At 46.7% G+C, this 72,089-nt stretch overlaps 1 protein-coding gene across 1 annotated transcript; it reads right to left on the reverse strand.

Moving 5' to 3' along the window:
• Positions 1-25,273: 25,273 nt before the first annotated feature.
• On the reverse strand, positions 25,274-36,511 carry LOC135390173 (hairy/enhancer-of-split related with YRPW motif protein-like). Its single transcript, XM_064620147.1, has 4 exons — positions 36,356-36,511; positions 35,945-36,028; positions 31,622-31,694; positions 25,274-27,823 (listed from the first exon to the last, which is right to left on the reverse strand). Exons 1-4 carry the CDS (start codon positions 36,437-36,439, stop codon positions 27,240-27,242), a joined length of 825 nt encoding a protein of 274 aa, XP_064476217.1. The 5' UTR covers positions 36,440-36,511; the 3' UTR covers positions 25,274-27,239.
• Between the last annotated feature and the right edge of the window lie 35,578 nt (positions 36,512-72,089).

The raw sequence follows: 72,089 nt of genomic DNA on the forward strand, positions 1-72,089 counted from the left end.
GCAGCAAATTTAGGTTTTCAGCTGATATAAAAAATGACGCGGCTGTTGCTGTCCTATTTTACTTTCTTCATTCCGTACAAGACTGCGGCGGTGCCACAATAAGCCCACTATTCGACAGATTTCGTCCTCCACTTTTTCCGTCTAGATCGGAAATATGTTAGTTTCGTTCTTGCACGTGGTTTTTGGAAGGCTCTTTAGGACAAATGTTTCCTTGCAGAATTGTCGGCTTTCAGCTGACATAAAAAATGACGTAGCTGTTGCTGTCCTATTTTACTTTCTTCATTCCGTACAAGACTGCGGCGGCGCCACAATAAACCCACTATTCGACAGATGTCGTCCTCCACTTTTTCCGTCTAGATCGGAGATATGTTAGTTTCGTTCTTGCACGTGGTTTTTGGAAGACGCTTTAGGACAAATGTTTCCATGCAGAATTGTTGGCTCTCAGCTGACATAAAAAATGACGTAGCTGTTGCTGTCCTATTTTACTTTCTTCATTCCGTACAAGAGTGCGGCGGCGCCACAATAAACCCACTATTCGACAGATTTCGTCCTCCACTTTTTCCGTCTAGATCGGAAATATGTTAGTTTCGTTCTTGCACGTGGTTTTTGGAAGACGCTTTAGGACAAATGTTTACATGCAGAATTGTTGGCTCTCAGCTGACATAAAAAATGACGTAGCCTGTTGCTGTCCTACTTTACTTTCTTCATTCCGCACAAGACTGCGGCGGCGCCACAATAAACCCACTATTCGACAGATTTCGTCCTCCACTTTTTCCGTCTAGATCAGAAATATGTTAGTTTCGTTCTTGCACGTGGTTTTTGGAAGACGCTTTAGGACAAATGTTTCCATGCAGAATTGTTGGCTTTCAGATGACATAAAAAATTACGTAGCTGTTGCTGTCCTATTTTACTTTCTTCATTCCGTACAAGACTGCGGCGGCGCCATAATAAACCCACTATTCGACAGATTTCGTCCTCCACTTTTTCCGTCTAGATCGGAAATATGTTAGTTTCGTTCTTGCACGTGGTTTTTGGAAGACGCTTTAGGACAAATGTTTCCATGCAGAATTGTTGGCTCTCAGCTGACATAAAAAATGACGTAGCTGTTGCTGTGCTATTTTACTTTCTTCATTCCGTACAAGACTGCGGCGGCGCCACAATAAACCCACTATTCGACAGATTTCGTCCTCCACTTTTTCCGTCTAGATCGGAAATATGTTAATTTCGTTCTTGCACGTGGTTTTTGGAAGACGCTTTAGGACAAATGTTTCCATGCAGAATTGTTGGCTCTCAGCTGACATAAAAAATGACGTAGCTGTTGCTGTCCTATTTTACTTTCTTCATTCCGTACAAGACTGTGGCGGCGCCACAATAAACCCACTATTCGACAGATTTCGTCCTCCACTTTTTCCGTCTAGATCGGAAATATGTTAGTTTCGTTCTTGCACGTGGTTTTTGGAAGACGCTTTAGGACAAATGTTTCCATGCAGAATTGTTGGCTCTCAGCTGACATAAAAAATGACGTAGCTGTTGCTGTGCTATTTTACTTTCTTCATTCCGTACAAGACTGCGGCGGCGCCACAATAAACCCACTATTCGACAGATTTCGTCCTCCACTTTTTCCGTCTAGATCGGAAATATGTTAGTTTCGTTCTTGCACGTGGTTTTTGGAAGACGCTTTAGGACAAATGTTTCCATGCAGAATTGTCGGTTTTCAGCTGACATAAAAAATGACGCAGCTGTTGCTGTCATATTTTACTTTCTTCAATTTTTACACACGAGGGCGGCAGCGCCACAATAAACTCACTATTCGACAGATTTCGTCCTTCACTTTTTCCCTCTAGATCAGATGTATGAGACTTTCGTTCTTCCACGTGGTTTTTGGAAGGCGCTTTAGTACAAATGTTTCCATGCAGAATTGTTGGCTTTCAGCTGACATAAAAAATGACGTAGCTGTTGCTGTCCTATTTTACTTTCTTCATTCCGCACAAGACTGCGGTGGCGCCACAATAAACCCACTATTCGACAGATTTCGTCCTCCACTTTTTCCGTCTAGATCGGAAATATGTTAGTTTCGTTCTTGCACGTGGTTTTTGGAAGACGCTTTAGGACAAATGTTTCCATGCAGCAAATTTAGGTTTTCAGCTGATATAAAAAATGACGCGGCTGTTGCTGTCCTATTTTACTTTCTTCATTCCGTACAAGACTGCGGCGGTGCCACAATAAGCCCACTATTCGACAGATTTCGTCCTCCACTTTTTCCGTCTAGATCGGAAATATGTTAGTTTCGTTCTTGCACGTGGTTTTTGGAAGGCTCTTTAGGACAAATGTTTCCTTGCAGAATTGTTGGCTTTCAGCTGACATAAAAAATGACGTAGCTGTTGCTGTCCTATTTTACTTTCTTCATTCCGTACAAGACTGCGGCGGCGCCACAATAAACCCACTATTCGACAGATGTCGTCCTTCACTTTTTCCGTCTAGATCGGAGATATGTTAGTTTCGTTCTTGCACGTGGTTTTTGGAAGACGCTTTAGGACAAATGTTTCCATGCAGAATTGTTGGCTCTCAGCTGACATAAAAAATGACGTAGCTGTTGCTGTCCTATTTTACTTTCTTCATTCCGTACAAGAGTGCGGCGGCGCCACAATAAACCCACTATTCGACAGATTTCGTCCTCCACTTTTTCCGTCTAGATCGGAAATATGTTAGTTTCGTTCTTGCACGTGGTTTTTGGAAGACGCTTTAGGACAAATGTTTCCATGCAGAATTGTTGGCTCTCAGCTGACATAAAAAATGACGTAGCCTGTTGCTGTCCTACTTTACTTTCTTCATTCCGCACAAGACTGCGGCGGCGCCACAATAAACCCACTATTCGACAGATTTCGTCCTCCACTTTTTCCGTCTAGATCGGAAATATGTTAGTTTCGTTCTTGCACGTGGTTTTTGGAAGACGCTTTAGGACAAATGTTTCCATGCAGAATTGTTGGCTTTCAGATGACATAAAAAATTACGTAGCTGTTGCTGTCCTATTTTACTTTCTTCATTCCGTACAAGACTGCGGCGGCGCCATAATAAACCCACTATTCGACAGATTTCGTCCTCCACTTTTTCCGTCTAGATCGGAAATATGTTAGTTTCGTTCTTGCACGTGGTTTTTGGAAGACGCTTTAGGACAAATGTTTCCATGCAGAATTGTTGGCTCTCAGCTGACATAAAAAATGACGTAGCTGTTGCTGTGCTATTTTACTTTCTTCATTCCGTACAAGACTGCGGCGGCGCCACAATAAACCCACTATTCGACAGATTTCGTCCTCCACTTTTTCCGTCTAGATCGGAAATATGTTAGTTTCGTTCTTGCACGTGGTTTTTGGAAGACGCTTTAGGACAAATGTTTCCATGCAGAATTGTTGGCTCTCAGCTGACATAAAAAATGACGTAGCTGTTGCTGTCCTATTTTACTTTCTTCATTCCGTACAAGACTGTGGCGGCGCCACAATAAACCCACTATTCGACAGATTTCGTCCTCCACTTTTTCCGTCTAGATCGGAAATATGTTAGTTTCGTTCTTGCACGTGGTTTTTGGAAGACGCTTTAGGACAAATGTTTCCATGCAGAATTGTTGGCTCTGTCTCAGCTGACATAAAAAATGACGTAGCTGTTGCTGTGCTATTTTACTTTCTTCATTCCGTACAAGACTGCGGCGGCGCCACAATAAACCCACTATTCGACAGATTTCGTCCTCCACTTTTTCCGTCTAGATCGAAAATATGTTAGTTTCGTTCTTGCACGTGGTTTTTGGAAGACGCTTTAGGACAAATGTTTCCATGCAGAATTGTTGGCTTTCAGATGACATAAAAAATTACGTAGCTGTTGCTGTCCTATTTTACTTTCTTCATTCCGTACAAGACTGCGGCGGCGCCATAATAAACCCACTACTCGACAGATTTCGTCCTCCACTTTTTCCGTCTAGATCGGAAATATGTTAGTTTCGTTCTTGCACGTGGTTTTTGGAAGACGCTTTAGGACAAATGTTTCCATGCAGAATTGTTAGCTCTCAGCTGACATAAAAAATGACGTAGCTGTTGCTGTGCTATTTTACTTTCTTCATTCCGTACAAGACTGCGGCGGCGCCACAATAAACCCACTATTCGACAGATTTCGTCCTGCACTTTTTCCGTCTAGATCGGAAATATGTTAGTTTCGTTCTTGCACGTGGTTTTTGGAAGACGCTTTAGGACAAATGTTTCCATGCAGAATTGTCGGTTTTCAGCTGACATAAAAAATGACGCAGCTGTTGCTGTCATATTTTACTTTCTTCATTCCGTACAAGACTTCGGCGGCGCCACAATAAACCCACTATTCGACAGATTTCGTCCTTCACTTTTTCCCTCTAGATCAGATGTATGAGAGTTTCGGTCTTCCACGTGGTTTTTGGAAGGCGCTTTAGGACAAATGTTTCCATGCAGAATTGTTGGTTTTCAGCTGACATAAAAAATGACGTAGCTGTTGCTGTCCTATTTTACTTTCTTCATTCCGTACAAGACTGCGGCGGCGCCACAATACACCCACTATTCGACACATTTCGTCCTCCACTTTTTCCGTCTAGATCGGAAATATGTTAGTTTCGTTCTTCCACGTGGTTTTTGGAAGGCGCTTTAGGACAAATGTTTCCATGCAGAATTGTTGGCTTTCTGCTGACATAAAAAATGACGTAGCTGTTGCTGTCCTATTTTACTTTCTTCATTCCGTACAAGACTGCGGCGGCGCCACAATAAACCCACTATTCGACAGATTTCGTCCTCCACTTTTTCCGTCTAGATCGGAAATATGTTAGTTTCGTTCTTGCACGTGGTTTTTGGAAGACGCTTTAGGACAAATGTTTCCATGCAGAATTGTCGGTTTTCAGCTGACATAAAAAATGACGCAGCTGTTGCTGTCATATTTTACTTTCTTCATTCCGTAAAAGACTGCGGCGGCGCCACAATAAACCCACTATTCGACAGATTTCGTCCTTCACTTTTTCCCTCTAGATCAGATGTATGAGACTTTCGTTCTTCCACGTGGTTTTTGGAAGGCGCTTTAGTACAAATGTTTCCATGCAGAATTGTTGGCTTTCAGCTGACATAAAAAATGACGTAGCTGTTGCTGTCCTATTTTACTTTCTTCATTCCGCACAAGACTGCGGCGGCGCCACAATAAACCCACTATTCGACAGATTTCGTCCTCCACTTTTTCCGTCTAGATCGGAAATATGTTAGTTTCGTTCTTGCACGTGGTTTTTGGAAGACGCTTTAGGACAAATGTTTCCATGCAGCAAATTTAGGTTTTCAGCTGATATAAAAAATGACGCGGCTGTTGCTGTCCTATTTTACTTTCTTCATTCCGTACAAGACTGCGGCGGTGCCACAATAAGCCCACTATTCGACAGATTTCGTCCTCCACTTTTTCCGTCTAGATCGGAAATATGTTAGTTTCGTTCTTGCACGTGGTTTTTGGAAGGCTCTTTAGGACAAATGTTTCCTTGCAGAATTGTTGGCTTTCAGCTGACATAAAAAATGACGTAGCTGTTGCTGTCCTATTTTACTTTCTTCATTCCGTACAAGACTGCGGCGGTGCCACAATACACCCACTATTCGACAGATGTCGTCCTCCACTTTTTCCGTCTAGATCGGAGATATGTTAGTTTCGTTCTTGCACGTGGTTTTTGGAAGACGCTTTAGGACAAATGTTTCCATGCAGAATTGTTGGCTCTCAGCTGACATAAAAAATGACGTAGCTGTTGCTGTCCTATTTTACTTTCTTCATTCCGTACAAGAGTGCGGCGGCGCCACAATAAACCCACTATTCGACAGATTTCGTCCTCCACTTTTTCCGTCTAGATCGGAAATATGTTAGTTTCGTTCTTGCACGTGGTTTTTGGAAGACGCTTTAGGACAAATGTTTCCATGCAGAATTGTCGGCTTTCAGATGACATAAAAAATTACGTAGCTGTTGCTGTCCTATTTTACTTTCTTCATTCCGTACAAGACTGCGGCGGCGCCATAATAAACCCACTATTCGACAGATTTCGTCCTCCACTTTTTCCCTCTAGATCAGATGTATGAGACTTTCGTTCTTCCACGTGGTTTTTGGAAGGCGCTTAAGGACAAATGTTTCCATGCAGAATTGTTGGCTTTCAGCTGACATAAAAAATGACGTAGCTGTTGCTGTCCTATTTTACTTTCTTCATTCCGTACAAGACTGCGGCGGCGCCACAATAAACCCACTATTCGACCGATTTCGTCCTCCACTTTTTCCGTCTAGATCGGAAATATGTTAGTTTCGTTCTTGCACGTGGTTTTTGGAAGACGCTTTAGGACAAATGTTTCCATGCAGAATTGTTGGCTCTCAGCTGACATAAAAAATGACGTAGCTGTTGCTGTGCTATTTTACTTTCTTCATTCCGTACAAGACTGCGGCGGCGCCACAATAAACCCACTATTCGACACATTTCGTCCTCCACTTTTTCCGTCTAGATCGGAAATATGTTAGTTTCGTTCTTCTACGTGGTTTTTGGAAGGCGCTTTAGGACAAATGTTTCCATGCAGAATTGTTGGCTCTCAGCTGACATAAAAAATGACGTAGCTGTTGCTGTCCTATTTTACTTTCTTCATTCCGTACAAGAGTGCGGCGGCGCCACAATAAACCCACTATTCGACAGATTTCGTCCTCCACTTTTTCCGTCTAGATCGGAAATATGTTAGTTTCGTTCTTGCACGTGGTTTTTGGAAGACGCTTTAGGTCAAATGTTTCCATGCAGAATTGTTGGCTCTCAGCAGACTTGTGCGTAACGCGTTACTAGTAATTGCGTTACTTGTAATCAATTACTTTTATGAGTAATTTGTAGAGTAATCAGTTACTTTACTGTCAAAGTAATTTTTCGAGTAATCAATTACTTTTCTGAGTAATCGATTACTCAGTAATTGATTACTTTTCCGGTAGAGATTAACTCATCTTTCAGATGTTCTGCCCCAAGTCAAGACCCTCGTGCAGTGAGCCTTTTTTTGGACCGTTCTACTATACCAAGCGGAGGTCATTGTAATAAGGTTATGGAATTTCAGGGTCTCTCTCCCTAATCTCTTACTACGCCAGTGTGGTGGTACCATTGTGGTAGCTTTGGAGGTGTAGTGAGTCATGGGAAGATCCACGCAATGCTCTTCCACAATCGGGTCAACGTCTTCCCAGGCGATAAATACAGTAGACGTACAGATCTACTTGTCTTGCCCGTTTTTTGTTTTTCGTGTTATTTCAGTTGTTCCGCTGTTGAACGATTTCTTTCTTTCTTTCCCCCCCTCTGAGGCACACAAAGACGGGTATAATTTGCGTGAATGCAGAGTAACGACCGGAGTAACGCGTTACTTTTCTACTCGTTACTCAATTATATTTGGAGTCCAGTAATTGGTAACGGTAATCAGTTACTTTTTCCGTACAAGTAACGGTAACGGTAATCAATTACTTTTTTCGAGTAACGGGCACAAGTCTGGCTCTCAGCTGACATAAAAAATGGCGTAGCTGTTGCTGTCCTATTTTACTTTCTTCATTCCGTACAAGACTGCGGCGGCGCCACAATAAACCCACTATTCGACAGATTTCGTCCTCCACTTTTTCCGTCTAGATCGGAAATATGTTAGTATCGTTCTTGCACGTGGTTTTTGGAAGACGCTTTAGGACAAATGTTTCCATGCAGAATTCTTGGCTCTCAGCTGACATAAAAAATGACGTAGCTATTGCTGTCCTATTTTACTTTCTTCATTCCGTACAAGACTGCGGCGGCGCCACAATAAACCCACTATTCGACACATTTCGTCCTCCACTTTTTCCGTCTAGATCGGAAATATGTTAGTTTCGTTCTTCTACGTAGTTTTTGGAAGGCGCTTTAGGACAAATGTTTCCATGCAGAATTGTCGGTTTTCAGCTGACATAAAAAATGACGTAGCTGCTGCTGTCATATTTTACTTTTTTCATTCCGTACAAGACTGCGGCGGCGCCTCAGTAAACCCACTATTCAACAGATTTCGTCCTCCACTTTTTCTGCTAGAACGGATATAAGAGAGTTTCGTTCTTCCACGTGGTTTTTGGAAGGCGCTTAAGGATAAATGTTTCCATGCAGGGTTGTCGCTTTTCAGCTGACGTAAAAAAATAACTTAGCTGCTGTAGTCACATTTTACTTTCTTCATTCTGTATACGACTGCGGCGGCGCCACAGTAAACCCACTATTCAACAGATTTCGTCCTCCACTTTTTCCGCTAGAACGGATATAAGAGAGTTTCGTTCTTCCACGTGGTTTTTGGAAGGCGCTTTAGGACAAATGTTTCCATGCAGAATTGTCGGTTTTCAGGTGGCGTAAAAAATAACTTGGCTGCTGTTGTCACATTTTACTTTCTTCATTCCGTACAAGACTGCGACGGCGCCACAATAAACCCACCATTCGACAGATTTCGTCTTCTACTTTTTCCGTCTAGATCGGAAATATGTTAGTTTCGTTCTTGCACGTGGTTTTTGGAAGACGCTTTAGGTCAAATGTTTCCATGCAGAATTGTTGGCTCTCAGCAGACTTGTGCGTAACGCGTTACTAGTAATTGCGTTACTTGTAATCAATTACTTTTATGAGTAATTTGTAGAGTAATCAGTTACTTTACTGTCAAAGTAATTTTTCGAGTAATCAATTACTTTTCTGAGTAATCGATTACTCAGTAATTGATTACTTTTCCGGTAGAGATTAACTCATCTTTCAGATGTTCTGCCCCAAGTCAAGACCCTCGTGCAGTGAGCCTTTTTTTGGACCGTTCTACTATACCAAGCGGAGGTCATTGTAATAAGGTTATGGAATTTCAGGGTCTCTCTCCCTAATCTCTTACTACGCCAGTGTGGTGGTACCATTGTGGTAGCTTTGGAGGTGTAGTGAGTCATGGGAAGATCCACGCAATGCTCTTCCACAATCGGGTCAACGTCTTCCCAGGCGATAAATACAGTAGACGTACAGATCTACTTGTCTTGCCCGTTTTTTGTTTTTCGTGTTATTTCAGTTGTTCCGCTGTTGAACGATTTCTTTCTTTCTTTCCCCCCCTCTGAGGCACACAAAGACGGGTATAATTTGCGTGAATGCAGAGTAACGACCGGAGTAACGCGTTACTTTTCTACTCGTTACTCAATTATATTTGGAGTCCAGTAATTGGTAACGGTAATCAGTTACTTTTTCCGTACAAGTAACGGTAACGGTAATCAATTACTTTTTTCGAGTAACGGGCACAAGTCTGGCTCTCAGCTGACATAAAAAATGGCGTAGCTGTTGCTGTCCTATTTTACTTTCTTCATTCCGTACAAGACTGCGGCGGCGCCACAATAAACCCACTATTCGACAGATTTCGTCCTCCACTTTTTCCGTCTAGATCGGAAATATGTTAGTATCGTTCTTGCACGTGGTTTTTGGAAGACGCTTTAGGACAAATGTTTCCATGCAGAATTCTTGGCTCTCAGCTGACATAAAAAATGACGTAGCTATTGCTGTCCTATTTTACTTTCTTCATTCCGTACAAGACTGCGGCGGCGCCACAATAAACCCACTATTCGACACATTTCGTCCTCCACTTTTTCCGTCTAGATCGGAAATATGTTAGTTTCGTTCTTCTACGTAGTTTTTGGAAGGCGCTTTAGGACAAATGTTTCCATGCAGAATTGTCGGTTTTCAGCTGACATAAAAAATGACGTAGCTGCTGCTGTCATATTTTACTTTTTTCATTCCGTACAAGACTGCGGCGGCGCCTCAGTAAACCCACTATTCAACAGATTTCGTCCTCCACTTTTTCTGCTAGAACGGATATAAGAGAGTTTCGTTCTTCCACGTGGTTTTTGGAAGGCGCTTAAGGATAAATGTTTCCATGCAGGGTTGTCGCTTTTCAGCTGACGTAAAAAAATAACTTAGCTGCTGTAGTCACATTTTACTTTCTTCATTCTGTATACGACTGCGGCGGCGCCACAGTAAACCCACTATTCAACAGATTTCGTCCTCCACTTTTTCCGCTAGAACGGATATAAGAGAGTTTCGTTCTTCCACGTGGTTTTTGGAAGGCGCTTTAGGACAAATGTTTCCATGCAGAATTGTCGGTTTTCAGGTGGCGTAAAAAATAACTTGGCTGCTGTTGTCACATTTTACTTTCTTCATTCCGTATACGACTGCGGTGGCGCCACAGTAAACCCACTATGCGACACATTTCGCCCTCCACTATTTCCCTCTAGATCGGATATAAGAGAGTTTCGTTCTTCCACGTGGTTTTTGGAATGTGCTTTAGGACAAATGTTTCCATGCAGGGTTGTCGCTTTTCAGCTGACGTAAAAAAATAACTTAGCTGCTGTAGTCACATTTTACTTTCTTCATTCTGTATACGACTGCGGCGGCGCCACAGTAAACCCACTATTCAACAGATTTCGTCCTCCACTTTTTCCGCTAGAACGGATATAAGAGAGTTTCGTTCTTCCACGTGGTTTTTGGAAGGCGCTTTAGGACAAATGTTTCCATGCAGAATTGTCGGTTTTCAGGTGGCGTAAAAAATAACTTGGCTGCTGTTGTCACATTTTACTTTCTTCATTCCGTATACGACTGCGGTGGCGCCACAGTAAACCCACTATGCGACACATTTCGCCCTCCACTATTTCCCTCTAGATCGGATATAAGAGAGTTTCGTTCTTCCACGTGGTTTTTGGAATGTGCTTTAGGACAAATGTTTCCATGCAGGGTTGTCGCTTTTCAGCTGACGTAAAAAAATAACTTAGCTGCTGTAGTCACATTTTACTTTCTTCATTCTGTATACGACTGCGGCGGCGCCACAGTAAACCCACTATTCAACAGATTTCGTCCTCCACTTTTTCCGCTAGAACGGATATAAGAGAGTTTCGTTCTTCCACGTGGTTTTTGGAAGGCGCTTTAGGACAAATGTTTCCATGCAGAATTGTCGGTTTTCAGGTGGCGTAAAAAATAACTTGGCTGCTGTTGTCACATTTTACTTTCTTCATTCCGTATACGACTGCGGTGGCGCCACAGTAAACCCACTATGCGACACATTTCGCCCTCCACTATTTCCCTCTAGATCGGATATAAGAGAGTTTCGTTCTTCCACGTGGTTTTTGGAATGTGCTTTAGGACAAATGTTTCCATGCAGGGTTGTCGCTTTTCAGCTGACGTAAAAAAATAACTTAGCTGCTGTAGTCACATTTTACTTTCTTCATTCTGTATACGACTGTGGCGGCGCCACAGTAAACCCACTATTCAACAGATTTCGTCCTCCACTTTTTCCGCTAGAACGGATATAAGAGAGTTTCGTTCTTCCACGTGGTTTTTGGAAGGCGCTTTAGGACAAATGTTTCCATGCAGAATTGTCGGTTTTCAGGTGGCGTAAAAAATAACTTGACTGCTGTTGTCACATTTTACTTTCTTCATTCCGTATACGACTGCGGTGGCGCCACAGTAAACCCACTATGCGACACATTTCGCCCTCCACTATTTCCCTCTAGATCGGATATGAGAGAGTTTCGTTCTTCCACGTGGTTTTTGGAATGTGCTTTAGGACAAATGTTTCCATGCAGGGTTGTCGCTTTTCAGCTGACGTAAAAAAATAACTCAGCTGCCGTTGTGACATTTTACTTTCTTCATTCCGTACACATATACGACTGCGGCAGCGACACAATAAACCCACTATGTGACACATTTCGTCCTTCACTTTTTCCCTCTAGATCGGATATATGTGAGTTTAGTTCTTCCACGTGGTTTTTGGAAGGCGCTTTAGGACAAATGTTTCCATGCGTGATTGTCGCTTTTCAGCTGAGACAAAAAACAACGTAGTTGCTGCTGTCATATTTTACTTTCTTCATTCCATACAAGACCGCGGTGGCACCACAATAAACCCACTATTCGATACATTCCGTCCTCCACTTTTTCCCTCTACAGGTTTCCCCGCCCATTTTAGTCCAAGTGCCATCTAGTTCAATCCAGGTGCCATGTGAAATAATTCAGGCGCCATGCAGTTTAATCCGTGTGCCATCTAAAATAATCCAGGTGCTATTCAATTTAATCCGGGTGTCGTCTGAATTAATCCATTGTGTTTTTAAGCACTACAACCGTGTATACACACGAGGGACATCCCCCGCAAAATATTCTAGGGGAACAAAAAGTAAAAAAAAAAAAGCTGCTGATGGGACTGAAGTTTTGCCGCATCTTATGTTGAGCATTCCCACGACGCCGACATATTAGGAGTTGAAGCGGAGTATGGCAAACGACATCATTGGTGCTGTCGTCTGGTATAGAATATCTTCCGACTGAGCTGCAGCATATGCCGCGCGCTTAGAAGGGCACGAGAAGGCATGCCTCACATAGCAGACGACAACCTGTCCTGCGGCGCTGTCGGCCTGCTCGTTCCCCACGACACCACAATGGGCTGGAACCCACTGGAGAACTAGCCTGTGGCCTGCTGCGTAGATAGTGTGGTAAGCCATTAACACATCTATGACGAGGGGTGCGGATGAGCCTCGTATGCCGGAATTTTCAATTGCTTGAAGTGCAGATTTGGAGTCTGTGAAGACTGCCGATTCCCGCGGTGTAAAATCAGCGACGTGTTGTAGAAAGAAAAGGATGGCATAGAGTTCCGCAGCTGTGGAGGAGGTTGGATGTGAAAGGCGTCTTCCGTGCACGACGCCTTCGGATGCTATGAGGAATGTTGAGGCGGACTTGTTGTTTCGGGATGCGCCATCGGAATATGCCGCCGTAAACATAGAAAATTTCTCGTCTACCAGAGTATAAAAATGGGCTCGGGTGACTTGAGGGGGGACCTGAGGAGTGGGTGGCGGGGAATGTGAGCATGCAAACGGAGGAAGTGCCGAGCGGTTTCACGTTCACGGAGAACCTCAATCAGGAGCTCACCAGCTTCAGCCAGTACTTGCCGTGTTTGAGCCATTCTTGGAACTCCGAGGCATCGACGAAGGCTTCGAACAAACAGGGACCGAAGTGTATTTGATGAAGTTGTTGATATCCTGTGCAGAATAGGAAGGCTGTAAAGCACAGTCGCCTTCACCAATGCTGCGTGAACCAAGAGCAGGGAACGCTGATCACAGCCCCATCCTGAGCTAGAAAGATGTTGAATTGCGGGGAGCCATCGCTGCACTTTAGTTTCAAGTTGTTTAATGTGTCGAGCCCAGCGCAAGTTCGAGTCGATTACCACGCCAAGGAAGCGGTGGAAGCGTACCTGCTCAAGCTTCTTTGTACCAAGCCAAAGAGGGAAATTGGCCATAGCTTTGCGCGTGAAATGGGACTCGACACACTTTTCGGGTGAAAGGTCCATCCCAAGGTGCGTGAGGTACGTATGGATATTATTTAAAGCGAGCTGCAGGCGGCACTGTATGGCTGGGCGTGATTTTCCTACTGTCCAAAGGGCGACGTCATCTGCATACACGGAAAACGACACTTTACGAGGAATTACTGATTGTAGGCCGACCATCACCACGTTAAAGAGTGTCGGGCTGAGAATGCTTCCTTGGGGGACTCCTTGTGGAACAGGATGCTGAGGGCTTTGGCCTTGGGACGTACGGACAGCGACAGTTCGGTCCGTAAAGAAGTCTTGAAGCCAGATGAAGAGCCGAACGGATACCCCAAACGAGCGCAAGGCGTGCAGCACACAAATGTGCGAGACGGTATCATATGCGCGCTTGATGTCGAGGAAAACCGATAGGACGATCCGTCGATGGGCACGAGCATGTTGAACTGTAGAGACTAGGTCGAGAACTGGATCCATTGAGCTTCGGTGGCGACGAAATCCAGCCATTTCGTGAGGGAACGCACGTTGTTTTTCGAGCTACCAGTCGAGGCGATGCAAAACCATTCGCTCCATCAGTTTCCCCATACAGCTTGTCAGGCTCACAGGGCGAAAGGAGGATAGGGCATTTGGGGGCTTGCCTGGTTTCAGGATGGGAACAACCAATGCCTCCTTCCATGTATGTGGTAAAAATCCTTGTTGCCAAGACGTATTATACACATGAAGGAGAGCTTGAAGTGACCGCCCGTCCAGGTTTCGCAGGGCGGCACAGGTGATTTTATCGGGTCCAGGGGACGAGCCGGCGTTCACAAGCTTCAACGCTGCCTTTAGCTCGATTAGTGTGAAGTCGCGGTCAATAACTTCCGGGGGACGGAGCCAGTCTTGGTGAAGTTCAGCTGTCAAACTGTGGACAAAACTGCGGTGTAGTGGCGTGGTCGAGGCACCCGTCGGAGTCGTTAGTACCACACAGAGGTCCGTCGCTAGCGTGTTTTCGTCTACAGCCTTAACGATAGCCAAGGCGGCGAGAGGATTCTTTTGAGGGGGCGCCTCCTTCAGAGATCGGATTGTCCGCCAGATCTTCGTCGCCGGATCAAACGGTGAAAGGTGGTGGCAAAACTTACGCCAACGCTTCGTGTCCTCTTTCTTAAGTTCTCGTGTTACTTTAGCTTTCATCCGGCAGTATTCCACAATGTCTGTAAGTTGCCCTGTCCGACGAGCCGTTCTTTCTGCTCGGCGACGTAACGCTCTAAGGTGGTTAATTGCTGGGAAACGACCGTCATGGCCTGTTACCCTTTTAGACATGACCACCGCTTCCTGAATACCACGGGTAATTGCTTGAGAGAGAGCCTCTGGGGACATACCGGTGTGCACAGATGTTCTGAGGCCCGCACGAAAAAGTCTCCAGTTTGTGAAAGAAATCAGTCCAATAGTTGCTAAGAGGGGCAGTCTGTCGTGCGAAATATATAGAGGAAAATGATCGCTACCTCTAGTGTCGACGTCCGTAGCGCACGACAAGTGGCGAATTATGTCGGTTGAGCACCACGAGAGGTCCATACATCACGCATGTAAGTGGGCTCGCGGTTGTTCAGCAGGCACATGTACTTATTCTCCCATTGCCTCCAACAACCTCCTTCCCCTACCGTCCGTCCTTCGTCTTCCCCAGGCCGAGTTGTGCATTGAAGTCACACAGCACAAGCGCCGGGGCTTCCAGAGTACCAAGTAAGCGTTCGATCATTCCACGGGACCTGTACCGCGGGACGGGTATAGATACTGACGACCGTTAACAGCATGGGGCCAAGGCGGATCCTGCAGGTGACGTAATCATAAGAGCGATGACAAACTGACCCGATTTGCACTCTCGTATCGGAAACGGACCAGTATTGTTCTGCCGTTCAATTCTGCGACGCCTAGTGACACCCCTGGCTTCCCGCCAATGGACAACCGACATTCTTCCCCGCCTCTATGTTGAGCAGAGTTGATCCAACGCTCGCTTTCCGCATGCCACGAAACACCTCTCGTCAAGATGCTGCATTAATCCACCGAATGCACCTCGATGTGGCCTTTACAGCTCAGTGGCGTTACCGCTTGAGGCAAGTTGACTCTGCCACCTGCTGCCACTGTAGTGTTCTTGAGGATCTGGAGCATATTCTTCTTCATTGCCCCCACTACCAACCTTCCCGAACCACACTCTCCGAGTCTCGTCGTCAGCTGGACTCTCGCCCCTTTTCCGTATGGAAATTGCTTGGTCCCTGGCCTAATCCAGCCCAGCAAAGCTCTGCGCTTAAAGCTCTTCTGACATTTCTGGACACCATCGGACTTCGATCGTTATTGTGAAGGGGCTCGTTATTTTATTCCCCACATTCCCACCAGCAATGGGGTAGAGTATCGCCTGTGGCGATGAACCTCCCCACTCTCCAAAGCCAAAAATACAGTTGTTGTTCTTGACAATCGGTCCTGTCGTCTGCTACGGAATAACTTGTGACTGTGCTGCAGGGTATTCTCCGCGGGCAAAAGAGCGCGAAACGACATGACACACGTAGTAGACGACACCGTTGCCCTGTCGTCTGCGAAGGAATATCTTGTGACAGATCTGCAGGAATATTTCCCCAGGGTTAGAAGAGCATGAAACGACGACGCATATAGCAAACGGCACTATTTGTCCTGTCGTCCGCTATATGCGTCGTCTTTTCATGCTCTTCTAACCTCGAGGAATATCCTGCAGATCAGTCACAAGATATTTGTTCGCAGACTCCAGGGCCAACGGTGTCGTCTGCTATGTGTGTCGTGTCCTTTCGCGTTCTTCTGCCCGCGGGGAATATCCAGCTCAGTCGGAAGATATTATGTAGCAGACGACAGCACCAATGGTGTCGTGTTGACGTCTTGAAGTCAAGTTGACAACGTCATTGGTGCTGCCGTCTGCTACGGAACATCTTTTGACTCATATGCAGGATGTGCGTCATGTCTTTCAGGGCGTCACAAGATATTCCGTAGTAAATGACAGGACAAATGGTGTCGTCTGCAATGTGCGTCATGCCTTTCCGCGCTCTGCTAACCGCGGGGAATATCCTGCAGATCAGTCACAAGATATTCCGTAGCAGACGACATGACCAATGGTGTCTTCTGCTATCCTTCTGCTCCCCAACTCTCGATATCTCGGCACCATGCGAATGCTCAACGTAAGACGCAGCAGAACTTCAGTCCCATCAGCAGCTTTTTATTTTTCCTGTCACTACATGTCCGTAGAATATTCCACGGGTATGTCCCTCGTGTGAATATACGGTTATAGTTCTTAAAAACACCATCTATGAATTCAGATGGCACCCAGATCAAATCAAATAGCAAGTGGATTATTTCAAATGGCACCCGGATTAAACTGAAGGGCGCCTGGATTATTTCAGGTGGCACCTGGACTAATTCAGATGGAACTTGGACTAAAATGGGTGGGAAAACCTGTAGTGCTGCACCCATAGAGTTAATATAGGAAGACTCTAAAGCGAGTCTTGGCTTGGAGAGACTTGGAGCGAGTACTTGGCGAGCCGTCAATAGGATTCTCCTATCCCCGAGCGTGACCGCCCGGGCGCAGCCACCCGTTGGTTATGGACAGGAATTTCTGCCCCCTAACTACAGCGGAGCTGTTCCGTTTGTTGCCAACCCTGTGCAGTCACGTGGGATAACAAAGGGGGAACGAGCCGATGGACGACCTACTCTATACTACAGACCTAGACAAATGGCAACCGTCTATATGGGAGAGCCGGGTCATGGGTTAGTTAGTGGCCGCTACAAGCGCCACATAGCATTATTGGGGAGAGGAAATGAAATGTCCACTTGCATCATTGCCACCGTCGTTCGTCTGCCAGTGCCGTGTATGCCAAAGGGAGTCTGGCCATTAGGAGGCGCCTAAAAAAGAGGCTCCACCTGTCAATCAAACTTAGGCGCATTTCGTTGGTTACTGTTTTCCATGGGAGCTGCCATGACACCAAATTTTCTCCAAGATGGAGGATGGTGCTTGAAACGGCGAAGCGGAGATTTCGTGACAAAAATTTTTTTCACAGACTACTTTAATTTCATTTTATGAGTATATATCCTCACGTACGCATCTGCAAAATCAGCTTCAACTTTCGCTCCGCCATCATTATTTGCGCGACAATGGGATGTTTCGTCGCTAACGTTAGGCCTAGTTAAGACCGTGATACCAAGAAAATAGCAAGAAGGACGACCCTTATAGGTAGGATTTTGCATTATACAATTGCATTTTATTTATACATATACATCTTTGCTCATTTTTGATTAGATCTACTTACATTACGTGATTTAAAACTTCATAGCGGCAGTCGTCCGCTACGAAGAAGCGGTTGCACCGCTCTACTGGCCAATCACTCCTGCCAGCAACCACTTCTGCAATTCTGAGCCTTCCCAACATACCTCTCTCCATGTAGATGGTGTTGATGAAAGTGGGCGCAAAATCCGTTGTTTTGGTCTGTCACTGGTGGTATCCGTTTCAATCCGAATCAATTGAGTTTCTCCAAAATGGTGGCACCCAGTAAATAAGGGTGAGGTATAAGTACTGGATGGATGTAATAATAGACAACTGTATTTCGACCTGTGATTGGCTAGATACCTTAAAGGGTCTCTGACCAGAACCTGGTCAATGTCTTTGTTTGTATGTATAACGAACCTACATGGTGCCTCCAAGTTACAACTGAAACGTTTCGTCTCTGCGGAGCCGCCAACTATTCCAAACAAGGAGCCGAAAAGCGGTTTCGATTTCTGCCCTCAACTCGTGCGATCAGCGCAAAACTCTAGCTTATGCAGTGGTTTTCCCATGTGTATGACGTCAAACGCCCGCGACGTTTATTGGTGGAAAGTCCACACCGGAAGTTCGGGTGGTTTCCGCAACTTCCGTATTGCTGGGTGCTTTTTCAATATGGACGCGGAAGCACAGCGGAGTCGACAAGTCATGTAGCAGAGTAAGCGTTTGGGCTGGTTGGTTCATATTGAATTAAAAACATCCAGCACTGGGGGTTTTTAATTGTTTTTAATTCGACAAGTCAGCTTTTCAGCTACCTTTCAGCAGCTGAGAGGCACCTGCTACGTGCAGCAGAGTTTGGAGGCCTTGCTTTTGAAATGTTGAGCCGCGAATCGACTTCAGCATGAAGAGGAAGTTCCAATGACAGACTGTTAGATGAGCTTTCAGCATCCATCACGATGAAGCACATGAACAGTTTGTGTAAATTTCATGTTTGACGGCGCCGTGTACAGGGGCCGGAGTGGTTCATTGCATAATAATGCCGAAAGAAGTCGAGTGCTTATGTTGCAAGTAGCTGCTCTTAAAGTAGCATATTTAGAACTTCGAGGGCAGAACGAACCTAGCGCTCATATTCACAAGTAACAAGCGAACGTGTCTCATGCACAATCATGCTGGTTGGTTTCAATACAAAATAGTTTTTCTGAACGTTTCGTTATTGTTCGTCACTTATTCAAAAAGAGTGCAGCTGAATTAATACTCGGCGTCCTAGTAGCTTTAGCTTTGTTCAAAGCTTGCGTGTCTCATACAGGAAATAGATACGTACACTACATACCAACAGTTCGTGAGATGGATGTTGCACAAACTTGAAAAAAACAAGAGAATCGTTATACCAGTCTGCGCGGTGAACAGGATACGCAAAGCCTTTCCCATAGTAACTACTACATGCTTTAAATACCCAAGATACTAGCTGGAAGTACCCCCTACAGGGGGTGCCCTTGCAATTTCACCTGTAGACTAATGATGCAACTATAATAATGACCCCCCCTCCCCCCGAACTTTTTTCAACACTCCTCCATGCTTGGGATTCTGGATAAACCACTGTGCTGACCCCTGACACAAAGCACCATCTCATCAGCCTGCTCCGCTTGGTAAGAATTACATTGGGCTCTCAATTCCACCACAGACACAAATCCAATCCTGTTCTGACGCATCCGTTTGTCCACCCATTCAGTCAATGTCGTAAGTGTTGTTCGAACTCTTACTGTCTGATAGCACCCAAATAGTATTGTTTAGGCACCTCAAGTATTTTAATGATCGTTATGTGGAAGTAAATCAGACTCTTATGCAGGTTACCCTGTGTGTGACCTCGGTTCCTGCTCTCAGTCCTCCAGAAGTGCTCACTACACAAGTTGACTATCGAAAACCTCAATCTTCCACGCATGATGTACAACCCCAGTTCGCTTGCTTCCTAGCCATTTTTTCATTCTCAATCTTCCTTTTGTGTGCAAGGTGCACACCCAGTTCGAGTAGGATGTAGACCTTGAGGAACCAAGCTTTGTATCTTGGGCTGCTCGAATACTCAAATAGGCATGTTTTAGTCAAAGATGATGTAACATGAAATATGGTTCATATAGTTTATTGTGGCACTCAGATAATATCTTCATAATATGTCTGCAGAGATTGCTCCAAAATAGCATATGTGATGCAGCGTTATACATTATTGGGCTTCTGGGAAAAATCATGATTCACCTGATACAGACGGCAGCCTTTGTAACGGTGTCTGACACATTTTTAGCAGCCACTGTTTTAAAATATGCATTAAAAATGCTCCAATTATGAAAGTATCACGAAGTTCTTGATTTCATTTGTTTACTTAAAGACCCTTGTGAAGGGATTTACATAAATGCGGGAGGTTTTTTATAAAAAAAAAGACAAATACCAAAATGATGTACACAAAATTCGTTCACTCACCACAAAGAAATTCATTCGATCTGAAAACGATCATAGCACTTGGAAATAAATGACGATACATTTTGCTACATACATTTCTGATGCTATGTGGGCAGGAACGTCATTCCAGTTTGACACCATCAGCTGGTGCGGAGAGTAGAGGAATTTTTTTGTTTGTGTAGGTGGAGCAAGTACTTTGTGCGAGTCATCAAGTCTTGGAAGTAACTTGTGAGGGGATTGACAGTAAGTGGGGTGGGGAGGAGTGTGACTGTAATATAGCTTATGAAAGAATGCCAGGCCTGATACCTTTCATCTGGTAATCAAAGGAGTAAGAAAGAGTTTGGCTTTAAGGGCTGAGACGCTGGAAAAAGGACGATAATCACGAGCAACAAACCGTGCGGTTCTGTACAAATTCTCCTTTGTCGATTAAGAGATGTTGGGATGGGTTCCAGATTGCAGAGGCATATTCCAGTTCTTTTGAACATGGCAGTTGATGTTCTGAGACTGGAACACATAGAAAAGGCAAATACATACAAAGCATCAAGTGCCTAAGAAATGAATGATGAAAGAAGGCAGTCACTGGAAAGGTTAGCCAGTAGTAGGACTTGAACCCACATCTTCTGTATTACCGATCCAGGGCCCTTACCAATTGAGCTAACCGAACACGCCTCTCCAGTGACTTCCAAGGGTGCAGATGTACCCTAGGAATAGGTTTATGGGCAGGAGAACATTAGTCACTGTTATTATACAGGCATAGCTCTCTGTCCAGTATGATCACCGCACAGCAGATTTACAGGAACTCACAGGCACAAAACTTGCATAATAAATATGTAATAACCTGAAACAGCTATTATATATAATAACTGGGACATGAAACTCCAATAGCAGATGGTCAGGCAGTACAACACAGGTAATCTTGCCATCACTATATTTTTCCAAAAATGCTGAAAATAAATCGATATAATTACTGCAATGAACTGCTCAATTTTTCACCTCAGATATATTTTTAGCACTCTGTCTTTCATGTTTCAAAATATACATGCATCGAACCTGCAGAAGCTTGTGTGTGTAAGTAGAGTCACACATCTCATGTGCAACAGGCAGGTCTAAGTTGTATTGAGATATGTCAATTCCTTACGCGTGCTCACCACCTGTAGATTCCTTTAAAGGGAACAAAAAACTTTTTGTTAGTAATAACTTCACTCTATATGCCACATTTATAAAAGAAATTGATCTCGTACCTGACGGACAACTGTCATGACCATTGCCAGATGTCTTCCTCTCCTGTTCCTTCCACTTCCATGAAGTCATCACCCTAACATTGTTAAAAAAAAGCTATATAAATGCGATAACTGAGATATTACCACTACGAGCATACAGCAAATCACAACCACAGAAATAAAATACACAATTGCACCGAGCTGTCCACATTTTCACACACACACAAAAAAAAAATACATAACAGAGTGGACTGTCTCTAATAACACTTCAACAAGTTTGTGTAACTCTGTTTTGAAACTGGACACAGGAAGGCCATTTCCAATCAGCTGAAAAAATTTGTTCGGAAGAGGAACAGTTTCTGCTGATTTCTGTAGTTGTTCCGTAGCAGTGGAACCTTGTAAGGTGGTACAGTGATAGATTTCATACCGTAATGGCAAGTGTTTGGGATGGTGCTAAAAGATCCTGAATTTGCAAGGCAATTTTGTGTAAATATCTGATTTCCAAGTGAACGCTTTGTCTACTGTATTTTGCATGTGTTGAAGGAGCTGAGGGGCTGGATGGATGGATTGTAGTGGCACCCCTGGTGGGCCTCTTTGCAACGAGGGTCCAGCACATTGCACCTGTAGACAACCTGTAGACATGGTTGTCGTATACCAGGCTTTCTTTCTTTCTTTTTTTGTGCACTGCAATTTTATCGTAGTTGCCCTCTGTGGTGTTTCCCCAGATTAGACAACAATAGTACAGCTTGGGGTAAACTAAGGATTTCAACTGCGTTGGTTTAGAATCCAGAACCCTCCTTTACTATGTGCAGTATGCTGCATATTATAAGGAAAACAAATAGAAGAAAACTTGTACCTGATCCCTGCCTTGTATTTCCAACGTTTGGTTCCACATCTTGTCCAAGGAAGTCATGAACTACATTGTTGCACACTGCTGTGACGATTATAATGTTACATCTAGATGCGGAATACACAGCTTCATTTTACGTACTGTGAATGTTGCTTACTGCATGGCTGCATACTGCTATACTGCATGAATGTTGCAGTTGGCATGGCTGCATTCAACAACACTCGGAATTGTACAGTAATCTTTTGATTTAGTGCGTAAACTTCAATTTTTTTTAATCCGTATTTTGCTTTGTTGCGTAAATGGTCCCTAACATCTGCATGCCACAACGTAATTCTCACAAGGAGAGTAATCACTGTATAAATTATACAGAAGACACTAACCTCGTCACGTCCAGATGCAACAGTCTTGGAAGATAGATTCAAGGAAAGCACTGCGGACTGCTGTAGGCGGAGGTTCTTTGTACTCAAACTGAGGGGTCCGTCTCATAGTCTGCATTCTTCAAATACGATTGGCAAAATCCGCTGCCAACCATGCCGCTGCGGTTGAACGCACAGTATCGTACGGAACTGAATGCCCGCCGAATAATCTCGCTTTGACGACACAACCGAGGCACGTCAAATGAAGTAAGGGCTGTACCTCGATAAACTGGTCGTTGTTCCAAAAGATATAACTAAAGAAAACTTGGAAATACACACACTACGCTAACGCAGTGAAATAGCGCGCTGGATCCCGAAAGTCGTCGTAGCTCGTAGCCTCGTAGCTCCTCTTTCCACGGAAGTCGCTAATTGGATTATCGCAGTTATAAAACAGGTCGCAGATTTTGAAGTATATACATACTTTTTATTTCCAGACATTGTGACAACAGTATATCGGCGTAAAAATGTTGGTTCTTGCTGAAAGTTGTTGTTGTAGTGCTCGATCACGTGACGGCATTCTGCGCGCTGATTGCATGGGCGATTGACGTCATCCCGGTGGGATGACCAGATGAGTTTTCTATATATGCGTACGTTTTCTTGGTTTGACGCTAGGTGTGCCAGCGTCGGCGTGAACCGCGATGTTCAAAATTCGAGTTTACGAAAACTACGAGGTGTTGAGGCATGAATTTTCGTATATGAAGTTGCTTTTGTGTATTCTATCGGTAGCCACTACGGAAAAGGCTCTCCAGCTACTGGTCAGAGACCCTTTAAAGGTGGGTGGAGCCTCAGGTATAGGCAGGTCCCATTAATGGCCAGACTCCCTTTTGCATACATGGCACTGTCGTCTGCTACACAGGGTTACTAGGCAGTTGCTAAGTACGCGCTGCCCTCTTCCATACCGCTCCGTCGTCAACGCAACCCATCGTACATTGCCGCGGTTTCGGCAAACAACGTGGTAACGAATAGTGCTAACTTGCGCCAAATCCCATAGCGCAGCGGCGATTGGCCAAACTACTACCCCGGTGCAGGGAGCTTTGCGGATGTCCAGGTCTCTACCCGGTAGAAGGAAGCGACATTCCCGCATCCACATTTCCGGCCGCTAAATTCAAACCTTGAAAAAGGCTGTCTCTCGCATAGCAGCATTTTGGCTGCTGATTTGTCCGCAGTACACTTTTTCCTGTATTGCTGGCATGGCATTCCTTCGGAATTCGTACTGCGCGTCAAATACGGAGCGCCACGTGATACTTCCATGATGCAACGCGCGCAGAAATCCGTAGAGCGCCACCTACTGGGGATGCAATAGGAGCGCTCCGAGGTATTTACAATGGTTCTCCAAGGTCTTACTGACTCGATCGACCCCTCTGAAACGGACCAAGTTGGACCGCATTTGGGAGCGCTCCGAGGCGTTTTCATTAGAGTCATTAAATAGGTGTACAGAGTATCGTATTCTTTTTCCGCGCCGGAGCCGCCGTCCGGTGTCCGTGATTGGGCCGATTGTGTCACGTGATTTCTCCTTCCAAGAACGCGCCGTCCATGTTGAGTCCCCTCCACCCAAAACCGGTTTCCTCGGTTGCGAGCTGGCTCAAGTGCGCGCAGTTCTCCGGCGGAGAAGGGGGAGATTGGTGTCCCATTGCTAGGCGACGCAGCCGCGCCGGACGCAAGATGGCGGGCCCGCTCGCTGGCGTGGCTCCGTATCGCTACTCTGCTCCCTATTTAGTGACTCTAGTTTACATGAGCGCACTGGGACCGCTAACCCAGTTCGGTTCGCTTTAAGCGGTTCTATGTAAACGGGGTGATTGATTGTGGAGGCAATTCGCCCTTGCCCTAATGCCTAATGCTCTTGTGGGGGTAATAGACAATCAAGATTTCCTCAATGTCAACATTGTCCGCCCTCTGCCGTCGTCGCGCATCTCGGGCAACTGGAACTTGGATAATCTGCAATGGCCTGCTGTCCCTTTTTAAACTTAGCCACACAACTCATCACTGTTGGTCAATGTGGAGCATAGTCCCGAAATGCTCCCTGCATGTCTGCGTGAATCTCGCTCGGCGTTACTCCCTTCAAAAGCAGCTAGCATATCAGAGCGCGGTTCGCTTCGCGGTCCTCTCTGCTGCAGCTCGCTATTTCGACATACGTTCACGGCCACCGTCGTGGAGCTGCATCTCAGATTCGATTAAAACATGGCTGCTTGCATAATAAAGGGCTGCACTCTTGCAGAAATAAAATCCGCTGCAGATAGAGCACGTGAATGCGCAGTCCGTGACAACAGCACATAGCAGGTGATGCGAGCATGCCCAGTATAGCGGTCGTGCGGAGGAACAGGGATGTTTTGTGCGTGTATTGTTTACTGATGTAGGTACAAAACCAAAACAGCACAGCTTTTGTCTATAGCTTCTATTGTATGCCACAACTAGGTCTAATTGGTGGTGCGTAGTGTAATGTTGAACAAATTTTTCCATAACAAGTTTTCTGGACCCATTTTTATACTTCATGCTCAAAGAGTCCTTTGTCATATCATTTAAATGCCGGTGCGGGGTATTCGGGTGTATTACATCAACTGGACACCACCTGCTTTCATTTTTGCGACATCGTCTGGATAATTAGCTAATATCTAACAACTCACGAATGCAGAATAGCAGGTCCTAATTCTTTGTCATCAACCTTCTCCGCATAACACTTTTTTTTCATGCCCCCTTTTAAAGAGGAAGACAAACATATTATGGTACATGACTAGAGCATTTTATTTCGCCGTACTCGACATGGACTCTGGAAACGTCTGAAAATATTCACATTGTGGAATCACAGTCGATTGTCGTCACATACATATTCGGTTGGTCAACATCATTGATATGGGCACCTCAAGTTGCATTTTTCGTGCAGTACGGAGCATCCTACAACAAGTATCTACGAAGTCCTCAGCATTTGCTGTACACTTGCACACTGGCTGAACGCAGTACTGTGCAAAGTTAAAAACATCGTTTTCTCAAAGCGTCTCGGAGTGTCCACAGACTCTGATAAGGCATGACTGATTGTTATAACGCCGGTGCATCGTTTAGCCGTCCTCTTATACTTAAAGGGACAGTTCACCTTTTACGAATCAGATCTTACATTTTTGTTGGAACTAATACTTCGTTTCCTAGTTTGACCATTTTCTGCGTTACTCCACATGAAGTTGCATGCGGTACAAATTAGCATCCGCTTCGCCGAGCACTGAAATCCACGCGATTTGAAGTTCCCGTGCAGAGACATATGCGCGGAGTTATATGACAACACTGTGACGTCACGCGAGCTGAAGGAGACGATCTCTAGTTCGCTCCTCCCTGCAGATCTGCCTGCGCTGCAAGCCCTCGCGGCAAAATACAGGTAGCTTTGGAAATACGACTTTGAGCGAAAGGTCTTACTGGAGAGTTGTTCGTAGTGAAATGCTCCTGCTGCATGCATTTCTTTTAATTACCTTAGTGAGCGAACTGTCCCTTTAACGACCGAACTACGCAGATACTACGTTTGAAATAAGTTCTGCATTAGCAGACCATGAGAGTTGAGTTTCCCCTTAAGGCCTTATGGAGGGCACTAAAAATGAAATCACGTGATATCTCAAACACCCTATTCGTTGAAAGCACTTTGTTTGAGAAAAGAAAGTGTGCGGCACCCCAATGTCACCGAAGAGTAAGATGAAATATTCATCATACATACTTTGCATAGCTCGGCTTTGGCAGTTATATTAACGATTTGTAAAATACCACGTACAAAGTAATTTAGTCCGGAAGGTTCCTGACTAGATGCCTGTAAAGGCTACATAATACAGAAATTTCCCCACAAAATATATTATTTGAACAAGATGCCTGCTTCCGAAATAGTGTTTGTAATGGCTGGCACGATATATTATTTCTGCAACATCTTATTTACACGATCTCCCTCTAGCCGCCGTCGACTGGGTACAACACCATCGCGAGTATAAATACATCCCTGCAATTTTTAAGACTAGTACGTGAGAGTAAGATATATATTAGCTTTGGAGAGACAACCTTGGGCTTGTTTCGCGCTACACTTTTTAACGGGGGTCATTCGGCGAGGATTTTTGTTCACGAACCACGCATGTTGTGTAACGACCATGCAAACTCTCAGAGACAGGTCTGCATAGGGGAAAGGCAGTTCAGATGCACAGAAGAGCCTGCTAGTTACAGTGGTCAGGAATAAACAACGACAGAAATGCGACCACTGTACCACTCGCTTTCGGTCTGTTTGGGTTCTTTTCGAGACCCCGAATATAGCTATAATAAACTACACCAGCTAGCGGACTGCCCTTTTGCCTGCTTACGATTGGGTATATGATGGCAAAAAAGTGCGTGAGTTTCGTTATGCGCTAAGACAAGGCAGTGATTTAATCCCGTCGCTGTCATCGTCCTCTCCCGCTTTCACCTGCCCACGCCACTGCCAATACCTCTTTTTGTTTGTCACGGGTAACCGGAACAAGAAACGTTATAAGATGTTAGAAAGATGCGCATGACAAAAAGAAATCGAAGCAACGCACAGAAAGCGAAGTACTCTCTCAAAACAGTCACGAAAACACATAGGTCGTATTGTCAGCGACACCAAACTTGTCCAGCTCTGATCGAAGTTCACAGTAACGCGGCTGGTGATGCAATATCCGACTGTAGCACCCCATAAGAAATCCAAGGATGACTAGAATTCGCACATCTCTTCACACGTCGAACACAAGATCAATACGCCAGTTCCGTTCCCCACGGTCTGTACGGTTTTACACCAGTCTGTTGCGAAAGTTCTGTACCGTAAGCTCCCGGCATGGAGGTCGAAGACGTCGGCGGAACAAACCCGTGGTTGGGGAAGTACTGATTGCTGCCAACGTGCGCAGCCCCGAGTGTTAGTCCCGAAGGAGGACTCAGACTCATAGAATGCTGATGCGAAGACCTCGATGACGGGAACGGCTGCCTGAAGGAACCGGGACTGGACTCGAGGCCCGAAGACGTGTAGGAGTCGGCTGGGGAACTTGATGCGGACGTCGCTGGGTGTTGAGGCGAGGGCACGGGAAGAGGCGGCGGGTATTGCGGCGTCGGAACTCCGGGAGACGCTGCAGTCCAGGAACTGTTGGCGCTCTTGGCGGCGATTTCTCTCTGGGTCGAGTAGCACTGAAGGTGGCTCATGAGGCGGAGGCGAAGGGGATCTTGGAGGTCGATGCCCTCGATGGCGACCAGGTACCGCGCCACTTCGCTCGCACACTCACGGAACCCCATGTTGTGGTAGTCCATGGCGAATTTGTGGGGGTCGAAAGTGAATGCGTCCACACCTGCGGCAAAAATGATCGCGGGGCATTTTAAGGTACCGTAAAAGATTAGAGGTGGAATATCAGAAAATATTTATCCATTCCAAAGACTGAGCCCATGGTACTCCTGCGTCACAATTTTTGTCCCACTTGAAAATTAAAATATACAATTATGGGCAATACTGTGTCGAAGTAGTCACCAACTGCGAATTTCTCGCCAAGTACAGCAGCAAAAATACATTTTACGTGAATAACACTGGATCTAAAACGCAGCCGTCAGGAGCAACATTCGGAACATACAACACGGTTGCGTGACAGAGAAGGAATACTTTTCCATTAGGCGTCTCCTCGAGCCGTTCTACCGCAATCTTCATAGCAAGCTAAAAACGTTAAGCGTTTTCTGTCACGTGTATCACTTGTTGCGCTTGGTTTACAAGTGTGATGGCCACCGATGATGACGACGATGTGCCCCTGTGCCACGTGCTACTGTGCCGGCTCGTCAGTTCAACCGGTCCAATAGCGTGAGGCCACGCACATCTGCCCGCTGCGACGTTCCAACATCGCCTCATGGACTCATGTAGCAGTGTTGCGGATTTGGCCGCTCAAATCGGATTTAAATCAAATCCGCATTTTTTCTGAAAGTTGTAAATCAAATCCAAATCAAGTCCGGATTTAATTTTGACACGTTAAATCAAATCCTTTTAAATCCGGATTTGTTTTTCGGGACCTAAATCAAATCCGCTTTTAAATCCGGATTTATCGAATCTCTTGACAAATCCGGGAGCCAAAATTCGTACAGTAGCATTACTAGACGTATAACCGTGTCTACAAATTACTAATACTGCCCGTACATAACGTGGCACACAGAGCAATAAATTTCGACTGATTGACGAGGATATAAAGGGCCAACCTATCAATCCGCTGGCCGAAATGTTATTAATATTTTAGGCCATAAAATTTTGAGTTTAGAAAGACACTTTCGGTTACGCCTGCTCGGCGTATACCAGACTATCAATCACCACTTGGGATCGTGGGACATGTTACGAATACTTATACGTACTAAACATGTAGCCTATGGGTCTATTTTAATGCTGACGTTTCGGGGCTTTGTAAAAATTTTCCTCGCGCAGTACAGACTGTTGTAATCAAGGGAAAAAAAGGGTATGCGAGGAAGAGTGGCACTTCTTGCCATGATTGTCCGTGGGAGTAAGAAAGGCTTGCCTTCCCGAAATCACGAAATGATAGGATGTGATATATTTATTGTTCGTTTTTAATTTATTTTGACGTGAATGCGTGTACCAATATGCGTTCAATATGATGGCGAAGACCAAGAATTTCGCGACATGATTTGCAAGCTTGAAACGGCTCGTGCTTGAAGACTCAGCTAGATGTCCACGGGAAAGGTGCCGTCCAATCGACGGAATAACGTTAACTACGTTATAAGAACTGCACCTGGTGTTCCCTCGGTGCGGTTGGAACAAAACGGCTACTCCTGTCGCTCTGGAGAGAGGACGCCGCTACACTCTTAGAAATGAACTTCACCGCATAGCACGCTCCTAGCCAACCATCATCTCGAATGATATCGTTATCTGACCTGATTTGTTGAAAACGGGAGGCGTGCGCCTTTTTTGTGACAATTATGAACAGCATAAGTGTCACAAAAAAAAGGCGTACGCCCCCCGTTTTCAACAAATCAGGTCAGATAACGATATCATTCGAGATGATGGTTGGCTAGGAGCGTGCTATGCGGTGAAGTTCATTTTTAAGAGTGTAGTACGTGTGCAGATTTCAGACAAGGTCACATCAATTCGCGTAGAATGCGAAACGACGCTTCGCTCAATTTCAAATCCATGCATCTTGTGAGGGAGCTTGACGAAATCCACGCGCAAATCCGCTGAAAAAGGGGCGATTCAATCAAAATCCAAATCATTCGTGGAAAATGCGATTGAATCCAAATCCAAATCATACCTGGAATATGCGATTGAATCCAAATCCAAATCATTAGTGGAAAATGCGATTCAATCCAAATCCAAATCATGCCCATGTTTTTTTGCGCAAATCAAATCGCAAATCAAATCCGCCAGCCCTCCGGTGGGTTTAAATCCGGATTTAAATCAAATCCGTGGATTCAAATCCGCAACACTGTCATGTAGAGGAACACCACCTCCTCTACACAAGCAACAAGCTGTTGAACCACGCCATCAGCTTAAACTGCCTGTCTGCCGCTCTATACGATATCTTTAACCATACACATGTATACGGCATCCAACGATGCGTATGCCCAGGGACTCTGACTATGCGTTGTATAGTAGCGCATAAAATAACGCTTCGGACTATACAGGTTAAGAAGCACACTGCTTACATGCTACACATTGCTTACATGGCTCACGCACTATGTGCATCTGTGTTGAATAACCTCGCAGATCCTTCGCAAATTCGCAATCCTTCGCAACCAATTCCTCGAAACCGCACAACTTCACTTTAAATCTCTGAGCATCGCAAGTAAGCTGCAGGCAGGATGCGCGAAATGACCGGGACTAATGTTCTACCCAACTCAGGGCTCGTGCCGCCCAAATCTGAGTACTCGTTAACCTTTAACTCTCTATCTAATTACTTTACGTGCGTCATTTTCCCGCATATCTTCAATATCTCTTTCTCCGTAAAGCTGAATTATCTCTTCCGAACGCGTATGGAGCGCACACATTTATGCAAATTTCACCTCGGTGCCTCCGGTTACCGTCCAAGTGCCTCCCGCGATGAAGTCATTGTCTTCCACGACACCGCGGACACTGTTTCTTGGTGACAAGGCGCTTTACTGCTCCGTCTTTTGTGTTCCCCGCGCACAACGAGAGAGCCAGGAAGTGACCGTGGGAAGGACCTACTCTGACCAGGAAGACTCGACCAGAGAAGTCCTTTCACTATCCGACGGTGGTTCACGATGAGCGTGCATCGCGCGGGCATTGTGGACACGATGTGGCGCGGACCGCAATGTCAGCTCCCTGAGTTACTTTTATATTGCAGGTACGTTGTTGAAAAGACAAACAAGCGAAATGGCTGGGTGGTTACGATAACCGCCTTCCACGTACTTGGTTGGGGCGGGCATGTATTATAATACATTGTATCACAATAGTATTTTAATGTAATACATTTTGTATTAGTATTATACCTAATACGCATTTTCGAAAAAGTATTTGTATTAGTATTATAATATGCCAGGACTGTGCAGTAATTATATTTTTTTATTTAATACTAATGCATAATACTGTACAAAATACCCTGTTTACAATGTTAATACAGTAATACTTCTGAAGAGTGTATTAGAAGTAATACAGTAATACTTTGTAATACATATTTTGGCATATAATAATAGTCATAAAATACTTTCCGAAAATGAGTATTATAATACGTAATACTGCTACAAAAATGTATCACAGTAATACTATTTTAATACGATGTATTATAAGACTTGCCCACCTGGTAAGTGGTGACCCAGGTTCCGGAGTCTCGCGACACCAATTTTTCATTGTGTTTACTCATACATTCAATGCAAGACGAGCCCGGTCCAAGATGTTTTTTTGTTTTCTTAGACTCGTACTGTAGGCTAATAAATAAGCGCAGTTGGTTATACAATAAATAAGTCAGTATTGCGGGTGATTACGTGCAAACGTTTCAAGGGCGGCGGCATCCATGATATGTTTCTTTTTTTTTTATGGTATATTTTGTCTCAATGTTGCCCCACTCGTATAGAGACCCAGTGACACAAACAGAGACGATTCTAAATGAGTCTCAGTGAAAAATTACAGCTTGGGACAAGAAAGGTACCTTTAGCGTGGAGCATCTTCAGGTGATCCACCGTCATCTGGAGGATTTCTGCTTTCTCTAACTTTGCAGAACCCTACAAGGAGGTAGAAACCGTTATAAAAGAACTATTATAAAGCAAACAAAGGATAGAAAGCAAATTATTATAAACCAAAGCAATGAAACACTCGCTCATATCACTCATTCCACTGATCACACGTTGGTGGTTCTGCGCATGCACGCGTAAAACATAATGAGGGCTTCGCTCAGTGCGCAGAACCATCAACGCTGCCCCGTATACGTACGCGATAGCGTACGATTCGTTAAAACTCTCTATTGATTGATTAGAGCGTTCTAGCACATCGTACGTACGTAAGGGATAGCGTTAATGGTTCTGTGCACGCCCATAGCGCAGTGCGCAGAGCCACCAACGCTATCGCCTTTGCGTACGATGTACTCAAACTCTCTATTGTGGATGCATATACGTTGCTTACGAAATACGTATGAACTGCAATCGGGAGTTTTAGGAAAACATAAGCGTCCTCCGATTCCGCATCGCTGTCAGTCAATCAATCAGCAACGTATATTAGAGTATACAGTATTAGAGAGTTTTAGCAGACCGTTGATAACGTGGCTTGCGTCGAACCGTATCAACCGGAACCAATCAGTGGATAAGATTCTGAGTCACGTAGGACTGCGATTGGTTCCGATAGGCACGATAACCTTATCAACGGTATACTAAAACTCACTAATCACTTGTGCCGCGACGGTACGATACGGTTCGGTTCCCCAGTGCTCCACGTACGGCACTGAACGCGGAATAAACGTGTAAAAGCAGACGACGCGTCTTTCACACTGTTGTAGTTCGCCGTTCTCCACAACGCACAGCGCGCCGACACCGTTCGATCTCGGAGCGAATAAAACCTAAAACTCTTGGTAGCCTACATAACGATAAACGTGCGATAATTTGTGCGACGATACCGATAAATCGTACAATAACAGATACATGATGAATATCATATTAGGTGTTCCACCGCAGGAGCGGTGGTATTACATGTGGGTCGATCATTATGTGAACGAGATGGGAATTTAACGCACTTTAAGAAAAAAATGAGTAAAATGGGGAGTAAGTGCAGCTTCTAAGCTCCTAGACTGCAATTACTCCCCATTTTGGTCCCATGACCACGAAATTTACTCCCTAGGACTGCGAATAGTCACTGGACTTCGCAAATGGTCCCCTGAATGCAACACTCTTCGTGAATTTGACGGAATAGGGCTATATAGCTTAGCAATTTTTCACCCATACAGAGGAAGTAGTAGCTAGCGGTTCTTTCTTGCGAAAGTGTGCTATATGCATGTCGCAGAATTTTATATCACTCGACATATCACGAATCACGGTGGACGGTTTAATTCAAAGTGTTTTTATCCATGCACACGAATTTACGAACCTGGGACAGGGAGACCAGTGCGTGACATGCAGTCCCCACTCTGTGACATTCATTTACTCCCGAAACGAACTTTTTTTTTTTTTTTGCTTTGCCTTTATAGTCCCCTAAAGGAGGAAAAGTACTACTTTTCTTCTTAGAATGGGATGCAGCAGAAAAAGGTCACAGGCGATTCACACATTGTAGGTTCCTATATACACCACCGGGTAATTATAAAAGGCGCATACACACAATACGTGTGTACAGGGTGCCTCTCGAGAAACACTTTGTGAGTACGGAACAATGGCAGAAAATATGGGCGCCAACAGTTTTCGCACCTTCTCTCTATTAATAAAGGGGAAACTGAAAATTATGAGCGCACGTCCCTATTGAAAAAAGCACTAGAATCATTCTGGTGTTTTTCGTGGCTGTGATTTGGGACATTCCTGGTGTTTTCTTCTCTGATGTTAGCATCAGAATTCCATGGTGTTCCTAGTGTCTGTTCTCTGATGTTCCACACCAGGACCTCTGATGTGTGTGCTCTGGTGTTGCACACTAGGATCCCTGGTGTTCTGTGACGCTCCACTGCTGAACATTATGATGTCTCATGCGTTCAATCCCGTGATGTACTTGGTCCGTCAGGAACCTCACAATGCACTAAAAGCTGTGCATAGCTGTAGACGTGTTTGAGAGAGAGACAGAGAGAGAAAGGAGGACAGTGCGAGCGCGGCACCACAGCACGAACACGGTGTTAGTGCTGTCCTGTTTGTTTTTCTCTAAGCGTTCACAACTATGCGCAGCTTTCAGAGCCTCGTGGGGGCGCTGAGGAGCCAAGTATACCTCACGGGATCGAATGCGTGAAACAGCATAATGTTCAATAGCTGAGCATCATAAAACACCACGAAGGGATCCTGCCATGCACACATGAATGTACAACATTCAACCAACACGGTCTGTTCGTTATTCCGGTACTACAGCTGCTTCGGATGTACTCATTAATGTTAGCGACTCATCAAACCAGTCAACAATACAACAATACATCTAAGGTTTCTTTCTACTGCAAAGGTGTCCCAGCTGTTAGCAGGCTACTAATTGTTTGCATATAGTATATCGTAGAACGTGAAGAAAAAACAATGTACAAGTTTCCGGCGATGCAGAATCAAAAATAAGACGGTTAAGTTGATGCTCTTAACCGTCTTTGTTATTTTTGATTCTGCATATAGTATACTAAGAATCAGAAATAGGAACAGACAAGCACGTGTAACAACTCATTTTTCGTCCTCTCTTCTTGTAGTCCATATCCCATGAATAATCAGATCATATGATGCCGGACGAAACACACATTCAAAGACGTCACACCAACGACCAGTCGTCACATCTGCCCCGAATGCATCTCTTGTATTTTCTCATACTTCCACTTGTGCACAGGTTGGAAAGCAAACTACGACATATAATGCAGAACTTCAGAAACTCATATTCAAAGTTGTTCACATTCGTGCGCAGTTTTTATGTTGAAAACCAGGACGGAACGCTACCTCAACTAGAGTCACTAAATAAGCTACGCGTAGCTTATTGAGTGACTCTAACCTCAACCACCACGTCCACCTCGTTGAGTTCAAAACAGGCACTAATGCCGATGGCGCTGTCTTATGTGACAATGAGAGCGTAAAGTTTCGTTTTCAAACTCGAGTGGAAGCCGCAAAGCGTGTCAATTTCGACACTTGAGGGAATTATTTGCGATGCGAATTATCATTCCTTTGGAAAAGAAGTTGCGCTAAGGAACTCATGATCATTGTAAATAGCGGTTTTCATGGTAACAACGCGTAGTGCTCGTACTCTGGCGCCTGTAGGTCTGGTGTCTGTGAACCACACCAGACCGCTCTAACGGTCACATTAAAACACTACGTCTGTCTAGTGCGCACACCAAGCATTCTAGAAGGCACCAGAATCATTCTAGTGTCGTAGTAGGCCACTCTGGTGTTGACATCAGAACTCGACAGCACCAGAATCACCGTGGTGTCACGCCAGACATTTTTGATGTGCACATTACAAACATGAAAAGAGTCTAGTGTTAACGCCACACTCTTAAAAATGAACTTCACCGCATAGCACGCTCCTATCCAACCATCATCTCGAATGATATCGTTATCTGCCCTGGTTTGTTGAAAACGGGAGGCGTACGCCTTTTCTGTGACACGTATGCTGTTCATAATTGTCACAGAAAAGGCGTGCGCCTCCAGTTTTCAACAAATCAGGGCAGATAACGATATCATTCGAGGTAATGATTGGCTAGGAGCGTGCTATGCGGTGAAGTTCATTTGTAAGAGTGCAGGAACATCAGGAAACACCAGAACAGTGAATTGATCATAGTGAAACTTAACTGGTACATTGAAGCACTCTGTTGACATTGAAGCACAGAACAGATACTCACGCTCTGTAATGCCGCAACACGGCACTGTCATCAATCTTTAATATATGCATCCGTGATGGCTCCGGTGTAATTGTCAAAAATGAATAATAATAATAATAATAAAGAAAACATGACGGGTGGGTTTACTGTGACTCATTGAAAGAAATATACAGAAAAAAATGCCATTTCCAGACACCGTTTACTGCTGCTGTTAGCTACTAAAAAAGTTACGCATATAAAACCCTGTTCGCCATTGTCAGTAGGTCACACAGCGTAGGCTTATAAGAGTAGATTAAGAAGAATATTGAAGAATAATGAACAGTAAAAGAAAGACAGTACTGTTCAGGCATCCGTAAGCGGATACTATGTGGTTTTCAAGCATGTAATGCTCCGTCGTTTTTGTTCAACTTCTAAGCACCTTTTTTCGGTTCAGTACAAGTGCGGTACTCCGCCTTGATTAAGCTCTGCACTTAAAACCAGATGAGGCTCAAATGTGTAAAGTGAATGACTCGCCTGTTTCTCCAAGGCACTGGGCACCAGCCTGCGAAGTTCCGTCAGGGAAGTGTTAATCCGATCACGACGACGTTTCTCAATAATCTGTCACCAGGGAAGAAATCACACTTTAACATCGAGAAATATTAAATAGGAAATAACACGTACAATGTGATTCGATGTCTGGTTTTTCGGGAAAATTTACAGAAAAATTCATCGGAGCTCTCTGTATATGCTGAGCAGAAGACCAGTCCCCACGCGAATTCGTGGTGCGGCAGAAACATATAAAAATGTCACCTCTAGAACTTCACAAAGGTGCACCGCGTATAAAAGTAATCGCGCTAAGCCGCAGCGTTGGAAGTGACACTGGGTTCGTTCCAAAAACTTTCTGGAACGAATGGCCGCTATCAAGAGGGACGAAGCACCACTTACCCCGCGTCTCTTCTTCCTTGTAAGCAACTGACAACTGCTTCCGCTCGAGTTTCCCGGCGTCCTGCAGTGGCCCAAGGAAAACATGCTTGGTGTGTCTGCAAACGACGTCGTCTGCTAGGAACGACCGTTCAGGCGCGTGCGCGTTTCCGAACTGAACGTGCGCTCGGGTCACGTGCGTCGCACACTCCTCCTATCGGAAGCTAAAGCTCGACGCGTGCGCAGTAGGAGAGGAGGGCCACGCGCGTTCCCACGGAGTGTGGGAAATGCCGCCAGAGAGAAAAAGACAAAAAGTGAAGCAAGCAACAATGCACGGTGAGCGTGCAGCCACGCGCGTGCTGATTGGCTCCTGGCTACCGTGGGAGAGTTTCGGTTTCGCTTTTCCACGCGGCGGGAAGATGGTTCGCACGGGACGGCGAAGGGGGAGGGAGTTATTATTATGGTTATGTTCATTTCGGTGCGAGGTGCTTTGGGCGTTTGCGCGGTTGAGTGCTCGCGTGTGTGCGCGATTCTGACGGGGGGAGAGCCCTTTGTTTGGCGACGTTTCTTCGTCGTTGATGGCCACAAAGGCGTTCAGGGTGCGGAGGGGAAGCCGTACAGGTGGAATTCGCCAAGCGGGAGATTCTTGAAAGATGCAGTTATGCGGGCAGAGTGAATGCGCTGATGTGACGAGTGATTCGGGAAATATTTTGGGTCTTATGTGATATCTTCTAAACATGCTATTAAGGAAATAAAGAAGACAGCTGAATGACAGAGCATATGAAAAGGCGTCATTTTCTGTTTAGAAGAAAATTTCAATGGAATACTCTTTGTGTCGATTCATTTACAGGAAGAAGGCGAACAAACTCCAGAGCTGAACATTCACGTTTTGCAAAGCCAACGTCGGCACTCATCCGAGAACAACTTCACGACAAAAGATTTGCAAGGACGGGTATACTATTGCAAAAATAAGTACGTGCACACACGAAAGTTGTTGTCGATGGCTTGCTGTTCCCATCACAAAAAAAAAGAAGAAGAAAATCACAAAGCAAAAAGAGAAAAGCAACAACAACACCAAAGAAACACAAAACACGGAATTGGTCGCAGTTCACAGTTCACGAGGGAGCTTCACTCCTTAGACCACCCTCTAACTTGCGCGTCCACTAACAGAACGCATTGTTGCACTTTTACCTCAGTCCGCGTGTTGGTGTGTGTGTGAGGGGGTATGTTTATTCGAAGAAAAAGGAGAGAAAAGGAAAGGTGAGTGAAACACAAGTTCAACTTGCTCTTTCATCACAAGAGAGAGAGAGGAGGAATGAGTGACCGAAAACAAAAAAAAAAGGTGAAAGAGAAAGGAAAATTTTATTGGTGATTTGTCACTGGTTCACACGTGTAGTTCACTTATTCAGAGTCTGGTATCTGTCTCTCTCAGGAAGTGGAGTACTGCTTTTGTCACACTCCGCTGTGAAGGGTGCTATACAGGGCCGAGCCCTGTCGCTACAAGGATGGCTGGACAGCCTAGATCAGCTATAGGTGCCGTATGGGATTGTCACGATGAACGGTGTATCGTTGAAAGTTCAATAACAGTCGGGTTGGATCCGTGCTAGGATCAGAGGCGGATCTAGGGGGGGGGGATCCGGATGTCCTGACGCCCCCCTCAATTTATGTCGTCATGTAGAGTTTTAATTGACCTTAGGTAATTTAAGGATGCAGGCCAATGCAGGAGAGCAGTTTGTTCAATCGTTTGAGATCGTTTGTGGCGACCAATCCGAGGCCTCTCTGCATTGTCCCCCTTCTTGTGAAGGAGAGGGAGAGGGAAGTGGTAAGTTCCGTCTTTGTTTTCTTCTGCCGATCATAAATGACGAACGACGCAACCGATGAATGCCGTTCCTTCTACAGGGTGTCCCAGAAAACGTGTCATTGAATTATAATAAAAAAACTACACCACCTAGAGTCATGCGGTCAATGGCATTTGTTCTTACTGGGTTTTTGCCACCTCCTCATGTGAATGTCGTGTAACGTAAGTTTAATTATGTAAATTTTTGCGAGCTTAAGTCGGAAATTTGCCTAGTAAAGGTCACTTTTTTACCCCACCAATGTGAAGAGCGTGTGTAATTTAGTGAAATTAATGATAATTGACAGGGATATTCAGGAGCTATCCCATCGGAAAAAATAGCCGAACATCATGCTGTACGGAGGTCGCACAGAATAGCGCACGATGAATTTTTCAGCGCAATCTTTGTCAGTCCGACGAAAGGAGGTTGGAAACCCAGCCCTCCCCGACATCGCAGAAAGAGATAAAACAGGTACGGCTTATCACGTACGACTTTCGCTGGGATAATGCTTTCCCTCCCCCAATTTTAAGAAGTGTTGCTTTTTCTACTATCACTCTGTGGGCTGGCTGCGGAACCTCCTTTCGTTGCACTGAGAGGGATTGCGCTCAAAAAGTCATCGCGCGTTATGGTCCGGTGCCCCGAAAAGCGTGATATTCGGCTATTTTTTCCGATGGGATAGCTCGTGAATATCACTGTCAGTCATCATGAATTTGAGTGAATTCGGCACGCTCTTCATATTGGTGGGGTAAAAACGTGACCTTTACTTGGCAAATTTCCAAGTTCAGTTCGCAAATATTTACATAATTAAACTTGGACTACATGACATTCACATTAGGAGGTGGCAAAAACCTAATAAGAACAAATGCTGTTGACCGCATGATTCTAGGTGGCGTAGTTTTTTTATTATAAATCAATGACACGTTTTCTGGGACACCCTGTATGTCACTGTCAAAGTAACGGCATTTCTCATTTCACGAGGATACATTTTGCACCTTAGTGGCCCGTTACACCAACTCGAGCGATGCATTTCTTGACAGCCGTGTCCTTCGTGAGACTTGTACGCCCTATACGACAAGGAACTTGCATACCTGGATACCCAGATGAGCAGAAGGGGGGTTAGAGTATGTAAAAAAGGTGATGCAGTATTGTTGGTCACAGAAAAGATTGGGAATTGCAACTCTGCATTCGTGGGTTGTTAGCTGTTCGCAAACGAGCAAGGTGCTACCAAAACGAAAGTAGGGTCACGAAACGAAACGAAACCGCGGCGCGGTGCACCCAAATGCAGCACAACATCCCAAGCAGCACAACATCTTGGCCCTATATTGGTCCAAGATTGAACCAACAATGGGCCTCTATTGCCAATATTAGACCAATATTGGTCCAAGGTTTAACCAATAATGCGTCTCTATTGCCAATATTAGACCAATACTGGACCGAGATCGAACCAATAATGGGCCTCTATTGCCAATATTAGACCAATATTGGTCCAAGATTGAACCAATAATGGGCCTCTATTGCCAATATCGGACCAATATTCGGTCAAGATGTTGTGCTGCTTGGGATGCGTCGACGTTATCTGACACAATTAAAGGCGAGAGTCCTGTATATCCTTTGACCGTCGGATATACAGGACTCTTTCGTTTCTACCGAATCTGAGACGCCCCGTTTTGCGTAATTATGATGTCCCTGAGCCTGTGACGTCCCCGCGCAGTCACTCGGAAGAAGCTGAATGAAAGATACGCTGTTGACTGCTCGTGGCGTCGCCCACAATTATCACCGTTAGGGACCTCGGCACCGACCGTGTCGACCCGAGGACTAGCTGCAAAACGCCCGCCACGGAAGCTCGGATTTCCTGGAAGCCATCCTTCATTCTTATCACTATATACGAGTGGGGATAGGAATTCACTGGTTGCTCCCTTCATGTCATATTTGGTTGCTTCCTTTGTCGAAGGATTATGAGCCAGGACTAAATTGCTGCCGGAACTAAGGCAGCCCATCTGTCTAGGCTTACACACTAGAAGTATACTACGTACTACGTACTACGTACACGAAGTTGAGAACCAACAGCATTTTGTAATGGAATCGTTCCCTTCACCTGTTGAAAACGCGTACGCCTTTTTGTGACAATTAGCGTAACCGCGTAGTATCACAAAAAGGCGCGCGCCCCAATTTGTCCTCAAATCTGAAGTAATAACACTATTCAGAACGGGGAGCGGGTTTCGGAAGTTCAAACCCCCGGAAATGGTACCTTTGGTAGTGCATTCGGGAGAGAGAGATTCGCGGGCAGCGCTGCAGTGCATAGACAACATGGGCATCCGTGGCTCCTTGGCTCCGGTGGTAATGAACATCCTGACGACGCTCAAGGTTTTAGAAGACAAGGGCCACCGGCTCACCCTCCAATGGGTCCCTAGCCACATTAGAATAAGAGGCAATGAAGTAGCGGATCGGGCAGCTGCTGCTGCTAACCATCGCCGCTCAGCAGTCCCCATCATACTTTCGAATGGGGATAGGCGCTCCCTCTTGTCCGCGTTGACGCCTTGGGCCCATCAGGATGTCATGACATCACCCGGTGGTCGCTTCTGTATGCTGTTGACCCAACGCTTTTATTTGAAATGCCAGGCGGTTTCCCTCGCCTCTTTACATCTCTCGTGCGTCGTTTACGACTTAGCGTCGCATTCATCCCTGCACTCCGGTATAGGCTGGGCCACAGCAACATGGCGCTGTGTACAACTTGTGTTTTCCCGGCAACAATCCGACACATTCTAGAAGACTGCAGCCAGTACGTACGCGAGCGACGGGCCTTTAAATGCCAACTTGAAATGCTGGATCAGAGGCCATTCAACATCTGCAAAGTTCTCGGCCCATGGCGTAACCCTGGACATCAGTGCCGTGCACTTGGCGCTTTTCTTTCCTTTCTGAGGGCCACCGGCCTCCTTCACGAACTGTAGGGATTTCCTTCCCTCATCATCCTTTCATGTGAACCTTTTTGGAACGGGGTAGGGTCCTGCACTCAACGCAGGGAAACATCCCACATCATCAACATCATCCATTCATCTATGTTGTTGTTGTTGTTGTCGGGAGAGGGAAACAAGGGCAGAACCCATCTACCCCACGTAAGGTCCCCACAGAACCCCTCCCGCAATATTTTTCTGGCTCTGCCACTGACTCTATCATTTGGTGCAATGAAATGGCGCAGAACTTCACTGCACGTAAACTTCTAGTGAATCATATAATCGCGGATGACGTCATTACTTTCCGTCATGTTAACCAGATGCCGCTGCTTCGTCCTTGTGCTGTTTTGTTGTGTGTGTAGGAGAAGAAATGGTGAGTCGTCAAAAGCAGAAACCAGCGTAGCGTAGTGGTTAGCGCACACTCCACAATCGAGAGGTGCATTGTTCTATTCCTGCCGCCGTCTGGTTTGTTCGACGACTCCCATATTTCAACTGTCCGTCGTTCTCTCCCTTAATTTGTTGGAAGCTGGAAGCGAACTCTTTTCTTTCTTTTTTTGTACGTGTGTATATGTGACACTTACGCAGTTACGTTAATTGTCACACAAAAGGCAGACGCAGGAGTAATCAGGCGTGATAGCGGTATCATTCCGCGGAGTGGTTGACCTTGAGCATGTTCTGCCGTGAAGCTATTTTAAGTGTGCTGTCATTACGGAGCAAGCTGGAAGAAGCTCACATCGCATGAGCACTACCCTGCAGCTCCATAGAAAATGCAACGTTTTGGTGATCATCTGTGCCAAAATGTGTCGATAAAAAAATAATTAAATTATGGCGCCTCACACATCTTACTATGCTTGAAGCACAATTCGTAAACTACGAGTTGGGCGCCCTTACAATCCAACGTTTTTCCAAAATCTTTCACCCTCTGTTCATTGAACGCTCTCGGAGCCTCGACACTAAAAATCAGTGCCCGCCCATATTGGACGTACACATAGAGGAGGCAACGGGGCACTCTTCAAACGGAGCATCCGAAGTATGTTCTCCCAGCCCACTCTCAGCAGGTATCACTTCCCATCCCTCGAACCCCTTCCCAGCACTAAGCAGGTACACGCAACCGCTCTAAAATGCAGCTTTTCATTGTCCTTCCCATCTCGGCCTGCCATCGCAAAAATGAAAGGGAGAGGGGGAACAACTTCCCACGGCTCTTTGCTGGCACGTGACCGCTGACGTCAGAGCAGATGCGACACGGCGACGTGGGAACGTAGCCCCAGCCACCCCCGACAGCAGCGGGGAAAAGTTGGAAAACATTGTGTGTCCCCGCGCAACATGGGGTGTGGACGATCGGGGGAACAGCTAATGCTTCACTGGTCGGTGGCCTTCGTAATTCAATAAGAGTAAATCGAATTGCTTATATTTAAGACAGTTTAAATTTATGTCCCGTTGGTCTCGTGCTCTGATGCGAATAAAAAAAAAAAGTTTCTGCGACACCACTCGACAGGCCTGGTGGTTCCGCCTTTAGCTTGTACTCGAAACAGAACTTTGAACGCGTAACACGGTTGTGTGGTGAAGATCTGTGTTACGGGTGCGGATACACGAGGTAATCACTAGTAGGCTTCCTCATTACACAGGTCGCTCGGATATCTATACAGGGTGTTCAAAATTAAGCTTTCACTAGCACTTTATAAATAGGCGAACAAAAGAAAACTGGTGCTACTTTTTCTGTTACTTGAGTAAGAAACAGGTACTACATAATTAGCAGCACCTGTTTCCTACACAAGTAGCGTAAAGTTATCATCCGGTTTCCTGTCATCGCTGTGTTGGCGTAGCGCTCGTGTAAGCTTAATTTTGAACACCCTGTATTATGCGATGGTATGTTAGGCAACTTGCCGTGCGATTTGAGCTCGCACGTGCGGAAATAAATTTCCTATACGGGATGATCGCTGTGGCGTACGTCAAGATTGCACCCCCCTCCCCCCAAAGTATACTCCTTGAATATGTACTGCGAGTACAGGGGCCAGGCGGACTCTCTGCGCCGTTTATAAAATTAAAGTGCCTTATACTTATTAGCTTTTGTAATATTAGTGTATTGTAACAGCTTGAGACCTGTTGGTTGCTACAATCTACACGGGGAGGGGGGGGCGTACGATATTCGCTCGCCGCTGTTGGCCACACGCGAGTGAGCATTGTACGCCCCCCCCCCCCCTTCCCGTGTTTGTAGATTATACCAACCAACCAAGGGCTGACGTAGGCCATAGGGACAACGGTCTGGTGCAAAAACGACATCCGGTTTCACAGCAAACACACTCTGCGCCAACCATGGTGCCGATTGATACGGCTATCGTTTCTGACTTGAGGAGAGAGAGGGTCGTATTCGCCTTTTTGTGGCAATTCAAATTGTAGAAAGAAGCTTGCCCTTCCGTTTTCAACAAATCAGGAAAGCGAAAGATATAATTCTGCATGACGGCTGGCTCCGAGCGTCCTTAGTCGCGGAAGGACCGGAAGTCTTCGTGGCTCCGGAAATTGTGGCGGGGGCTTGTTTATGTTTACCCGAGAATGTCATGTATAGAGTGACAAACTACCTTTTTAGTACTGAGTTTTAGTGCATCGTACACTATCACCTTTGCTTACGTAAGGGATAGCGTGGTGGTTCTGCACAATGCGCGAAGCTCTCTTTATGCTTTGCGCGTGCGCAGAAGTACCAACGCTATTCCTTACGTACGCAAAGGCCATAGCGTACGATGCACTAAAACTCCCTAGTAACTCCGGGGATGGTTAAGCAAGTCGCCGAATCAAAGTTGAGCAACGTGATGTCAGTCACTTAAAAGGACTAGTGTGGCTGGCTTATCATATTTTAGGGACTGTTATCACAAACTAAACTAAATTGAACCAGCTCCCTGTCGACCAAACCAATCTAACTAAAACATCCTTATAACCGTTCCTACATCCCTGATATGGCATTTAACTAGACGTTCGTGAATAATCGAATTTTTCGAATACGGAAGCACATAATTCTACGTTCAATTCGTCTTCCGAATCGGCTACTGAATTGTACATTCAAGTTCTGAATCGAATCGACGCTTCTTTCAAACCGAATCTATTCGAATAATTTCGAAGCTACACACGTAGGGCAGAAAACGGCCCAAGAGAGGACATAAAACAAAATGAGTCCTATTTTATGTTCTGATCTGTACGAATATGTCGCGTACACATGTTGTACACACGTTTATATCCGCACACGTGCTGCATGTGTATCCGGACCGGTTATACAGCTGTTCGCTTGGGTGTTAAATAATTATTTGCACGTGTCTAGATTTGACAACTTGTTTTTGTCGTGTCGTGTTCGTTGCTTGCTCCCGACAAAGCAGTATTGAGTTGCTATCTCAGAAAATTTATATATTCGATAGACGGAGCCCTCAGTGCTCTAACGTCTCAATTTTTGTTACAATCGCGCTCATAGTTTTTCAGAAAATTAAAATCCAAAATTCCGGACAGGACTGTGTCGAAGTCGCCACCAACTGCTCATAGCTCGTCATCCATGAAGTGCATACGACTATATAGCCATCAAGAGCAGCAAGCCCAGTCGGCAACATAAAATTGGAGATTACTTCCCACCAGACGTTGCCCCGAGCCGTTTTAGCACGACTTTACTTGTCAATTCAAAACATTTAGCGCCCCCTACCACATGTATAACTAATAGACCTGGTCCCTGTTTACAAACAAATGACGCCAGACGGTACAACAGCGCTGCCAAGTTGGTAGAGTGGAACTATACTATAGCAAAAAATCAAGAAGTCGCAAGAAAGCGAGGTTTAAATGTGGCTTTTCATATTGCAAGATTCTTGTGTAATTCTTTAGATATTATTGTATGACCTTGCTCTGCTCCATTCTACCAGTAGCCCTACTTTTTGGACGCCCCTTCTAAAGATGGCTACCGGGCTCTTCCATCTTCTGTAGCCTGAAGGGCACGAGTTTCTCTCGGAGTGCACGTTATGTGTCTATACGAAGCTAGCGCGAACTAAGTCGTAATAACAAATCACATTCCGCACAGGATTAAGACATTGACTTTCAGACGATGCAACTCTCGCAATGAAGCCTTCTTTTCTTTACACGGCTGACTGGGAACGCGAATGAAGACACGAAAGTAACTAAAAACGTGACCTCATTTGCGTGTACCACTAATACAAAGAAGCCACCCGTGGCCTTCCTGAAGGAATATGGCTTTGTGAGACGGCTGTGTTCTCCGCCTGCGCTGTTTCGGTTTCACTTTGTCTACAAACGTCATGATTACGTCACGGTGACGTTTCTTCGGCAGATGTCTATTATGCTGGGTTTATAAGCAACAAGGTGCTAACTTACGCCGACAACATAACCTGCATATCTGCTGCTTTACAGTATACTTTTAAGACTCTCTAACAGTGAGTTTCAGTTGTAGCGTACGCATTCGCTTTGCGTACGCAAGGACATCGCGGGTGCACATTCCGCATGCGCAGAGCGTGACTTTGCGTATAGCGTGTGCGCAGTGTGAACACGCTACTTCCTTGCGTACGCTACCCTCTATTACCACGCGGTGATGCGTAAAGGCTTCGGGAGCATTTGCAAAGCCGAAATTACACGGAAAATCCTCCGACGCCTTCTACACCTTACAACGCGGATCTGGATCTAGATCTGGAGTAGCTTGTCCCGTTGTGAGAGGGCTCATATCTCCGTTTTTTTCTCATACTATCATCATCATCATCATCATGACAGACGACAGACCACGTGTTCCGCCACATGGCATAAAAATGTCTTCACGCTCAGCCGACCATATGATCGGTGGTGTCCGCATGAGCAAATAGCCCCGGGCGATTTCTAACAGAGAAAGCCTACACTCTCAAGCAAGAGCTAGTGCTGGTAACCAAAAATGGGAGACTTTCGTAATTTTATTTTTCGCAATCGTTTCCCCATCTTAGCCCTCAGCGAACCCGGGGTAGGCGACAATTTCAGGCTGTCGGGATACGAGGCACACTTCTCTCAACGTCCCAGTGGTCAAAGTAGGGCTATGCTGTGTGTGCGAAAGGATTTACCTTGTGCCGTCTTGCGGGTCTCTACACACGACGATTTCGAATATGTAACATACCGCATTCGCCTGGAGGGGATTTTCGCGCGAGTCTCGCTCGGCACGGACGCTTATTCCTACAGCTCCCGCCCAGACTAGGCTTAGTTCGTGAAGCTATTTCTTTCGTAACCCAGCTCTCCTACTGCTCCCTTTGGACTACTGCTCCCTTTGGACCAAGTTGTACGTCCGGGGGCCTTCCTGTCTGCCTATGAAAGGCGGGGATGAGACCCCGGGTGTTACGGCGAGCCTTCTCGCCCCACAGCCCGAGCCTCCCTCGTCCTGGCGGGACAGGAGTAGGTCACCTGTGGGCCGCCGAGCTACTGATGAAGCTCCTGTGGACTTTCACATGTCGGAGGCAAGTGGACCTGCTCCCCCTCCGTCGCCGCACTGTGACTGGTCGCAAGCTACGGTGACGTACGACCTCAATAGGGGCTCTGAAGATGTAGAAGATGATGGCGCAGCGGACCGCTTCACACTGGTGACATATAGAAAGAATCGGCCGAAAGGAATTCCCGTGCTCTTCAAACCCATCGACGTCACCCGTTCCTTCTGGAAGGTCAACCCCAATGTTGTGGCTCGGGACATATGCGCTGCGGCGCAGGAGTCAATTTCTCACCATCGCATTAGCAAGGATGGCAGCTTGTGCGTCTTCGTGAAATCTCAAGGAGCGGTTTCCAACCTTTTGGCGCTTGAAGTCGTGGCGGGTATGGCTGTTTCCGCTTCAATCCCGTCATCATACGTGAATAACATGGGAAAGATCAACGACGTACCACCTGACTATGACAACAGTGATCTTGTTTCGTACCTGGCGCAAGAAGGCGTCATAGCGGCACGCCGCCAAGTTCGTCACGTCTATCATGAAGACGGTACGGACAGCTTCATCCCTCTTCGTAGTGTCATCCTCACGTTCAAGCCCACCCTGAGACTCCCTGAGAAGGTGCACTTGGGATTCTGCACACACGATGTTCACGAGTATGTGGAGGGTCCAACCCAATGCTATAACTGCCAGCGTTTCGGGCATCTCTCGCGCAACTGTCGTTGGCCCACACGGTGCAAGATTTGCTCGGGACCGCACTCCATCAAGGAGTGCACTGCGCGGCGGCAACCAAGATGCTCCAACTGTGGAGGTCCGCATGCGGCTTCCCACTCTCTGTGTCCGCGCAAGCGGTCAGCGATACAACGGTTCCATATGGAGGTACTCCCCACCATTGTGGGCCCGGTGGTCAGCAGTACCGGCGATCTTCGTAATCGGCACTCCACCAACGTGGTGTCGCCTCCCCAGCGTGCGCCGCCTCCACATCGGACTCAGCGGGCTCCAAAGCGCACAAGAGTGTCGATGAGAGAGCCACCGATTAGCCTGGATGCCCTGCACCCCCTGACGTCTTCGCCTCCCTTGCGCCAGACCTATACGGATGTCGTCAAGAGGGCCGCTGCGGTTCCACAACTTGGTGCACATAGAAGCACACCACTCCCTCCGCGCCCGAGGCAGTCTGAGCGACAAGTGAGCGGTGATGCCACGGCAGCTGTGCTGGTCCCTCTGATTCTAGCTGTCCTCAAGGCCATCTTAGCGGCGTACCCGGACGCCGCTGGACTCCAGGAGGTCCAGGCCTTGCTCGCTGCTGAAAAGTTTCTGACCGCGGGTCATGGACAATCTGTATAAGCGAGCTACTATTCTCCAGTGGAATGCGCGGGGTCTGCGTACGAAGCTACCGTACCTCAAGTTGTTTTTATTGAAGTACCGGACTCCCATTCTGGCCATCTGTGAAGCATACGTGAAGCCAGACTTCCGACTTAGTGGATATACCGTCTTTGGTCAGCAGGGGATGTCATCTTGGAGGACAGTGCTATGTGTGCGACACGACTTGGCTGTGACGCAGGTACACACGGCGAGACAGTTGCCTTTCGACTGCGTCCACTGCAAGATTCTTCTTGGGAAATTTTCGCTGACTGTTCTCAGCGTGTACGTGCCGCCGTCAGTCCAGACGACAGCCCATGACCTAAGACTAGCCCTGGCAGGGGCGGATGATCCCTTCCTTGTTGTTGGGGATATCAACGCTCATCACCCCTTGTGGGGGAGTCGCAGGCGAGACAGCAAGGGGTCCCTGTGGTGCGACATCATTGAAGACCTGGATCTTTGTGTCTTAAATGACGGGTCTCCAACATTCCTCCGCCGGGACTACTCAACAGACGTATTAGATATTTCGCTGTGTTCGAGGGACGTTTTTCCGTACCTGACGTGGTCCACAGACTTGGGCGGAAGAGGTAGTGACCACGTTCCTATATTGATGTCCTGCTCCAAGTACGCATCTGGGGCAGGCCGCAGAACCGTACGGCTAACAAATTGGCAGTCCTTTCGTGAACTGTGCAAAAAGGACGTGCGCGTGGGAATGACCGCAGGCGAATTTACCGACCATATTGTGAACTCTCTGACGTCTGCCACCACGACTGCAAAGATCAGCGCTGGCCACGCAGGTACGGATCCGGAGGTGGAGCGTTTGCGTGCCATTCGAAGACGGGCAGAGCGGAAGGCTCGGCGATCCGGCCAACTTGCAGATGCACAAGCCGCGCGTCGTGCGAATGCGTCGGTTCAGAAAGCATTGCAGGCTGTTGACAAAAAAAGATGGCGTCAGTTTTGCGCGTCTCTGACTCCGTTTTCAAGCCCTGCGAAGGTCTGGCGGATTGCGCGGAGTCTCCGCGAAGCTCCTCCCGCGAGGAATCCCCTCAGATCTCTGGCACTCTCAGTATCTAGGCCTGAGAAGGATGTTGCCTACGACTTCTGCAAAATTCTGGCAGCAAAGTCTGAGGCAGCGAAATGTGCAGCCTTTCGGAGCCACGCATTGGAGCTGCAGCATGCTATTAGTCAAGCCCCGTCAGTGTCTGACCCTGACATGGACGCAGACCTCACGTTTGCCGAGCTCAAGGCTGCGCTGGCACTCTCCCACAAGAAGTCGTCGCCCGGTCCAGACAAAGTCACTTACGTGGCGCTCCGCAATTTGGACGACGCATCCCTTTTGGCGCTCTTAAAGGTTTACAACACGTCATGGAGGGATGGGCAGGTCCCTGCTGCGTGGAAGGAGGCACGGGTAGTCCCCATCCTGAAACCGGGGAAACAACCCTCTGATCTGGCGTCTTTCCGACCCGTGAGCCTCACCAGCTGCTTAGGCAAGGTCCTTGAACGTATGATACTTCACAGGCTCGAATGGTGGCTGGAGCGAAGATCTGTTTTTCCTCAGGAAATGGCGGGTTTCCGCAGACACCGTAACTCCATGGATTCGGTGCTCGATTTAGTCTCTTCGGTCGAAGAAGCGAAGGCGCGAAGACAAATAGCGATGGCTGTCTTCCTGGACATCAAACGGGCGTACGATTCCGTAAGCCACCCTTGTGTTATTCATGGGTTGTTGCAGGCCCAGGTGCCTCATAGGGCGCTGACGTGGCTGTCCGACTTCCTCCATCAACGGAAGATTTTCGTCACTACAGGCGAGGGGGACACAGAAAAGATCACTGTGCCACAGGGAGTTCCCCAAGGAAGTGTCCTTAGCCCCCTGTTATTTAACATTGTCTTGATGGGCCTCAAGGAGTGCCTTCCTCGGAGGGTGCATCTGTCCATCTATGCTGATGATATTTGTGTCTGGACTGTTGGCAAGTCCCGCCCTGCAATTCAGCGTCGGCTCCAGCGCTCACTTGATGCCATACATGCCTACTTCCTGAACGCAGGGATGGACATCTCCACTGAGAAAAGTGCTACCCTTCCGTTTACCCGGAAAGAGATGCGCCGGTTCCAAGTACACATCGGGGGGTCCCCGTTAAGGCAGGTCAGGCACCACAGGTTCCTCGGTGTTGTGTTGGACCGCAACCTGTCGTGGGCAAGACACATTGACTATCTCTCTTCAAAGGCGCAACGTTGGGGAAATGTGATACGTCACTTTGCCGGCTTGCGCTGGGGATGTACTGAGCGGGACCTTCTTGCACTCCACAAAGCGCTTGTTCGTGGCTCAGTAGTCTACAGCCTTCCTGTGTTGCACGGACTATCACGGACGTCCGAACACAAGCTCCGTTGCGTCTTGGCGCGCAGCTTGCGGACCTGTCTTGGCGTTCCGCGTTGCGCTGAGACGAGGATGGTGGTAGCCGAGGCCAGGGAACTCCCAATTGGCGTCCTCCGCAAGAGAGAAACTTTCCGCCACTACTTGCGATTGCGCGCTCACCATCGCCGTCACCCACTGGTACAGAAGCTTCGTAAGCGAAACCGCAGCAAAATCGCGCAGTGTGCGCAAGAACTAACGGACCATATACCTGCCTTCACTGTTGCCCCATCCGCTTCTTCAGTAGCGCCATGGACACTGCCGAAACCATCCATCTTGTCTCACATCCCGGGGATCAAGGGGCGGAAGAGCCAAACCCCTGCTCCAGTCCTCAAGCAGGCTACTCTGGAGTGGATGGACGCTGCATACGGAAACCAAACCGCTGTATATACGGACGGTTCCTCCACTACGGGCGGCTCATCTGCGGCATTTGTAATCCCAGAGGAGTCAATTTCACGTGGGTTCCGCCTATCGCACCGCACCTCGGCCACCTCTGCGGAGTTGTATGCCATACTGCTATTCCTAAGGTCTATTTTGGATCACCACCCCCGCCTCTGGGTGGTTTACACAGATTCGCGGGCAGCGCTGCAGTGCATAGACAACATGGGCATCCGTGGCTCCTTGGCTCCGGTGGTAGTGAACATCCTGACGACACTCAAGGTTTTAGAGGACAGCGGCCACCGGATCACCCTCCAATGGGTCCCTAGCCACATTGGAATAAGAGGCAATGAGGTAGCGGATCGGGCAGCTGCTGCAGCTCACCATCGCCGCTCAGCAGTCTCAATCATACTTTCGAATGGAGATAGGCGCTCCCTCTTGTCCGCTTTGACGTCGCCCTGGGCCCATCAGGAATGGTGTCATGACATCACCCGGTGGTCGCTTCTGTATGCTGTTGACCCAACGCTTTCATTTGACATGCCAAGCGGTTTCCCTCGCCTCTTTACGTCTCTAGTGCGTCGTTTACGACTTAGCGTCGCATTCACCCCTGCACTCCGGTATAGGCTGGGCCACAGCACCACGGCGCTGTGTGCAACTTGTGGTTTACCGGCAACAATCCGACACATTCTCGAAGACTGCAGCCAGTACGTACGCGAGCGACGGGCCTTTAAATCTCAACTTGAAATGCTGGATCAGAGGCCATTCAACATCTGCAAAGTTCTCGGCCCATGGAGTAACCCTGGACACCAGTGCCGTGCACTTGGCGCTCTTCTTTCCTTTCTGAGGGCCACCGGCCTCCTTCACGAACTGTAGGGATTTCCTTCCCTCGTCATCCTTTCATGTGAACCTTTTTGGAATGGGGTAGGGTCCTGCACTCAACGCAGGGAAACATCCCACATCATCATCATCCATTCATCTATGTTGTTGTTGTTGTTGTTCGCCTGGAGGACAGTCGGGTTACTGTGTGCAGTCTTTACATAGCCCCGAACGTGCGGATCACCGAGAACATCATAAGGGGCCTTTTTAATGGTGTTCCCCCGCCCATCATTGTCTGTGGAGACCTCAATGCTCATAACGTTCTATGGGGCAGCAAGCCCACTGACGCTCGAGGCCGAATGATTGAAGATGTCATGGACGCACTGCACCTCGTCACCCTTAATGACGGGTCACACACATTCCTTCGCGGTCAGTTTATACAACAGTGCCATTGACGTTACCTTCTGTTCCAACGTGCTCGCGCGACAACTTGAGTAGTGCACATACACGGACACAATGGGGAGTGATCATATCCCCGTGATGGTCACGCTCCGTTCCTCAAGCAGCCGGAGAAAACCGCGACAGATACGACTAACTGATTGGAAACGCTATCAATTTCAGTCCACAAATGCTACAGCTCATGCAAACACCATCGAAGATTTCACTGAGGCGTTGCGCGGCGCAGCTCACGTGATGTCCAAGATGGTCACTATACGTGTCACTTACACTCGAGTTGACATGGAGTTCGAGAGGTTGCGCGCGGTTCGCCGCAGAGCGGAAAGGAGATTCGGTCGGACAGGCAACCAAGACGACTATCGCGAGTCATGCCGACTGCAGCGGGTGATCCGACGTCACCTACAAAAACTGTCCCGGCAGCAGTGGCGACATTTCTGCTCAGTGCTTACTCCGCCTACGCCGACGACTCGTGTGTGGCAGCTGATCCGGTCACTTGGGTCGCAAAGCACACAACTGCAGCCTTTCAGAGCCTTAGCTGTGACAGACGAGAGAACACTTGCAAAGGACTTTTGCAGGCTGGTTATCAGATCATCTGAATCATCGCAGACACAGGCATATCAACGTCCTGCAGAGGAGGCTTGCAAGGCCACAGACCTGACAAAAGATGCACTCGTAGCCTCCCACGACGTCGACTTCAGCGTTGCGGAATTTACTGCCGCGTCAAAGTCAAGGCGAAGCAAATCGTCGCCAGGTCCCGACGGGGTCACCTACAAACACATCCAATGTCTCGGCGTCGCGGCGCAGGAAGCTTTGCTGAAGATCTTCAATAAGATTTGGCATGACGGTGCGCTTCCCCCCGCTTGGAAAGTTTCGAAGCTGGTCCTTAAGCCAGGTCTTGGTCCAGTCCTTAAGCCAGGTCCTGGTCTAGTCCTTAAGCCAGGAAAGTCGCCTCGTGATATAGCAGCCTTTCGACCAATAAGCCTGTCCAGCTGTGCCTGCAAGGTGATGGAGAGAATTATCCTAGACCGAATCGAGTGGATCCTAGAAACAAACAAATTATTTCTGGACTGTATGTCCGGTTTCAGGAAGGGCAGATGCACCATGGACGGCATATTGGATCTGGTCACCTTCGTGGAGCATGAGCGAGCCGAAGGTCGAATCACGGTGGCGGCCTTTTTAGACATTCGCAGAGCATATGACACGGTTAGTCATCACCATGTACTTCATGGCCTGTACATCCGTGGAATCCACGGTCGGCTCCTTCGCTGGATTGCGGACTTCCTGCGAGGCCGTTCCGTACACATGCACACAGAAGACGGAGGCAGTGACAATAACGACGTCTCCAGCGGTGTACCACAAGGGAGAGTACTTAGTCCCCTACTATTCAATGTAGTTATGTCACTTCTTCCTCAGCAACTCCCTAAGGGTGTGCATATCGGTATGTACGCCGATGATATATGCCTATGGTCATCGGGAGTTCAGTTGCCAGCCTTGCAGCGGCGGCTTCAGGCAGCCCTTGATTGCACACACACATTCTTGACTGAAAGGGGCATGGACATATCCCCCGAGAAAACTGTGTACCTGCCTTTCACTAGGAAGGAGATGACGAACTTCCAACTGAAACTCACCGATCAGCCGATTCAGAGAGTGCCACATCACCGTTTCCTAGGAGTTGTCATCGACCGTCAGCTATCATGGGCTGCTCACGTTAAGTGCTTGAAGGACAGAGTCGTCGCGCTAACCAACATCCTGCGTCATTTCGCAGGTCCCAGCTGGGGAATGTCGACCTCGTCCCTCCTCACTGCTCATAAAGCACTTATTCGGCAGGTGATGGCATATCATCTACCGGTCCTGCATGGCATTAGCGAGACCTCGGAGAAGACGCTCCAGAGCGTCCTGGCAAGAAGTCTCAAAGTCTGCATAGGTGTACCCGTTGCTTCTTCCAACACACTGTCTACAGGGGAGGCCAGAGAACCACCGGTGGATGTATTGAGGACGCAAGAGACTCTGCGGCACTACATCCGACTGCGCACGCTACACGACAGACATCCTCTGGTACAGGAAGTGCACCGTAGAAACTCTTCTTCCTCCGAGGTCGTTTCCCCATACCGCAAGACTCTGCCTAAGAGGCCTTCTCCGTGTACGATCCTACATCCTCCATGGTCGCTTGGCTGTCCTCGCATCTACACCACGGTGCCAGCTGTCCATCATCAAAAGTCAAATCTGCCGCCTTCGGCCCTGAAACAATACTGCCTGTCCATGTTGGGGAACAACCAGCCAAGAATTGGTATTATTATAAAGAAAATTTATTACATTAATCTGATGATATGTACAGTGCAAGCAGTAAATAACTGCAGCAATAATTGCAATGTTCACAGATGGCTCCACGACGAAATCCGGATCTGCAGCGGCATACGTGGTACCGCAGAACTCTAAGGAGGGCATAGTGCGGTTATCCCATAGGACCTCTTCCACGACAGCGGAACTGGTAGCTATACACCTTGCCGTGAGATACATAGCCACGCACGCGCGACCTGCGCACTGGATTGTCTACAGCGACTCAAAAGCTGGACTGGAGGCCATGTTGGCTTTCTTGGGGAACAGTTGAACAGCTTCAACGGTGAAGGAGATCCTAACGGAATACAAGAGATGTACGGACCTGAGACATGACGTTATCTTCCAATGGATTCCGGGGCACTTTGGCATCCGCGGTAACGAAACTGCAGACGAGCTAACTGGAATTGCACACCTGGCTTCCACCAAATACGTCGTGATGTATACAGGGTCGGACATCAAACTTCTACTAAGGTCCATGACAGACGACATGCGCAAACGCAAATGGCTACAAGGTGATGGTGGGTCATCTCTTCTCAGAAGAATAGACCCGGAACTAAAATTCAGCATTGCTCCCTCGACTGCGAGAAGTATCGCAACATTTCTACATCGTGCACGCCTGAACGTCCCGTATGGGCGGCATTTCCTGAATATGGTGGGCAAGGCGGATTCCCCGGATTGCCCAGTGTGTGGGATGGAAGAAAATACCGAACATATTTTTATAGAGTGCGGAAGATATCAGTCCCAACGCAAGACATTGCGGGCCGCACTCACTCGTCTGGACAACAGAGCTTTCTCCATAGAGAAGGTCTTGGGGACGTGGGACGCCAACCGGAGAGACGCCGCATTCAAGGCTCTCGTAGGCTTCATCTCAAGTTGTTCTCTTGATGCTCAGTACTAATTCATCTGTACGTGACGCCCTGGTTCCCGTGTGGCGCGATCCTCTGACGGTCATGTGCCCGTGAACAGTGCGCCGTACAGCCTAGCCTAGTCATCTCTCTTTTTTGTTTTGTTTTTTGTTTTGTTTTCTCGGAGTAGCAGAACTTGTCAGGTGACAAGTTCAACCTCTCCGTATTATTTTTAGTCCGTCCAACTCCAACTCCAGCTAGTGCTGGTGACGATTCGGGCCTGCTGTTCTTGGCCTGACTCACGTGGCCAACGTCACCGCTGTAGCCGGGATGACATGAGGTAAGGATATAAGATGTTGCAATTATGGCAATCAAAAGTTAAGTTGTATTAAGCCGTCCGTCACTGCTAAAACTGGTGAAATGTCCTGTGAGTAGCCAAACCTTGGGTGATAGTCTTTCGGCGAGTCCCGTTTCCTGGCGGACGCAGTCTATGCGGGGATATACGTTTATTTCGGAAAGGTCAGACTGACCAAAGGTCGGCTTGCTATTCCTATAAATATATTTATTGTATTTTATTTATTTGTGATACTTCTGGAATAGTGCCGTAGAAGGAGAGGCATTCCCCAAATACAAATCGTTAGAACATCAACAAAAAGAAGATAGAAGAAATACATATGCGTACAACATACATACATACAATACATCTGAGTGGAAGGAACACTCTACATTATATAAAAGCAGTTGCTAAAAAATACTTTGTTTTATGAGTTGCTGTGTACATGAAAATGAAAAAGCAGAATAGTGACAGCCTCAACGAAAGATGGCAGGGTGTCACATGCAACAACATCCGCGGGTAAGTGGTTCCAAACATCTATGGTCAAAGGGAAAAAAAAAAAACGAGTTCTTCAGACAGTTAGTGCGGAACCTATATTGCTCGATGTGCTTTGCGTGTTTCAGACGTGAACTACCCCGCTGAGAAAAACGTACATATTCATTGGCCTGGGCACAGGTTTGGTCACAGCAGATACTCCAAAGTAACTTTAAGCGCTGAATTTTGGTTCTCACTTCGAGGGAGGGAAGACCTGCCACAGCTAAGAGTTCAATCGGAGAAGACCTACGAGAAAACTGGTTAAATATAAAACGAACAGCTCTTCGCTGAACTTTTTCTATGCCCTGTATTGCGCTGTTAGTTACGGGGAACCATACTACCGATGCATAATCTGAGACAGGGCGGACAAGTGTTACATAAGCAAGTTGCCGAAAGGTACCGATTGGAGTCTTTCAAGGTTCTTCTCAGATAAAACAGCCTCTGGTTAGCCCTACACTCTTAAAAATGAACTTCACCGCATAGCACACTCTTAAAAATGAACTTCACCGCATAGCACGCTCCTAGCCAACCATAATCTCGAATGATAGCGTTATCTGCCCTGATTTGTTGAAAACGGGAGGCGTACGCCTTTTCTGTGACAATTATGAACAGCATAAGTGTCACAAAAATGGCGTACACCTCCCGTTTTCATCAAATCGGGGCAGATAAAGATATCGTTCAAGATGATGGTTGGCTAGGAGCGTGCTATGCGGTGAAGTTCATTTTTAAGAGTGACGCTCTTAGCCAACCATGATCTCGATTGATATCGTTATCTGACCTGATTTGTCGAAAACGGGATGCGTACGCCTTTTCTGTGACAATTATGACCAGCATAAGTGTCACAAAAAAGGCGTACGCCTCCCGTTTCCATCAAATCAGGGCAGATAATGATATCATTCGAGATTATGGTTGGCTAAGAGCGTGCTATGCGGTGACGTTCATTTTTAAGAGTGTACCTATTACGGTGTGTAGATGACGGCCCCAGCGAAGATCATCTTGTACGATAATGCCTAGGTATTTGTACTCTTTGACGGATGCCAGTACTTCATCCTTTATCTTGTAAGGGTAGTCAGATATCGATTTCTTTTTGCGAGTGATGCTCATCTTCACACTTTTTGACTCATTCAAAGACATCTGCCACTTAGTACACCAAGCAACGACAGAGTCGATCCCATCGATTGATTGATTTTTAAAAGAAAAAAATTGAGATGTTAGTCTCGATTCACTCGGGACTGGCTACTCCAGGACGCGTTATTAAGAAAGGGAAAGAAAGGGGAAAGAAAGGGAAATTACACAAAACTCTACGCTTTGCAACGGAATGGAAACTGAATAAATGAGAACGTCACCACCTAGCTTGGCACCAAAAGCGAAATCTCAATGCACAAAAACAAAGAGCGTCACAGTCTGTCAGTGAGGTCCGTCGAGACGAGAAATTGCACAAGGGCAGGTATGAGCTGATTTGCTGGCCAGCACCCAAGAACCTTTTCGGTGGAGTATGGCCGATTATCCAGGCGGGACAGGGACGACACAAGGGTACAACGGTGTGCACTGTATACCTCGGGCAGTCTTGGAGTATATGATCCACGTCTTCAACTACATCACACAGACCGCAGTCGATCCCATTTTGGAGCTCTGCTTGATCGCTTGTACTGTTAACCTCCGTGTACAGGATGCAATCATCAGCGAAGAGTTTGACATTAACGCGGATGTCTCTCGTTATATCATTGATGTAAACGAGGAACAACAGCGGGCCCAAGACTGACCCTTGCGGTACGCCCGAGGTGACTGGTAACATGGAGGATCTTCTCTTTTCGGCGTAGACGAACTGGCGTCTATTCGTTAAGTAAGACTCTAGGCAGGCCAGAAGCTGGGGATTTTTGAAAACTGCACGAAGTTTCAGAACGAGCTTAACATGTGACACCCTGTCGAATGCCTTTTCAAGGTCAAGGAATATTACATCAATTTGTTTGTTATTGTCAACAGACACAGAGAGATAATGAATAAACTCTACTAACCGAGTGATGGTGGATGACCCCTTTCTGAAGCCGTACTGGGCATGACTGATAAGATTATTCCTCGTCAAACAGTTATAATATAACATAATATGTACAAAGATGAAACGAAAAGAAATATTAGATAACGAGGGCGGAGTGAAATATGTATGACATGAAAGGCTGATGGCCAAATCATAATTGGTTCATGAGGTCTGTGGTCTGGAGGAAGTCGAGCAAAGCTCGGGTGACGCACCACTGACGGGAGTCGCGAACAGGGCAAAGTAATACCGGAAGGCATACCGGAAGGTCCCCGGTAAAGGAAAAGAAAGCCCGACTTCATGGGTTATTTTCTCTGATTCAAAATCTGGCCTCAAAGCAATGCAAGGTTCGACGGCATCTTCACTTGCGTCGGTCGTCTACAGTGTTATCGCCGCATACAACTCTGCCGAAACAAAGGGTCACAACATCATCATCCAGTGGATCCCAGGGCACTGCGCTACCAGTGGAAACGAGAAAGCGGTTCAGGCTGCTCAAATTGCTCACCATAAAGGAACTACTCATAAAATCTACTTCACGCAAAGTACTTGCTGGCTTCCTTACTTCTTACGTAATCACCTTTCTGAAACCATGTGGACCAGGCGACGTCATGAATCACGCAAAGAAGAGGTCGCATTGCCTCGCGATAGGCAAAAGCTGCGTCCTGGGGCCGTGCCACAAATTTTAGACCGTTGTTCGCAGTACTTGAGCACCCCAAAGCCTAAAAGTCGTGCATCGGGGAGGCCGCAAGCAGCGAAACCGTCCTCGAAAAGAAACAGGCAAGTAGTGGCGGTACAAGCTCGGCGCCTCTCATCGACGTTGAAACAGGAGAACTCGGCGTTCAAGACCAACAGCTACGCACTTCAGGTGAAACAGAGGATGTGTTGCTATTCATAGAAACCCGTTGAAACTTCTCTGTTGTAACACTTGACTGCAATGCAGCCAACAAGAGGCCATAACAAGACACATTCATGAAGAAGAGAGATGATGACGCACCCGAAAGTCGCTGGAGAGGCGTGTTAGCTTAGCTCAATTGGTAGAGCCCTGGACCGGCAATCCAGAAGATGTGGGTTCGATCCCTACAGCTGGCTAACCTTTTCAGTGACTTTCATATTTCATCTTTCAACGTTCATGAATTTGTCATTTCTAGCCTGCAGTGAAGCTTGCAACAAGTCATGCCAAACTGATTCACATGTCTCCACAACTTGACCGAATAAAGCAGAAGCTGTGGGACACACAAAAGAAGCTGTACGTCCTGGAGAGAAAGTTGGCACAGGTCCGTGCAACCTGCAAGATGTCACATGTATACATCACATGCATGTCACATGCCCGGGTGCTGGCGTAGGATGCTGTGCGCACATAGTTGTACACGTTACTCGAAAAAAGTAATTGATTACAATTACTGTTACTACTGCGCGAAAAGTAATTCTTTACCGTTACAAATTACTTCATCAAAAATTTAATACGTTACCGATTAAAAATGTAACTCGTTACTTTTCCCGTTACGTTTAAATTGTGGGTCATAGCAAAGCCAACAAGCCTGCAGTGTGCAAACATGCAGCTCTTGTTGCAAATTCTAATGAGACACCGACATACATGCTAAGTGAAATTCACAAATACATTTGAGAGCAACATACAAAACACATACACGCGTTTATTACAGATTTATATACACATTTAAAACAACATCGAAACATCCTCTTCATTTTGTTACTATTGTTATGTTCAGCCCGCACAATTTATCAATACAGTCACCTATTTTACTGTTGCTCCAGTAGGTCGCAGTTTTTAAGGGATTATCATATTACTATGGCGTGCATGAAACACGTGTGGACTAGAGACGGCCGTCACAGTGACCGTTGCGTCATTGCTTCAGTCGAACCCGTGGTGGAACAGAAGAACAGATTGGCTTGCTGAAAAAGCTTGCCATTGTTGACAGAAGGTTAAAAAAGTAACCGATTACTCAGTAATTGATTACCGAAAATTGTAATCAGATTACTTGGAAAATTACTTGCTCACAAAATTAATTGATTACGTTAAAGAATTATTGAGAAAAGTAATTGATTACTAGTAACGCAATTACTAGTAACGTACAACTCTGTTCCTAAGTTGCATTGCGAGTGTATTCGGAAGAATGAACATTGAGTACGGAATATACCTGCTTCCAGTACCCTATGAGACCCTAAAACGCCAACTTTTTTAGAGCCCCTCTCTGGCTCTTACGTTGCCTGGAAATATAATTACTTCAAAAATCGCTTCCACCATTTGAAAATCATTGCTCAAGCAACTGCAGGAAAAACGTCGCATTATATCTGTTTACCATGGTACATGTGAGAAAGTCATGTCGCAGAAAAGACATTTCAAGACAAGACTCAAGACTCCTCCCTCACACGCACTGGGGTTGGACGCCGCGGCTCCAACGGTGAAACACACATTATCACCGTTGTCATCATCATCATACTTGTTGTTCCAAAGATTTTTACTCATTCTACCGTTAGGAATAAATTCCAGCGGAAGACCCGAACGAAGAATATTGATTAAAAACGAGTACTATAGCTTGCTAGTACTTTGCTTCAGGTTGATTTGAATGAATATTCTGTGCCTGCTGTCGAGGGCTAGCAGCTTGCCCGGCTGAGTGGCTCGAAACACAAACGAGATACTATCGAGGAGTCTTTTCTTCTTGGTGACCATTCTGTACGGGCCGCTGGCCATCGTAGGCCTCGATGTCTGACATGCGTTGGGGCGGAGTCCGCATAACCTCTGTATCGTCGCCGTTAGAATTCACAGAGCCCTTGGATTCTTCGCTGTACTTGATTGGAGGTCCAACTAACTTGCGACCTTCCCTGTCTTATAGAGGAGGGCCGTGCAGGCGACATTCACCGAAGGCAAGGGTCCTGCGCTACGCTGGGTATCACGGAGAGGGGAATAGAACGGTCCACCGTCTTGCCAGCGCAACGATGCGTAAAAAGCACGTGGCAACCTGCAGTATAATGAAAGAAGGAAACAGACCCCCTCCCTTAACACTGACGCGTGCTTGGTTTTCACGTTGGCGTTCTCAGGTAATGTCGCACATAAAGGTTCAAAGATCGAAGCTAAAAATTATTCCCTATCCATATGTCACTTGCCATTTTCCCCGCTCGAGTGCCCTTATGGGGCTCTTCCCTTCCTTTCCACCGTGTCCCAACTGGTCCCCATCCAACAAGTTCTGTGACTTGAGAGAGCGGAAAATCTCTCGCCCTCTGTCTCGTCCACCGATTCACCCACCCAACATCCATCACCCCCGAGGTTTCGTGTTTTTCGCATCGCATTTTATCCTCCCTTTGAAGGATCGCATGTACTGTGTTATCGAAACAAAAAATAAAACAAAAATGATGGGGAAGCGTTTCGTTCCATTTCGTATGACTCGTCAACATGATTGAGCTTGTCAACATGCAAAGTTGGTGACGCAAGCGCCGATGCATCAACGTGCACCGATCCGTCTTGAGTGCATCCAGATTCGTTAATGTACTATTCAATGGCCTCTGATAGATGACTGCTCCCATGACGAGCCGGCTTTGTACAGTAACCTATACTCGTATAGCGAAGATGACAGCCCTGCGCGTAATCGAGGAAAGCCGCAAAGATTTCAGCCTGTACGGCACTGAGCAATCACAGGCCTTCCAGTGACGGTTTCTCCAATGGCTCAGCGCTGGCATTCAAGCTGTTGCAACACTAGGGCATGGTTTACACAGTTGTTATTTAATGCATGATACCCGACTAGGATTCTAATAGCTATTGAACAGGAATAAAACGAAGAACACAGTCTTGACATTAGACAAAAAGAAAAAGAAAAAAGATGTAGCTAGCGTGGTTCCTCGCTGGATTTCGATGCGTTGAGAAGGCAAGGAACCACAACATGGAAGGCTATTAAAAGAGACGTTTACCACATCACACCCCGAAGGCCAGCCGTATAGTAGAGAAAGATACCATTATCACTCCTAGATTAGATTAAATTACAATTAGATAAGAAAAATACGGAGATGGTGGCTCCTACAAAACACAGGAGCCGGTGCACTTAAAAGATAAAAATAAAAATTAGCACAAAAAATAAAAATTATAGGCGCTGCAATGTCCACAAGGGATGTGATTAAAGCTGCTGTCGCACGTTGTCTTAGGATCAGTGTCATTTTCCGAGGAGGTTCACTAACTCTAGAGGCCGGTAGTGTCTTTGCAAGGCGGCTCTAAGATGATTACGTTGGATAGTGTATCTGGAGCGGTTAACTATTGTCAATGCTGATTTGTGAAAGTGCCTTTTTGATCACAATTAGCGTAACAGCATAAGTGTCACACTAAGACGTAAAAGAAACAGTATACGTAAAAGAAATGAAAAGAGTCACTTGGAAATCAGCTTTCGGCGTGTCAGTTGAAATCGCACCTCTGTCGTGCGCTCACACAGACTTAGACTCAACAAACTCAAAATAGAACTTCACTGCACAGCACGCTGAAAATCAACCATAATATAACCTATAACGTCTTTATCTTCCCTGATGTGTTAAAAAGGGAAGGCGTACGCTTTCTGTGATACGCACTCACAATAATTGTCACAAAAGGGTGTATACCCCCTCGCTTTCCACAAATCAGAATTGGCAATGGCGTCGTCCTATGCAATGCTTGGTGCTCAGCCCGATATGTGGTTAAGCTCTGTTTTAAGCATTCTTGGGAAGTAACTCAGTTAGAAGTAACTAGTTAGAATAACTAGTTTCTTGAAAGGTAACTAGTTACGATACAATTAATTACTCATCCTAAGAAAGTGGCTTTCAGCTCTAACGAGTTGCCTATTTCCTGCTTTCAGAATCGTAAGTTCTTCGCAATAATTTCGGAACGCCTTCGCATTTTCTTTCACTACCCGTTGCCGTTGTTATTCGTGGCTCGCAAAACTGTAAAAGTGTAGCTGTAAAAGAATGGCGACGGTATGCAGCTATTATCACTACCCAGAAACAAGCGCGTGACGCGTGCACTGCATTCGGAGGTGGCCGTCGACTCAAGGCTACCCGTGGTGACACCTCACTACCTCACTGGTATAATATAAATATTAATAGTACATAATGTAATATTAATAAGATCAAAATAATTATCTCATACAAAACGTTACACCATTACTCTAATATGACAAGCAAACAGTTCGTGGTCAGCTCTCCCATGTGCAATATGGAAGAAGCGTTGGTCCCGTCTAGTGTTCCAGATGAGCGGCTGTTCGGCATTGGTAGGGATGCTTGCTATAAAGCGGAGCAGAATTAGGGACATACTTATAGCAGCACCAGTTACTTCAGTACGACCTGTGCAAGCAGTTCACATTGTACTAAAGAATTTAGAATAAAAGTTTTTGAACCGAAGACCTTTTTTCTGCAATTTTGGAAAGTAACTGTAGAGTAACTAAATTAATTGTAGCTGTTACTATTTGTGCAAAGTAAAGTTACCTGTAACTTAGTTTCTTTTTTTCTTTCTCGTGTAATAACTGGAACTGTAACTCCGCTGCTTTTTCAAGTAACTTTTCCCAAGACTATAGTTTTAAGGGTGCAGGTGGGGGGCTGCGTGATGCTCCCTTTGTTAGATACTCTAAGTGCATCTTTGACAACACTACATATTGTTCTCCACAGTACCGTTTTTTCGCCGGCGCGAAAGGTGTGCGGTTGGCAGCGCTCTATCAGCGTTTCCATTGAAGCGCTATACCGTGTAGTACTGTCGCTCTTATTAACTTCCGCTGCCGCACTTAACCGCAGTCCGCTGCCCCCCAGACTCCGTCATAGTCATAATACTGGCGTACACAATGGTCCCACCCTCGCGGCCACTTTTTTGGTCGTTAAAATCTGCAACCCTTTGACGCCCGACGGACGCTGTCCCCGAAGCCAAATCGAGCAACACTGGCCACCCATCTGGCCACTGCGCCTCCATCATCATCAATCATCGCCAACGATGGAGACATCAAACAGTGACGTCACGCCAGTCACCATTGTGGCCACGCGGAAGCCCAATTACAAGCCATTCACAAGGAGGCCGTCTTTTTTTAGCTACTCCAGATGGTAGCGTTACGCAACGAACTCCCAAAAGTGTTTATGGCTCAAAAAACTCCAGTTATGATCCATGAGCCCCTTCCGGTAGGTCAGGCCTGACCGCCCGCCATGTATTATAACTGCAGAGGGCAGTTGGGACCGGTTCGGAATATATATTTATCGGGAGCCGAGTTAACTGAACTTTCGAAAAAAAGAGCCATTATGCGGTCGGAAGGGGGAGTGATTTCACGCCCCTCGTTCACGGGAAGGGGTGTTTATTTTTCCCGTTTTGACAACCCTTTTTTTGTCCCCTCAGTGCGCGCCAATTGAATTTACAAAAGGCACTTTTCTCCCCCAACCGCCCCGAGTGATCATGTTGCGAAGAAGTGTTACGGTTGTATAGGACAGAGGTACCTGGTAGCCAAGTTATATACGCGTAGGATTGCCCGTATCATTCTCTCTCTCTCTCTTTCTCATTGGTTTTGGTATTTGCTTGCTTCTGCCATTAAAATGCGCGTACAGTTCACTCGAGATGTGCATTTTGGAAGGTTACTTTTATGCGCAAGTGACTTTGGCCAAAGCTCTTACACAATTTTAAAAGACTTCCAGAAAGAAATCCAGATAACTTTTGGGGTATACATAACAAACTGAATTGCAAAATGAGAAACATACGTGGTAAACCTCACATCAGAATTTCGCTTTTGTGGCGCGCATGTAACAAGGACAAGAAAAAGGCTAGGCGGGGACCGAACAACTGGCATTTGAACGGCGCGCTCGGTCCTGCGTGGTCGCGTGGTCGCGGTCGAGACGCTCGCCCCGGGGAACTTTTGCGGTGCGCTCGCCCCTTCGGTGGTGCAATCGTACCGTTTCCTTTTTGTTTTCTTGTTTTGTTTTGTTTTTTTTTTTGGGGGGGGGGGGGTAGCAGAATTCGCTTGCGCGAATTCAACCTCCCTCCCTTTATTATTACCAACCACAACCACCAACTGGCAGTTGATTGCATGAAGTGGTTGATGATAGCTGTCTCTCGATGAGTTGAGCATACGTAGAGTACTGTAACGGGGCGGGCTGGCGCGAAAACTCGAGCCCGGTCCGGGCTGCGGGCCGAAATCGGGCCTCATAGTCGTTTAGACAGCGGGCTGGGGCAGGGCACGGGTCGTGTCCAAGATTTCTCGGGCCTGAGTCTGTCCCGAGCTTTTGTGTGCCAATCTTTCACATTATTTAATCGTCAACATTCGTTGTCAAAACAAAGCAACAAAGTGCCTGGGCCCTTCTTCCGTCTCTCTGCAGTCGTGCAGTACCGGAGTCTACTTTTCGCCTCCGGAGGGACAAGTGGGAAATTTTCGCCCCCGCCCCAGTATTCTTGCATCCCGAAAGGTGTCTGTTTTGCGCCCCTTTAGGTGGGCAGGGAAGCAGTCCCCCCGTAGACGTTGTAATCGGCTTTGCCTTGTTGAGGATCACCACCTCGCCGGGGCGTGCACCGCGGGAGGGGGGGGGGGGATATGTTTATTATATGAAAAAATATAGGAGGGAAAGGTTAGCCACCGCTATGGCGGCATGCTATTCTCAGGAAGGAAAGGGAAAAATAACGACAAACAAAAAGAAAAACAAACAAACAAAAAGAAAATAAACAAAAGGAAAACAACACCGCGGGCGCGTAGATCGAGAAGCTACCCGTCAAAAAGAACTCTTACGTGTTATGTTACCGTGTGAAAAATGTAACTAAGCTAATAACGAAGTTCTTCAGCCTGATATGTAGCTCGGAGTTATAGCGTTACTTAAAAAAAAAAAGAACGAGTTACTTCCAATTTACTTCGTACACAAAAATGCACTGCACAGGTTCTGGGCGCGTGTGCAGTTGAGTTCGACCTTGAGGTGCCTACAGAGGAGTGCAACACGCTTAGATCGTTTTCGTTTATGTCCAACAATTCGAACGCTTTGCATACTCCCTGTGGGCGCACAATGGTTCATCTTCATTTCAATGGCTTGGAGTTGGAGTTGGAGTTGGACGGACTAAAAATAGTACGGAGAGGTTGAACTTGTCACCTGACAAGTTCTGCTACTCCGAGAAAACAAAACAAAAAGCAAAAAAAAAAAAGAAGATAAAAGAGAGATGACTAGGCTAGGCTGTACGGCGCAGTGTTCACGGGCACATGATCGTCAGAGGATCGCGCCACACAGGAACAAGGGCGTCACGTACAGATGAACTAGTACTGAACATCAAGAGAACAACTTGATATGAAGCCTACGAGAGCCTTGAATGCGGCGTGTCTGCGGTTGGCGTCCCACGTCCCCAAGACCTACTCTATGGAGAAAGCTCTGTTGTCCAGACGAGTTAGTGTGGCCCGCAGTGTCTTGCGTTGGGACTGATGTCTTCTGCACTCCATAAAAATATGTTCAGTATTTTCTTCCATCCCACACACTGGGCAATCCGGGGAATCCGCCTTGCGCACCATATGCAGGAAATGCCGGCCATACGGGACGTTCAGGCGTGCACGATGTAGAAATGTTGCGATACTTCTGGCAGTCGAGGGAGGGATGCTGAATTTTAGTTCCGGGTCTATTCTTCTGAGAAGAGATGACCCACCATCACCTTGTAGCCATTTGCGTTTGCACATGTCGTCTGTCATGGACCTTAGTAGAAGTTTGATGTCCGACCCTGTATACATCACGACGTATTTGGTGGAAGACAGGTGTGCAATTCCAGCTAGCTCGTCTGCAGTTTCGTTACCGCGGACGCCAATGTGCCCCGGAATCCATTGGAAGATAACGTCATGTCCCAGGTCCGTACATCTCTTGTATTCCGTTAGGATCTCCTTCACCGTTGAAGCTGTCCAACTGTTCCCCAAGAAAGCCAACATGGCCTCCAGTCCAGCTTTTGAGTCGCTGTAGACAATCCAGTGCGCAGGTCGCGCGTGCGTGGCTATGTATCTCACGGCAAGGTGTATAGCTACCAGTTCCGCTGTCGTGGAAGAGGTCCTATGGGATAACCGCACTATGCCCTCCTTAGAGTGCTGCGGTACCACGTATATGCCGCTGCAGATCCGGATTTCGTCGTGGAGCCATCGGTAAACATAGCAATTCTTGGCTGGTTGTTCTCCAACATGGACAGGCAGTATTGTTTCAGGGCCGAAGGCGGCAGATTTGACTTTTGATGATGGACACCTGGCACCGTGATGTAGATGCGAGGACAGCCAAGCGACCATGGAGGATGTGAGATCGTACACGGAGACGGCCTCTTAGGCAGAGTCTTGCGGTATGGGGAAACGGCTTCGGAGAAAGAAGAGTTTCTACGGTGCACTTTCCGTACCAGAGGATGTCTGTCGTGTTGCGTGCGCAGTCGGATGTAGTGCCGCAGAGTCTCTTGCGTCCTCAATACATCCACCGGTGGTTCTCTGGCCTCCGCTGTAGACAGTGTGTTAGAAGAAGCAACGGGTACACCTAGGCAGACTTTGAGACTGCTTGTCAGGACGCTCTGGAGCGTCTTCTCCGAGGTCTCGCTAATGCCATGCAGGACCGGTAGATGATATGCCATCACCTGCCGAATAAGTGCTTTATGAGCAGTGAGGAGGGACGAGGTCGACATTCCCCAGCTGGGACCTGCGAAATGACGCAGGATGTTGGTTAGCGCGACGACTCTGTCCTTCAAGCACTTAACGTGAGCAGCCCATGATAGCTGACGGTCGATGACAACTCCTAGGAAACGGTGATGTGGCACTCTCTGAATCGGTTGATCGGTGAGCTTCAGTTGGAAGTTCATCATCTTCTTCCTAGTGAAAGGCAGATACACAGTTTTCTCGGGGGATATGTCCATACCCCTTTCAGTCAAGAATGTGTGTGTGCAATCAAGGGCCGCCTGAAGCCGCCGCTGCAAGGCTGCAACTGAACTCCCGATGACCATAGGCATATATCATCGGCGTACATACCGATATGCACACCGTTAGAGAGTTGCTGAGGAAGAAGTGCTATAACTACATTAAATAGTAGAGGACTAAGTACGCTCCCTTGAGGTACACCGCTGGAGACGTCGTGATTGTCACTGCCTCCGTCTTCCGTGTGCATGTGTACGGAACGGCCTCGCAGGAAGTCCGCAATCCAGCGAAGGAGCCGACCGTGAACTCCACGGATGTACAGGCCATGAAGTACATGGTGATGACTAACCGTGTCATATGCTCTGCGAATGTCTAAAAAGGCCGCCACCGTGACTCGACCTTCGGCTCGCTCATGCTCCACGAAGGTGACCAGATCCAATATGCCGTCCATGGTGCATCTGCCCTTCCTGAAACCGGACATGCAGTCCGGAAATAATTTGTTTGTTTCTAGGATCCACTCGATTCGGTGTAGCATCATTCTCTCCATCACCTTGCAGACACAGCTGGACAGGCTTATTGGTCGAAAGGCTGCTATATCCCGAGGCGACTTTCCTGGCTTAAGGACTGGGACCAGCTACGAAACTTTCCAAGCGGGGGGAAGCGCACCGTCAATTGCTTCATATGGCAGCGGTTCGTACTTCCTGAATAGAATACAGTCCTTGATTGAATACCATGTTTTATGGCATAAATGCTATGAAAGAACAGGAGAGAAAGCAAAAAAATAAGTGGACGTGAGTGAAAAGCGAATTAAAAGTAACTTGGAACTTAGCTTAAGTTACTTTGGCAAAGTTACCGGAAAAACAAACGAGTTCCTCTAAAAGTTACCACGGCGCAGAAGTACCGAGTTAAGTTACAAGTTACCAAAAAAAGGAACTCTCGAACTCTGGGCGCACAAGACACGACGCAAACGTCTTGCTACAAGTTCAAATCGCGTCAAAGGCTGCACGCTCGCGTGTTATGTGAGTTACGCTGTATTATACAGGGTGTTTCAAAAACGTGTCATTCGGACTTTATAAAAAAACGGGGCGACGGAAAAATACGGGGTAAACGGCACTTGTGTGGCAACTGAATTTGCCATCTTGCAAAAATATTTTAATTCGATTTTAATTAAAATAAATTGATTTTTTTTAATTGAACTCCAAAATTTCCCAAGTCAACCTAACGTTTTTTTTTTTTTTTTTTCAGAATTAGACAGCCCGTAGCGAACTTAGTCAGGTCCACCAAGAAATCCGCTCGATATTGCATATGGAACTGCCCAAAAAAAGTCCCGAAATTGAGGCTTTAAAGTTTCGGGTATTCAACGGCGCACGAAATCAGACGCAAAGATTCGTGGAGAGGAGTACCTGCTCCTGTATGGTCCACCAACCATGATAGAAATCCATAGTAGAAAGCGTAGGCCCTGGAGAGACATGCGGTCAAGGGACTTTTTTCTGCCAATACCTTTTGCCACATAATGGTAACATTTTTATTTCATTTCAGTTGACGGAAAGTTAATTTCTTGAATTGAACTCCGAAATTTCCCAAGGCAACCTAACGTTTTCTTTACGGAAATGGGTTCCCAGTGGTCATATTACTCAGTACAGCACATAATCCCACTCGTAATGCAATGGCAATTGCCGAAATAAATTCGCCGAAAATCCGTGGAAATGAGCCCTTGGCTCCGCCTCACTTTGACAGCTCGTAGTTTGAGCGCAAAGCTGCCAAGAAAGGAGGTTACATTGACACGCTACACTCTTAGAAATGAACTTCACCGCATAGTACGCTCCTAGCCAACCATCATCTCGAATGATATCGTTATCTGCCCTGATTTGTTGAAAACGGCAGGCGTACGCCTTTTTTGTGACACTTATGCTGTTCATAACTGTCACAAAAAAGGCGTACGCCTGCCGTTTTCAACAAATCAGGGCAGATAACAATATCATTCGAGATGATGGTTGGCTAGGAGCGTGCTATGCGGTGAAGTTCATTTTTAAGAGTGTACACCACACGAGGGGGGAAAGGGTTACAAGCCGTCGGGTGACCCCATTTTCGATAAGATAGCTCTGATTCCCGCACTCACAGCGCGTGTTTGTCCAGCACCTCCTTTAAGTTAAATATATTACTTATTTAACCCATTCTCTGGAGGCGCTGGTTTGTCCCGTGGGTAAGGCTTGTAACCCTTTCCTACCTCGTGTGGCGTGTCAATGTCACCTGCTTTCTTCGCAGCTTTGCGCTCAAACTCGTCTACACTGTTAAAACAGAACTTCACCACATAGCACGCTCCTAGCCTACCATCATTCCGAATAATATCATTCTGTGTCCTGATTTGTTCAAAACAGGGGGGAGGCGCCAATCTGGGACAAGATAATCTGTCCCAGATAGGCGCCTCCTCCCATTTTCAACAGATCAATACGCAGAATTATATCATTCGGAATGATGGTTGGCTAGGAGCGTGCTATGTGGTGAAGTTCTGTTTTAACAGTGTACGAGCTCGTATATACGAGCCGTCAAAAAGAGGCGGAGCCAAGAGCTTATTTCCACGGATTTTCGGCGAATTTATTTCGGCAATTGCCATTGCATTACGAGTGGGAATGGCTATACTGAGTAAAATGACCACGGGGAACACATATCCGCAAAGAAAACGTTAGGTTGCATTGGGAAATTTCGGAGTTCAATTCAAAAAATTAACTTTCCGTTAATTGAAATGAAATAAAAATGTTACCAATATGTGGCAAAAGTTATTGACAGAAAAAAATCCCTTGACTGCATGTCTCTCCGGGGCCTACGTTTTTTACTATGAATTTCTATCGTGGTTGGTGGACCACCCTGTATGAGCTTGTACCGTATGGACTGAACCTGTCGGATGGATCATATTACAAATCTGGCTATGCAGTTGCGGGTCGCCTGCGGACGTGTCTGGTAAGACTCCGTGGCTTCGAGTACGGGACGGCTGGGGCCGTTATATTCAAACCCGTGCAGTGCTCTTGAGCGTTCAGTTCAGATATGGCCTGAGGAGAGAAGCTGAGACGCCCTAAAGGTCCACTCGTGTGGAGCGGTTGTCGGCAAAGTGTCGGCCCTCGGCCTCGGGCTCCCTTCATGTATCCGTAGCGAAGGAAAAGCAGAAAAAAGTAAAAAATACAAATAAAAGAAAGAGCACATCAGCTGCCGCTTACTACGTGTACCGAACTTATTTTTATGTTTATGTATTGTAGCTACGCGCTTACAGGAAAGACCTATATGCATGTACATCGGTATGACAAGAAATCCCCGAGACCCTAGGGAGATAAAGTGCGAAACTCCGGACAAAAAGAGTGAGATTTATTTTATTTCGTATTGTAAATCCAGTCCGCTGAAAGACTGAGTAGTACGGAACATATAAATGCCGCCAGAGGTTGGTTGGTTGGTTTTAAGGAACAAATAAAATGGAGATTTTGGCCTCACTAATGTGAGGCCAACCCCACATCACTTGCACCATACTTTGGTGGAAAACTCCTTGAATGATGATGTTAATGGAGGTAAGCAGGAGGATGGCGATGATGATGCTGATGATGATCATTAGTGCTGGTGGTGGGGGTGATTCCGACAGAAAGCAAGCACACACACACACTGAGATGTCACAGGACGCGCAAACAGGGAATTCCGCGCTTCCACGGATTTTCCAAAGAAGCTAGTAAGTTTTAGTATAACGTACGCTGTCGCTTTTGCGTGCGCAAGGGCTAGCGTGGTGGGTCTGCGCACTGCGCAGAAGCTCTCTTTGCGTTTCGCGCGTGCGCAGAACTACCAACGCTATCCCTTACGTACGCAAAGGCGATAGCGTACGATATACTAAAACTCACTACTGTATGGGCGTGGATAGTAGGTGACCTCATCTCCAAGTGGCATCCTTCTCCTTGCAATAGAGTTTTAGTAGACCCTTTCTGCATCTCCTATACGATAGCCGCTACGGCGGTGGTCTCATGGCGCATGCGCGACGCTAACAGTAGTGGTAGTGGTGATGGTGAAAGGGCTCGTCGTTGTCGGCGTCACAGAGGTGGGCAACGTCACGACTGACGCCCTGGGGCATGTGCGTCCTGGGCCGACTTCTAAGGGAACTATGCCGGCATATGTATGAAAGCGTGCCTGAGGAAAACCCAAGAAAAACCTCAGATAGCACAGCCGGCATCGGATAGCCGCGACGCTATCGGAGCTTCGCTA

This window comes from Ornithodoros turicata, chromosome 3 (genome assembly GCF_037126465.1).
Source record: "Ornithodoros turicata isolate Travis chromosome 3, ASM3712646v1, whole genome shotgun sequence".
NCBI lineage: Eukaryota > Metazoa > Arthropoda > Arachnida > Ixodida > Argasidae > Ornithodoros > Ornithodoros turicata.

Bases quoted from the DNA above. Each gene is read 5' to 3' on its own strand.
- LOC135390173 (XM_064620147.1), bottom strand. From the start codon at position 36,439: ATGTTTTCCTTGGGCCACTGCAGGACGCCGGGAAACTCGAGCGGAAGC. The intron at 31,695-35,944 runs GCGAGTCATTCA...ACCTCCTTGTAG, and splicing joins CCAGTGCCTTGGAGAAACAG to GGTTCTGCAAAGTTAGAGAA. The intron at 27,824-31,621 runs GTACCTTTCTTG...TTTTTGCCGCAG, and splicing joins GAAGATGCTCCACGCTAAAG to GTGTGGACGCATTCACTTTC.